We start from the raw sequence: 70,917 nt of genomic DNA, 5'->3' as shown, positions 1-70,917 counted from the left end.
GGATTGGGTCATTTATCTCAAGACCCAAATCAACCTAAAAATCTCCACAGATCAGATCAGATCAGATCAAAATTCAGTAAATTCAAATTCGATTTAAAAAATAGAACAGATCCAATTTTAGAACCCGATCAGGATCCACGGATCCTTCAAAGTGATTCGGATCGGGTTTATGCAGGTCGGATCGGGTTTATGCAGGTTAGATCGGGTCATGGGTCAACCCGATCCATTTGCAGCCTTAGTCAAAATGGATTGAAGTTTGGATTAAACATAAATTTGAATTAATTCATTTCAGGGGTTCAAGCATCAGCCCGGATTGCAAGTATTGTTAGGTCACTTAGACTTGTTTATAATATTGAAAAATCATTTAACACAAAGCCCAAGCCTTCCATGAACTAAAAGCAATATGAATTCTATTAGGTCTATATGCCAACATAATACTTAGAAACGAGCACCAATAAAACATTTAAATCAACTGAAACTTGAAATGCAAGGGTCATGGTCTATAAAATTGGATCCAAGTCTAAATTGAGACTTGATCTGACTCGTGATAAACTAGGACCCAACTTGAGAATGTTTTAGGTTTTAAATATTAATCTAAACTTTTGTAATTAAGTAAAAATGGTTTAATCTGACCAATTGATAGCTGGAAAATATCGTGTGACCTTTTACAGATATCTATAGGATCATTTGATAAAATTATTAATTTGCCCTTTATTCCATCAAAGGAACAGTACCACAATATTTGACAAAATTGAACTAAGATATGACTTTTTTTTTTGGTGATTAACTAAGATATGACTTAGATATAATAGAAAGTCACCATTCTTGCCAAAAGGCATTTTCTCATATTTTCTTTTTATTATACTGCTAAAGCACGAATTTTGCTCAAGGGTTTTTAGTTATTTCACGTATCTTTATATTTTGCACACTTTGTCATTTATAAATTCTAGGAAGAGATGTCAATTTCTAACCAACTCAATTGGGTGTTGTTCATATAAATGAGCATAATTAGTGAGAAATCCAGTGCAAAATTAGGAAACACCATCTCCAGATTCAATTGCTCTTGTTGCTTCTCCTCCTCGAAGTTTATCAGAGTGGCGATGCGGGTCCCAAAGGGCGATCTACGAGGACAGTTGGATGTTGATCCGGGGCACCAGGAACCTACAAAAATAAGTCCACACATGTTGGAGAGGGAGATGAGGGGTTCTCCGATAAGAGATCCTTCGATGCTTAAGTTAGAGAGAATTCGAAGAAGAGAGAACAAAAGAGGTAGATAGGATGAGAGTCCAGAATCCTTTCCTTTTTCTCCTTCTTTTTTTTAAGGAGTCTAACAGGTTGTTGAGCTTGTCAGAGCCGGAGAGCTGGCTGTCATGAAGCCAGTGAATTGTTGCAGTGCCGATTGTCTATGTTTAAAGTGTAGTGGACTACTATAATAGAATGCTGATGTGGTAGATTCCGCACGCCAGAGAAGTCCCATGGTGTTCGAACTAGAGGATGGTGCATGAAAGATTGGGGCATAATAGAATGAGATCGGTAGGTACTCGACGATGTCAGCCTAGCTGAGGTCCCAATCTCTTGTATGTCATCAGCTTATGGCTGACGTCTGTGATCAGCAAGGGACTAATGCCTGGTACTGCAACCTAAATCGATGATAAATCATGAGCGATTGGATCATGATTTCAGGTGTCTACCATGTCATTTGGAGATGGTCATTTCATCCTTCAGACAAAATACAACCCAATACTTGCCCCACACTTTTCAGTCTAAAGAATTCATGTTGGAATGTAGTCTGTGGCACGAGGTCAGGTGTCGGAGTGAGTTTTCTTGCCATCGTGATGATGACTTGATGGAGTCAAGGTGATTGATCGTTGCTTCGGACCCATCCCAATGCGAAGGCGGCTTGATGATGATTTGAGTTGATGACAACTTATTTCAGACTATCACCAAAGTGAGGTTTTGGTGGAATTAGTTATGATTAGGCACTCCTGGGCCTGGCCACTGAGGGAGAAATTATGGCCAGACCCCGACTGCAAGTCTGTCAGCTATCATCCTGCAGTAGTCGGGGGTCATGGTGGAAAACTTGGCACGCTGTCTAATTTCAAAAAAGAGATGAAATGTCTCATCTTCCATAAATATCAGTACATGATTTTAGGCATCATGATGATTCCGAGTGAGACAACCCTCGCACATCCCTTCAATCCGTGGGGTTGCATCACGTGGAGACTTGCTAGACATTGGATGAAAGTGGGGAGATCTAAGCCATTAAGAGCCTCCACATTAACTCGAGTGCTCGGGCTCTACTACTGCTTCTCATCATTGTCATCATTGCTTGACTTCCAGAGTTCCATCGCTAGAGTCTTCCACCAAAGAGTTTTCAAGAGCTCCTTAGTAGAGAATCCGATAAGGGTCTCCTCCTTGGGTCTTTCAGTTCCTTAGATAGCTTCACAACCTTCAGGCCTCCTTCCATAAGATTTTGTAGTTCTTTCGTTGGCTTCTAGTGAGGCTTCTCACAGTCAAGGTAGGGCATCTTTGGGACTCGATGAAGGATCTCATTTTATCAAGTCTGAGTTGAGAAAACTCCAGATTTGGTACTTTATTCCATCAAAGTTTAGGCTGGTCATCCCTGGGTAGGGATGAGAGAGTCTTAAGTCCTTTGGAGGGTGGTGTCATCTTTTATGAGGAGGCACAGCTCGCTGGTCTCTGATTTCCCTTTCACCCTTTCTTTTCTGAGCTTTCTAACCATTATAGGATCATTCCCACTCAGGTGACCCCGACTGGGATTAGGGCTATCGTATCCTTTATTTTCATTTGTGACATCATTAAGGTCCTCCCTTGATGTTTGCTTTTTCAATGCCTTTTTACTTTAAAGACACATCCATATGATAAGGGTTGGTGGTATTTCTCCCCTCGATCAAAGTACAAAATTTTATATGATCTTCCATCTTCAATCCATAACTGAAAGAATAGGCTCTTTTTTGTCTTAGCGGATCATCCCTAGGATTTTAGGTCCACCTGGGGTCAACCCAAATCACAATCATCCTTTAGGAAAGTCCCTGCCCAGCCAATATAGATGATTTTAATAAATTGATCAGATTTCTAGCCATTCAATTCAAAAATATTTTGACAGAGTAGAGCTTGCTCGATGCGGGCGTCAGCCTCGTCCGTCCTCAACATAGGTCTCCTTTCTTTCTAACTTTTTATTTTGTCCCATCTCGAACTACTGATGGCTAACCTGTTCCTGTTGACACCATCATTGTAGAAATGAACATTAATCTTGCCAACTTTTGGGCTGTGGCCACTGCAAAGACGATAAAAAAAAAGAAAGTGCAGTGCCATCTTCGGTATAGGGGGCTTCGAAGAGGAAGAAAGCGATGACATCTGGCTATCGACTTCAGTCGAAGCCATCAGAAGCAAGGGTGGCTATCAAGGAGCCGAGACCATCAATTTCTGAACCTTTCGAGCCAAAGGTTGATGTCATCATCCCAACATTAGTGTGCCAAGCTCTCCTCCTTCCAAAGCTGTCTAATCTCCACCTAAGCCTGTCAATCAGAGCGAGATGATCATCCTATCGAAGATGGTGGGGAGAGGCACTTCGGCCCTCATGGATGGTTAGCTAGCTTAGGAGCTGATCGATCTCATTTGCCTTTCTGTGGACCATAGCTGTAGAGAGGGCTGATTGTGGAGGATGTGTTGGGCACTTGCTCTGTCAATGTAGTTGCGGTGAGTTTTTCTTGTGGTTTTCTTTCTGCCCTCACTTTTTCATCTTTTCATTGGGTTTCCTCTAATCATCCAGTTTGTTTCCCAGATGGTCAACTCCTTTAATATTCTGAAGGAGGTTTTGGCTGATCAAAATTGGGCCAAGGTGAACTTCAATAAGGAGTTGGGAAGAATAAAGGAGAAATGGGAGAAAGCTGAGGAGACATTGTCGGCCATTGAGATAAGGTTGGATACCATCACTTAAGAGGCTAAGGATGTGAAGAAAGAGGACGAGGATGAGAAGATGCATTTAGTGTCCAACTTTGAAGAGATCCGAGAGGGGGCAAGGACTTTGGAGGAGAGCCTCGACAAGGAATAGGAGGAGAGGAAGAAAGACTAGGCCAATCATCAGAGCACCATCATTGCACTTGAGGGATGGATCCCGCAAGCAAGGGTGCAAGCAGTTGAGGAGTTTGGGGCGTCCACCGTCTTTAGGGCTGAGGTGGCTGAAGATGCAATGTTTTTGTATCACGTCGGCTTCAGAAAGTGTCAGGAATAGGTGAGGAAGCTATACCTTAGGATCGACATCAGCCACCTCATTGCAGAGCTGTTTGAGCTGGACAATGGTGAAGACAAAGAAGGCACCGACACTGCCGAAGTTGAGGCTCTAAAAGAGCCCTCTCAACCTCTCGATGATGCGGCAGCCGCTAAAGCAATTATCATGAGCATTGTATTGGACATTGCCACCAATCATGCATGCAAGGAGGAGGCTCAGCCCAACACTATGCCCCTAGATGTTGGCACCTTGACTATGATAGGTCTCAAGTACCTTCGTCTGAGAATTTTGGGACCAATACTTCAGAGGATCAGCCTATTCTTAAAGTCAGCACCCAATCTCGATAGTTACTGTAGTTTGGAATAAATTTATATTATTTGTCTTCTTGTTGGGAAGGATCCCTCAAGAGTGCAGAATATAGATCTTCCATTCAAAATCGCTAGTCCAGGTGATGATATCGATACGGCAATAGGAAGAAAGAAGAGATATAAAAAGAAGATACAATTAAATATGTGGATCAGCCCAAGGCTTATCTCTATGGGGCATACAAGCTTTATTATAAAAGAAAGAATAAATATAAGAGGAGATCATGCCCTCTCAACTCTCATACATCAATCTCTTTCTAAAAAAAAAGCACAAAATAAAACTCCTTATGATGCTCTTAAAAAACCCCCCAAGGAGACTCTTTGGCCACCACCTGCTGTTGCCTGCTACTCCTCTGATATTCTGCTCATACTCCATAATTCTCAAGCCATCTGTCCTTTTTTAAAAAGCCCAGAATGAGTCTAGATCGAATCCAGACTCCTGTTAGGACTTAAAAAATCTTTTTTGGCCGTTCAATCACTCCCGTACGCGTCTGTAGCTACTTGATCATGCAAGATCATGTGTCCGCATGTGTCGCGACCATCTGATCGCATGCTCACATGATGGATCATGACAAAAATCGTATGAAATGCCTCTTGGACCATGCTTGGACCGTGTGTTGCTCTCCCGCATGGTGGACCATGTGTGCACCGTGCGTGGACCGCACGCTCCCCTCCCTTAGACCATGCGGTGGACCATGCGTCTTGCACGCTACCGGCCACACGCTACAGGACTGGGTGCTAGCAGGCCTGGGCACCTGCAGGCCAAGCCTGTGGGCCTACAAGCCTATGGATCATGCCTGCAGGCCTGTGCGTCTGTGTCTACAGGCTTTGTCTGCTGGGCTTCTCCACCTTGAATTTCTCTGTTATGAACTTCTCTGCTGTGGATCAAATTCGAGGTACCAAAATCCAACACTTCTTTCTTCTCCCATTGCCAAAGGAAATAATTTGTCACAAAATATTTGAGAAATGATAGTAGTTACATTTTTGGGAAGTTTTTCCCATACCTTGTTGTTTCCTTACTTGTCCCATGACTGTATGCATTGGAGAAGGCCTTCTTGTAATGTGACAACATCATCTATTTGGACAATGAAGTTAAGATCCAAAGGTCCACCAAAACTACTGCCAGGTTTGAAGTCCTTGCGAAGAGTATAGGATTTTAATTCTGGGTGTATGAGATGGGCTTTAATAGGTGCATTTGGAAGGTGAAGGAGTTCTTCCCGAACCTCCAAATGAAGTTCCTCCCAAACCTCCAAATGAAGTTCCTAACCCTGATGGATTTCAATGCCAAGCAACTATGCCAAGAAGTTTTTGAGGCTCCATTGGATATCTTCGATCACATCACCATCACTTCTCTTGACACTGTGATTTCACTGGTTGGGGAGAAGTGCGGCATCGGTGAGGGTGTAGCCCAGGGGCCTGAGGCTCCAGCAGAGTCGAGCTGATAACTAGTGCGGCTTGAAGGCAGAAGAGGTCATTGCAGGATTGTTGGAACGAGGGCTCGAGGGCAGAGAAGACAGTGACCTATTTTTTTTTTCACTTTCCTTCATCATCTTTGCTATCTCATTTCTTCTCTTCTTTCCCTTTTTTTTGAAAAGGACATGATAAAAGTTATGAAAAAGCTTTGGAGTGAATGCTCTATGAGCCATTTTGTCTTCTTCCCTTTCCTAGGCCAGAGCAAATAGCAATCTGCATGAAATAAATTTTCCTTCATGTTTGAACTTGTCACTTGTATTTTCTATGTTAGGTTTGTCAAACCCAAAATGAAGTGGCCGCGCATGATATAGATCGTAGGCTGAAGCAACTTATGTCTAAACTAAACGGATTCATAACATATAGGAAGAGGATAGATGTCTAGTTAATAAGGATTTCATTGAGTATTCCTTTGAAACAAGACTTACTGATAGTACATTCTTAAGTTCTGATAATTTCAAGTCTGGGGTATAGGCATACCATCTAGCTCCTCGATTTGATAAGATCCTGGTTGGAAGACTTTGGAGACATGATAGGGCCTTTCCCAATTTAGGGCTAACTTGCCTTGTTCGATCAGTTTTGAGACTTTGGCTCGATACAATACAAGATCGCCACGTCTAAAGATCTCCAGCTTGACCCTCGAATTATAGTAATGAGTAACCTTCTATCAATAAGAGGCCATTCTAATCAGTGCTCTATCCCTGACCTCCTCAAGAAGATCAAGCTCGAAGCGAAGTTGATCAGAATTTCTTTGCTCGTCAAAGTTCTATCTCTGTAGGGAGAAAGACCGATTTCTACAGAGATGATAGCTTCTATGCCAAAGGCAAGTTTGAAGGGTATTTCTCCAGTTGGTGTTCAAGGCATAGTTTCGTAAGCCCACAAGATGTTATAGAGCTCGTCTATCTATAGTCCTTTAGCTCGATCTAGCCTCTTTTTGAGCCCTTAGAGAATTGCCTTGTTTGTAACTTCAGCTTTTTTATTTGATTGGAGATGCCCAACGGAAGTGAACTGATGTTCAATATGGAGTTTGGAGTAAAAATCTCTAAACTTGACGTTATCGAACTATCGACCGTTGTCGGTGATGATTATCCTCAGAAGTCCAAATCTACATATAATCAACCTCTAGATAAAGTTTCTAACTTTCTGCTCGATGATTTGAGCTAGAGGTTTGACTTCTATCCACTTTGTGAAGTAATCTATCATTATAATTAAAAATTTTCTTTGACCTGTTGCCATCAAAAAGAGGCCGAGCATATCCATCCCTCACATTGCAAAAGGCCAAGGGGACAAGATCGGAGTGAGCTGGGATGCTGGCATTGTTTAAATATTGGAGTTCCTCTGGCATCGGTCGCACTTGAGGATGAAATTTTCTGCATCTTTTTGCATTTTGGGTCAATAGTATCTTTGTTGTAGCAGCTTATGTGCTAGCATTCTGCTTCTGACATAGCTGCCACAAATATCTTCGTGAATCTCATGAAGTGCGTAATTAGCTTATGACAGTCTAAGGCATCTGAGCAATGGCATCAAAAGTGATTTCTTGTAGAGATGACCATCACGTAATATGTATTATGAAGCTTAGCATTTGACTGCTCAAGCTTCTTTTTTATCTTTCGGGACTATGTCGTCGGTCAGATATCTCACCAGTGGGTCCATCCAGCTTAGCTCTTCATCAATTTGGTTGACATCGGCAATCTCTTTGATGCTTAGGATGCTCAAGTGCTCGATGTAGGTCTTCCATCCTAGATCAGCAGCATTGGATGTAGCAAAGTGGGATAGCACATCAGCTCATGCATTCTTCGATCTAGAAATCCTTTGGATGTCCGTTTTTTGAAGCCTTGGGAAAGATCTTTTATTTTGTGGAGGTACCTTGCCATCGTAGGATCCTTTGCCTCATACTCATCCTGAGCTTGGCTCACAACGAGCTAAGAGTCAAAAAATAACTTGACTTCCCCAATGTCGAGTTCCTTTATGATTCTGAGCCCTGTGATGAGCACTTCATATTCGGCCATATTGTTTGTGGCATTGAAGTGAAACCTAAAAGTGTACTCAGTAATGACCCCATCGGAGTTGGCAATGATCAGACCTATGCTGCTTCCTTGGAAATTCACCATCCATATGTAGTATCCACCAAGTGTCTTGCACATCGATCTCTAGCTTCATCACATCGCAGCTTGGCCCTTCCTCAAGAATCATGCACTTGATGATGAAATTTGCCAGTATCTGCACCTTTATTGCCATGTGAGGCCGGTACTCGATGTCAAATTCTTCAAGCTTAGTTGTCCATTTTGCTAGATGACCAGACGTATCTGGTCTCAGGAGTATAGCCTTTAGGGGCTAGTCAGTGGGCATGACAATGGTATAGGCTTGGAAGTATGGGCGGAGGCGCTTGCTGGTGATGATGATAGTGTAGATAATCTTTTCAATCATTGCTTCTTTGAGGGCCTTGCTTGTGTAGTAAATTGACTTTTGCACGTCAGCTTCTTCTCTAATGAGGACCGAACTTATCGTCTGTGAGGTGACCGACAAATATATGTACAACTTCTCACCTTCTTCAGGCTTGGAAAGAAGAGATGTCGATCTCAAGTATTTTTTGAATTCATCAAATGTAGATCAACATCCTTCTGACCACTCAAAATTCTTTACTTGTCCTATCGTCTTGAAGAATGGAAGGCACTTTTCGATCGATCTGGAGATAAACCGGCTTAGTGCTGTCACTCTTTTTGTTAGGCGTTAAGCTTCTTTCTTATTGGTGGGTGCTTCATCTCCACAAGTGTTTGGATTTTTTTTGGATTAGCTTCGATTCCCAGTTGAGTGACCACGAAGCCAAAAAAATTTTTAAAACTTATCCCGAAAGTGCACTTGCTTGGATTCAGCTATATCTAGCAGCGCCTAAGTTCGTTGAAGGCTGCACCCAGGTCGGCGATATGTTGATCGACCTCGATACTCTTGACAAGCATATCGTCTATACACACTTTCATATTACGATCGATGTGATTCTTAAAAATCTTATTGACTAAGCACTGGTAGGTCACCCCTACATTCTTCAACCTGAACAGGTTCATCTTATAATAGTACAGCCTCCATTCAATTATGAAGGCAGTCTTCTCTTCGTCTTCAGATACCATTTGAATTTAATTATAACTTGAGAATGCACCCATGAAGCTTAGGAGCTTGTGATCTAAGGTGGCATCTATCAACTGATCAATCTTTGACAAAAAAAAGCCATCTTTGGGAAAAGTTTTATTGGGATCAGTGTAGTCGATGTAGATTCTCTACTTGTTGTTGGCTTTTTTTACCATGATCACATTAGCGATCCATTCCAGATACTTTATTTTTGGATTAATCCCATCCTGAGGAGCTTGTCAACTTTTTCATCGATCGCCCTCTATCGCTCTGGCATGAAGCTTCTTTTCTTTTACTGAACAGAATGATGCTAGAAACCAACATTCAATTTATGTGTGATGATATCGAGAGAAATACTTGATATATTAGACTCCAACCAGACGAAGACATCGGCATTCATTCAAAAAAAATTGATTAGCTGACCTTTAAGATGTTTGGACAGTTGGCTTCTGATCTTGATAGTTTGGCTCGAATCTTTCTCGAGCATCACTTCGATGAGCTCTACTAATGGTTCACCTCAGTTCTCAGGTCCCTCCTTCCTCAGCTTTAAGCCTTTGACCAGTAAAGTCTTCTTTGGCTTATTTCCCTGGACCATCGTCATGAAGGACTCTTTGGCGAGCATCTGATTGCCTCTCATCTATCTTGTTCTTGGTCGGGAAGGGGGCAAGGAGATGGTACATTGAGATGATGGCTCTCAAAGCATTGAGTCTGGGTCGCCTGAGGATAGCATTATACACTGAAGATATTCGGATCACGAGGAAGTTAAGGAGGATGGTCACCTGCTGAGGTGATCTCATCGTTGTTATGAGTAGTTTCACTTCACCTTCTACAGATACTGAGTTGCTAGAGAAGCCGACCAGCGGCATATTAACGTGCTTGAGTTGCTCCCTAGATAATTTCATTCTTTGGAAAGTATTGTAAAATAAGATATCACAGAACTTTCATTACCAATCAAAATTTATTTTACATCATAATTTGCTATCATCATTGAGATGATGATGGTATCATTATGAGAAGTTTGAACTCTGATTATATCAATATTAGAAAAAAAAATAACATCATCAAAAGGAGAAGAGTTCGCTTCCTCTATTCATCGCTTCTTGCTTTCGAATCCTTCACCCTCTTCCTCTTTTGCCCCCTACCTCCAACGAGACTCAAAATCATATGGATGATGCTAGCTATCGGAAGGTTGTCGTGATCGTCCTTCGCATCGGTTGGGACCTGACGTGACTCCTCAACTGGCTCTTTGCCCTTGTTTTTGATATACCCATCGAGGTAGCTTTGGCAAATGAGTTCCCTGATTGCATCCTTCAACTGGCGACACTTCTCGATGTCGTGACCATGGTCCCAATGAAAATGGTAATACTTCTTCTTGTTTATCTGACTTGTTGGTGTCCTTATCTTTTGGGGCCACCATAAGATATCCTTTCCTTCAATCTCTATGACGATTTGGGCATGCAGGGCAGAGAGAGGGGTGTAGTCATTGAAGCAACATGGAGAGCTCTTCACCTTCCTCTATTTTTGGGGGCAACTTTCTTTTAAGGCTCCATGATTATCTTCATGGGGCCTCTTGCTATCGCTGTTCTTTCTCCCTTCATGCCAAAGTACCTCTTCCTCTTCGATCTGCATATATTTTCATGCCTGGGCAGGAGTTCGGCATAGTTTTTCGGAAAGTTCTTGCTCATGGAGAAAATCAGGCACTTGTCTTTGAGTCCAAGCTTCAATGTCGATACGGAAAGGATCTCATTGAAGTCTCAGACTTTCAGCATGCCAGCATTAAAATGCACCACATAGTCCCTCAGCGACTCGCCCTCTCTCTACTCAATAGAGAAGAGGCTGTCGTTGTTCCTCGATCGTGGCCTCTGGCTACCAAAATATAGCATGAATTGCCTTTCCAATCACTCAAAAGAGTGGATGGATCCATGTGGGAGGCTGAAGAACCAGACCCTCATGCTCTTTTCGAGCATCATCGGGAAGGCTTGTCAAAAGAGGGTATTGGATGCCCCTTGCAGTATCATGAGGGCTTTGTAACCCTCCAGGTGGTCGAGTGGATCGATGGTGCCATCGTACGGCTTGACCGTCAGCATCTTGAACTTATTCGGGATCAGCTCGTTTAGGATTTTTTGAGAGAAGGGAGGTTGGGTTGTGAAGCCAAAGCCATTGTTCTGGTGATGGCTGGCTCCCTGAAACTCACTGACTTAGTGCTCCAACTTTCAAACCTTCCTCTCAAGGATGCTCTCACACTGGAAGCGATGTCGATGTACGAAGAGGCTTGAAGTGGAATCCCTCTTTGAGGGCTCCAGTGATTGATCTCGTCGATCACCTCCCATAGAGCTTCGAGCACATCAAGGTGAACGGAATTAGACTGGCTCAGCCGATAGGGATCGTCAACATGAAGCTCAGGCTACATCCAGTGGCCTCTACCCTCATTTAGACCTCTTTGCATGGGTCCAGCGGCTTCTCTGCGATGGAGCTGCTAGAGGAGTTTGGGTCCTTTCCATGCCAGGCTACTGAAATTACTGCACAACAGCTATGAGCACTTGGACCTGCTTCACCAAAGCAGCAATCGGATCCGAATGGACGGTAGCGGGCTGTTGGGGAGCTTGCCCCCTGATGCTTTGTCCATTAAGGTTGCTATGCAAGGAGGATTACTGATGCGACATGGTGGAGTCTCCCTTCCTCTAGCACTAATCTGTTGCTTCTCTTCCTTAAAGTTTATCAGAGTGGCGACGTGGGCCTAAAGGAAGGTCTGTAGGGATGGCCGAATGTTGATCCAAAGCATCAGGAACCTACAAAAATAAGTCCACACACTTTAGAGAGAGACATGGGGGTTCTCCAGCGGGGGACCCTCCGATGCTTAAGTTAGAGAGGATTTGAAAAAGAGAGAACAGAGGAGGAAGATGGGATAAGAGTCTGAAATCTTTTTCTTTTTTTTCATCTTTTTTTTTTATAGGAAAAATTCTGATAGGTTGTTAGAGCCTGTCAAAGCTAGAGAGATGACCATCATAGAGCCAAAATAGTGGTGTCAGCGAGTTGTTGTAGTGCCGATCACCCATGTTCAGGATGTAGTGAACCACTGTAATAGAATGCTGATGTGGTAGATTTCACACACTAGAAAAGTCTCGTGGTGTCTGAACTGGAGGATGGTGCATGGAAGACTAGGGCAAAATAGAATGAGACTAATAGGTACTCAATGACATCGATCTAGTCAAGGTCCCAATCTCTTGTATATCATCAGCTTACGGCCGACATCCGTGATCAACAAAGGACCGATGCCTGGTACCGCAACCTAAATCGATGATGAATCATGAACAATTGGGTCATGATGTCAGGTGTCTGTCATGTCATCAGGAGATGGCCATTTCATCTGTCAGATAAAATATGGCCCAACAGCTCCTATCCATATTCCTTTGATCTTCACCAAGCTGAATCGTAGTCAGTTCTAGCTTTTGTATTGATTCACAAACATAAGTTGGGTGCATGAAAGGAATATTTAACTGTAATCTCATATGATTAATTTTAGGAAAAGAAAAATAATGGGCACCTTCTCCACTCACATAATCTTTATGGCTACCTCCAATTATAATATTCCTTTGTATTTTAAAGATGGAAGAAAGAAGTTAACCTATTCATGTCATACTTAATTGTCTTGATGACTTAAATCAAACTAGTGATCATCACAAGAAAGAAAGGAGGCAATAATAAATGGTATAAGAACAACATCTTGTTTTCAGGGGATTTTATTACTTGAAAATTATTTTTTGATTAAAGAGGGAGGTGATAAACCACCCATGAAATTTATTGAGGTTAAGTATATGTACAAGAAGATCTATATAGAAAAAAGTAGTAAAGATAAATTAAAGAACTACTAAGTACAGTCCAAGAAGTTGAAAACTAGCATCCTATAAAAATACACTATTTCGACCTCACTTAGAGTGCCCCCTGTCTAGTTTAGTTCTTTTCTACAGTCATGAAAAATAAGAACCAAAAATCCATCTATTTGCAATGTTTCAAGATCAATTTTTTTTCCTCTCATTTTTGGTTGTCTTCAAATTATCTAAACAAAAATGAAAGTTGAAGTTTTGTTATCTTCTTTTAAATCTGCAATCAACTCAACTATCTGTATTTTGAACTTTCTTTCATATCTTGATGTCCAGCAATTGAGTAGATACAAAACCTACTGAAAATTTTCATGTGGTGGTGTAGCCACCAATCGAAAGATTTTGTTGTTTCTCTCTTTCCATATACACCAGCTTACTGCGGCAACAAGTGAGTCCCATGCTACTCTCTTTCCTTTAGGATTGATATTTATTCCCCAATCTATCCACAACACCTCAAATGAGTCTGGAAGAGAGGGGCCCGAAATTTTTGAATTGATAATGCTCCAAACTATGCTTGTGAAAGAACAGCTAATAAACAAATGGTTCAATGTCTCATCTTCTTTGCCACAGTGTATACATACTGGTATCGCTGCCCAGTTCCTCTTCTTTAGATTATCTACCGTAAGGAGCTTGTTTTGAAAAGCAAGCCAGATAAATACTTTTACTTTTTCTGACAATGGAAGTCTCCAAATGATCCTACCAATCTTTGAAGTGACTCCTCCATGAGTTAAAAAATTGTAACATCTTTTTATTGTGAATTGCTTGCTTCTGCACCATTTTCATTCTGCTTCATCTATTTTATAGGTGAGTTCTATCCCATCAAGAAGAAGTTTTAGCATCTAAAGTTCTACCATGCCTCTTGAGTTCATAGGCGAAATAAAATTGGTACCAGCCTCTATTTCACGAGAAAAATCTGTCACTGTTTCATGAGATTTTTTGGAGATAAGGAACAATAATGAAAAGATATTTTTCAGTGGTTCATCTAAAATCCAGACATCATTCCAAAAAGCAACTTGCCTTCCACTTCTCATTTTAAAAGCTACACCATTGAAGAACCACTCTTTGACTTTGACTATACTTTTCCAAACTTGATCTTTTGTGGTCGTTTTCTGCATACTATCTTGGCGATCTATTTTCTAAATGCAAGTTTTGAATGAGGGTATTCCATGGCCTGTTATTTTCCTTAAACATTCTCTACCACCACTTCATGAACAAATATTTGTTAAATAGCTTTAAGTTAATGACTCCTAGGCCTCCCAAGTATTTTGGCCAACACATTTATGCCCAGTTAACCAGACAATGCCCATTCCCACATGATTTGCTTCCCCTCCATAGGAATCTCCTCCTTTTTCTTTATTCTTTTGATTACCTCGGAAGGAATGCTCAATGCAGACATCCAGTATATTGGCATTGTCCCTATGACAATATTTACCAATGTTAATATGCCTGCAATTGTCAAGGTTATACTCTTCCAACCCGCCAATCATTTGTCAATCTTTTCCTCCAAGAAACTCCAGTTAGCTGCTCAAAGCTTTTTGTAATGCACTGGATAACCCAGGTATTTTATTGGAAGATCAGTCATTTTTCAGCCTATTAAACTTGCATAACAATTTTTTTCTTCCTATTGTAAGCTAATCCCTACCAATTGGCTTTTTTAAAAATTAATTTTGAGATCAGATACCAATTCATATGAGTATAATATGAACTTGAGATGGCCAGCAACTTTCTTTTTCGCTTCTCAAAAAATAATAGTATCGTCAACAAACTGGAGGCAGAGGTTTTTACTAATTTTAGATGACCCTATTTCCTTTATCAAGTTATTTTCAGTTGCCAAAACCAACAAATAATTTAAAATATCCACCATTAATAAGAAAAGTGCAAGTGAGATTGAATCACCCTGCTTTAATCCTCTCCTTGGTTTGAACCAGTTAGAAGGATCCCCATTAACTAATATAACAAGTTTGCTGGTTGATAGAATTTTCTCAATCCAACTACACCACCTTTGACCAAATTCCCTTGCATTGAGTAATGAAAAAAGAAAACTCCTATCAACATTATCAAAAGCCTTTTTGAAATCGAGCATTAGAAGAAAGCCTTTCTGCTTTAATTTTTTGCAAAAGTTTAAGATTTCTGATGCATAAAGGTAGCAATCTCCAATTTGCCTTCCTTTAATGAATGTCATCTATGATTGAAAGATGAGTTCATCCATATATTTTAATAATCTTTTGCTTAAGACCTTGGATAGTATCTTCATGACCCCATTTATGAGGCAAATGGGTCTGTAATTCTTAACAGATAAATTTTCTTATTTCTTTGGAATTAGGGAGATGAATGAGTAGTTTAGTTTCTCTAAGTCCACTATGCCAGAATGTATATCTTTAAGCAAACCATAAATGTCTTCTTTAATCATGGACCAATAACGCTGAAAGAAGATAGCAGGGAAGCCTTTCGGACTTGGTGCCTTATTCTTTGTCAGGCAGAATATTTTATCCTTTATCTCTTCTTCTGTAAATGGAACTTCAAGATCTGATAAATCTAATTGGCTTTGTGGAAATATTTTGCTCCAGTCCATGATGACGTCACTCTGAGAACTTGGTCCAAGTAAGCTCGAGAAATATGTGACAAAAGCCTCTTTGATCTGATTCTCATCTTCAATACTTCTTCCTTCTGGCTATAGGTAGTGTATGATATTTTTTTCTCTTCCTTGCACTGGCATAAGTATGGAAAAATTTAGTATTTCTATCACCATAAGATAGCCATTGAACTCTGGATCGTTGCTTCCATAAGACTTCCTCCTGGTTTAGGATCAAGTCCATCTGCTTTTTGAGCTCTTCTCGAGTTGATCTTTCCTCCTTTGTAAGATTTCTATCTTCTTCTTCTGAATCAAACTATGATATTTTTTGTTTAATCTTCTTTTTCTCTATAATATTTTCATTGTATGTTCTGCTCCATTGCTTCAGTTTTTGTCTAAGATGTCTGAATTTTAGAACAATATTTGATGCCACGTCCCTAGAAGTAGGCACCTCCTTCCACCAAGTTGTTATGAGATCATCAAAATCAGAACTCTGCAACTAGAAGTTTTCAAAATGAAATGGCTTCTTATGAGTTTTCTTTCTATCAAAACTTAATAAAAATGGGCAGCAGTCTGAAGTAATTTTTTCAAAAGACGAAAGTAGAGAGAGCGAATACTCAGAGGTCCATTCAATGGAGGCTAAGCATCGATCTAGTTTAGCCAGAGTTGGATTTTCTCTATGATTCAACCAAGTGAACCTTTTGTGAATAAGTTTTTCTTTAATGAGGCCTAAAGAGTTAATAAAACTATTAAAGTCTCTACATGCTTTGATGCTACTACTCAAAGAATCTTTTCTTTCATCTGAGAAGCAGGTCACATTGAAATCTTCTACTAAAATCCGTACTCCAGGCTAGCTTGATCTAATTTGAATTAGCTCTTTGTAGAAGTCACCTCTTTTTTGTGAATCATTTGGTCCGTACACATTTGTTGTTGGATACTATTTTGGAGATCCAGCACTATTTTGACTTTGCATAGTGCTGAGAGAATAGAATCCAGAATGATAAGATTTATCCTTGATTTTAGAAGAGATCCAGCAAGTCAAGAGTCCTCCTATAGAGCCCAATGCATTTACAACACTGCATTCATCAAATTTTCGTCCACAAGCTGAAGCGATTGTTTTGGCACTAATGCTTCCAATTTTTGTTTCTTGAAAGCAAACAATGCTGCATTTAGATTGAATTACAATCTCTTTAACTTTTCTCTTCTTTTCTTTGCTATTCAGTCCTCTTACATTCCAAAATAAAACACTTATTTGGGAAGAGTAAGAACATAGTGAAAGACTACCTCCTCTGTAGTAATACTTTATTCCAGGTAACATAACATTCTAAATCTCGAGCTTTCAGATAATTCAGCTACATAGAATTTTTCAGAATAATACTTGAGAGGATTGAGTTCCCATCGCCTTTCTTTTTAGCTTTAAAATTAGGTGGGATATCCCAGACAGCTAGTTCAAATAAGTTTGATGATACAAAAAGTTAGAGAGTCCTTTGAATCTAATGTCAGATCTATTGTGAAGTCACCAAAGATGCTGCAAAAATTGTTACTGCTGTCGAAGGACCAAATGTTGCATAACTTTTTGAAGCTGATGCCAGTTATTGTTTGGGATGGAGGTAACATTCGCTTTGTAGTGCCTAATCTCTAGTTCTTTCAGCTTTGCTGACACCAGCTCTTTATTTTCGGAGAAGAGAAGCCCACATTTCATATTTAGAGATTTAATATCTTTTGATGTGAGTGAATTCAGATAAAAAGATATCTTTCTGATAGAGAGTAGACTCTTCCCACCCCAGCATTTAAATTTTTTTGGCATGAATTCATTCACTTCATTTATTTTTTTTTGTATGAGTTGATTGATTCATAGTAGCTATTTTAGCTTCTAAGTTTATAAAAATTTCTTTCATACCTTGAGGCTACTGATTAGCTGGGCTTATTTTTTACTATAGTGTTTGAACGGTGTCTTTGAAGCAGACAGCCGTTGAAATGGAATTGAAAACATGCTTGGCTGGTACCAGATATAGAGAGGTATCTATGATGAATGGCGACGGCTATAGCTTTGCACCGATCGATTTTTCTGCTAGAGAAAGTAGAAGGATTTTTCTCATCGAGGAAAAGGGTATGATAAAGCCGACAACTTTTGAATTTGAAATGATAAGGTTGATAAATGTTGAAGGCTGTAGTTGGTGAAGGAGTTGAGCCAACTGGTTTGGGTCAAACCAGCTAGGAGGAATCTTCTTTGACACTTCCAACACTTGACTCAAATTTGAAATCATAGACTGTCCATTCTTAGGAACCCATTTGCATGAGTTCCTTGTTGAGTTGGTTTGACTGCACTCCCCTCTACTGGTGCTTCTCTAGTCAGTAGGGTTGCTTCCTTCCAAGATATTTAGATGGTGCCTCCAAGAATCATTAGGTGGTGAACGATTGACAAAACTATTCCAGTATTCCCAATCCCCATCCTCACCATCTTCTTGATCATGAGAGGTTGAGAATGAGTTTTCAATCCTCTGCACCTTCTCTAAGACAAAATTAATTTGAATTAAAATTGAGTAGACATAGGTTCCAACTATTATCTGAATTTTCTCTGGGGTGCTTTCAAGAGATTCACTAAAAAAAACTACATCAAAGCCGGTTAAGTCCTCCCATCTAAGATTCGATCTACTGGCTCTATAGGGAACCCCAAAATCTGAAATAATCACTGCCACTGCTTCAGCTGTCCGACAGAACAAGGGAAGATTTTGAATCATAGCATAAACTTTGAACTTGAGATTATGATGTACACCCCTTATAGATTGGTTCCAATGTTTCACTCTCAATGTGAATCCATCCCCTCTGATGTGCCCTTGTGCTATCAAAGCTTGAACAGGCTGGTTGTCCGAGCATACTACAAAAAACTCCTTTTTCGAGAGTTGTCTTGTAGTCTAGGGGCCAATTTTGTTTGCCTTGTGAGCTAATGCAGTAGAGACATCATCCCCTTTGATTGGTCTCCCAAATGATTCTACATGTGCTGCTCTATCTAGATAGGCAGAGATCCTAGCCATCTCTCTAGTAAATGGGAGGAAGACCTTCAAGGAAGGGACTTTGTTGGGAATCTGAGGAGAGGAAACTTGGCTTTGGGTTGGCTTGATTTGCTTTTGAGGAGGTAACACTGGTTTATTAAAAGTTTGGTTGGTATTGCATCTTCTATAGGGATGTTCATACCTAAAACACTTAAAACAACGAAGGAGGTTTCGACAGTCACCCTTGAAGTGGTCACTGTCTCCATAGCAGAAGCAGCACCCCACATTAAAGGGCTTCAGCTAGGTGTTATTCCTACTAAGAGATATGGTCCAGATTATATTTGGATAGTGTTTGGAGAATGTTTAAGTAGAATTTCACTGATCTTTTGAAATAACTATTTGTATTTGACCTTCCGCATTGTGAGGTTGAGTTTTGCCAAATTTTAGTATATGTTGGCATAGGAGCATTTTTGCTGACTCAGAGGGATGGTAACATGCCTCCAGCTTTATTTTGTTAGGGTGATTTCTGATGTGTGGCACCACCACCGACTCCTTGGAATGGCCATTTGATAGCCCTCCCTCTGTAAACTTGATTACTTCTTCATGAGAGTTCGATGTGACACCTCTGTCCATGTTCCATTTGCAGCAAGGTGAGGGAGCTTCAAAAAATGCAAGGATTTCTTCTATAGAGAAGCCAACCCCTCTTGACCAGAGGGGTGTGTGCGTTGCATTGCAGAGGATCTACGCTCATTCCGAGAATGGTTTGGCTTTTGAGAAGAATTGTCAGGGGCTCTACGTGGATCTCTCTGTATCTCTTTCTCGCCTTTGTTCAGCATCCCCTCCGGGGCAGCAAGGTTCCTTCTTTAATTATATCCTAGGAGAATGGCATTTGCTCCTGTGGCTAGAGGGTAACCATGAGCGGTGGAGCTGGGAGCAGCATAGTCGGAACGAGCTTGGTGATGGGTTGTAGGGGGGAGAGAAACGAGTGTTTTCTCACTCTAGACATCGCCAGAGCTGCTCACTCTTACATGCTTTCTACTACTCCTCTTCATTTGCTAGAAAATTATTGATACAAGATAATGAAAGCAAGCCAATCCTAAGGTTGCTTGAATCCAATAGACAATAATCCCATCTAGTATCTAATGAAGTCTCGCAGGACATTCACTTGGCAATATAGGTCATGCTATATGGACTTCATCCTACAACCTGCAACCAATATATATATATATGGGCTAGCATGTACTGCATGGATAGATCATCCCATGGCCATACAGAAGGATAGTAGCTTTAGAGAGGCACATGACACATCCAAATGCCAAAGGTGGTGCACTCAAAGCTAGACCAAACATCTTTTAAATTAGATTTGTTGATCTGTTTGAAACCTACCATAAATTTGATTATCTCAAGTTGAACTAGGGCTGAAAGTGGATCAGATAATATCCGTCTGAATCTATTTTTATATCTGAATCTATGTAGATATGGATAGAAATTGAAGCATTCGACTAATATCCATTTTGTATCCATATCCATTAAAGAAAAATGGATATGAATATAGATAAACAACTATCCTATCCATATCCGAATATCCAATTTTATTTATAATCTTATTTAATTTTATGTAGCACTCATATATTATTGGAGAAAATAAATGATCATATTAATATGCTATTAACTTTCAAAAATGGGGAAGTGATCTCTCCGCAAGCAAGTGAGCTGGGCGGGGAACAAAAGAGGATTTATTATCTATGTAGTCATATTTTTGATTTTATGATCATAAAGTTTAAATATGTGACTTATATCTATATTTATATCCATACTTCCGATATCCGATTTGTATGCATATCCATTTAAAGCAAATATAGAGATGAATTTTTGCATCGAACTAACAAGATTTGTATGCATATTTGTATTTGTTAAATATGGATATGAATATGCTAGTATCCAATCCATATCTGATTCTTTTTTAACCTTAAAACTGAACATAACTGTTGGGTATAAAATACCCCCAGCCGAAGTCCTCAACAGACTGCGTCCGGACTCCTACGGGAGCCGGACTCCGTCAACAACTCCGCCAGCAAGGCCGACCTTTAAGGCAAGCTTCGTCCGGACTCCTACGGGAGCCGGACTTCGCCCTCGACTCCAACGGCTGCAAAACAGACTTTATCCGGACTCCTACGGGAGCCGGACTCCGCCGACAACTCCGACCGCAAGCAGACTCCACCCGGACTCCTACGGGAGCCGGGCTCCGTCCTCGACATCAACTGCTGGCAAGCTTCGTCCGGACTCCTACGGGAGCCGGACTTCGCCCTCGACTCCAACGGCTGCAAAACAGACTGCGTCCGGACTCCTACGGGAGCCGGACTCCGCCGACAACTCCGACCGCAAGCAGACTCCGCCCGGACTCCTACGGGAGCCGGGCTCCGTCCTCGACGTCAACTGCTGGCAAGCTTCGTCCGGACTCCTACGGCAGCCAGACTTCGCCCTCGACTCCAACGGCTGCAAAACAGACTGCGTCCGGACTCCTACGGGAGCCGGACTCCGTCGACAACTCCGACCGCAAGCAGACTCCGCCCGGACTCCTACGGGAGCCGGGCTCTGTCCTCAACGTCAACTGCTGGCAAGCTTCGTCCGGACTCCTACGGGAGCCGGACTTCGCCCTCGACTCCAACGGCTGCAAAACAGACTGCGTCCGGACTCCTACGGGAGCCGGACTCCGCCGACAACTCCGACCGCAAGCAGACTCCTCCCGGACTCCTACGGGAGCCGGGCTCCGTCCTCGACGTCAACTGCTGGCAAGCTTCGTCCGGACTCCTACGGGAGTCGGACTTCGCCCTCGACTCCAACGGCTGCAAAACAGACTGCGTCCGGACTCCTACGGGAGCCGAACTCCGCCGACAACTTCGACCGCAAGCAGACTCCGCCCGGACTCCTACGGGAGCCGGGCTCCATCCTCAACGTCAACTGCTGGTAAGCTGTCCGGACTCCTATGGGAGCCGACCTTCGCCTTTAACTTTGATTGCAGGAAGACTTCGCTCAGACTCCCACGGGAGCCGGGCTCCACCCACTCCCCCAACCGCAAGGAGGACTCCGCCCGGACCCCTACGTGGGGTCAGACTCCGACCACGGCCGAACTTCAGCCGACAGGTCTGCACTCCCAGGCCGTAATCATGACCACGATTCTGCTACACTTCCTGCGGCGGATTCCGCGCAGCTCCACCACTCCCTGACAGGCCGCAGTAACGATCGCAGCACTGCTCCACTCCCTACGACGGATCTCACGCGGCTCCATTACTACCTGACAGGCCACGATAAACGGCCGCGATCCTGCTCCACCTCCTGCAACGGATACCGCGCGATTCTCCCATTCGCTGGCAAATCACGACAACAAACGCCGCCCCACTTCACGCGGCAGACTCCACGTGGCACGTCCCAGTGATAGCCACGGGTCCATTCCACTACTCTTCGCAGCAAACTCCGCCTGACCTTGGGCAGCCCACTGCCAGACGGTTACAAACGTCGCCATCAATCCGCTACCTCCTCTGCCTATAAAAAGGGAGACCCAGATACGTTATTCTATAAGCTCATTTTCTTATCTCAAAACTCTGCTAAATTCTCCGTTCGAGCGCTCCATTCTTGTTGAGGCAGAGAACTGACTTGAGCATCGGAGGGTCTTGCCGGAGCAACCCCACCTCCGGTTTAGACTTTCCTTGCAGGTCCCGATGGCGACCGCGACTTCTCCGACTCCAGCTTCTTCGGCGCAAGCGGATTTTTGCACCAACAAGATTGGCGCTAGAGGAAGGGTCTGAACCCTCACAGTACCCTTGTTCTTAAAGGAGCGTTCAACGGAGCCGCCTCCGATCATCTCCTCCGACACCCACTCCTTATTTTTTCCCGCTGGGTCCACACTCGATGCCTCCACGCAAGGCGTCCACGCGACGGTCCACGGCCTCCGCGGCCAGGTCTCAGGCTCCAGCCTCCCCCCCTATTTCTCAACCTCCTCCTCCTCCTCCTCCAGCGGTGGTGGTCGGTACGGAGCAGTTCGACTTGCTGGCACAGCAGGTCAGAGGCCTCGTCGAGGCTGTACAAGCAATGCAGCAGCAACAGCCGCAGGCGTCAGCACACCCGGAAAGGGCGTCTCCGGAATGCCAGAACCCGGCGACGGGGCGGGCCACCTGGGCCAGCCGCCCCGTACTTCCTGGGAAAACAAATCCGAGGGTAGAGAGCCTTCAATCAGACCACGACTCCACCCCTGGAAGATCCCTGCCCCCGTTCTGCCAGAGGACCCTCGAGACTCGAAGTCGAAAGGATTTCCTGGATCGGAGGCTCCAGGAGATGAACCGGCGGATTGAAGAACTCCGCCATGCGCCCCCCACTTATGGTGAGGACATTTGTACTGACCCTCCCTTTTCCCAAACGATTATGCAGGAACCGATCCTGCCAAACTTCAAGCTTCCCCAGTTCGAAAGCTTCGACGGAACTTCAGACCCGGTTGATCATCTGGAGGCCTTCCGGACGATGATGCTGCTTCACGGTGCTCCTGACGCCATCTTATGTCGGGCTTTCCCATCTACTTTGAAGGGAGCAGTGAGGAACTGGTATTCGGCTTTGAAACCGGGTACCATCTTCTCCTTCGATCAGATGAGCCACCAATTTGTGGCCCATTTTGTCAGCAGCCGGCGCCTCCGGAAGGGTTCGGAGTCCCTCATCAACATTAAGCAGAGGGAAGGGGAGTCCATACGGGCCTACATCAACCGCTTCAACATCGCGGTGCTGGAGGTCCGGAACTTGGACCAATCAGTCGCCATGGCCGCCTTGAAAGGCGGCCTTCAGAAGAATGATCTTTTGTTCTCCTTGGAGAAGAAGTATCCCAGGGATTTTGCCGATTTGCTGGCCCGGGCTGAGGGATACGCCCGAGCGGAAGAAGCCTTCAAAATGAAGGATGAAGAGACAGCAAGGGAGCGGCAAGTGGGAGATTCGAGTAAGCCCGCAGTGGAGAAAAGGCCAAAGGAAGTCCGACCGCGTTCTCAATCCCCTCCTGGGCATAAGCGCGCCCGTACTCCACCCCGGGCACGCAGGCAGAGAAGCCCGGACCGCGGGGTTCGGCGGGGTTCTCCACCAGGGAGATTCCACAGCTACGCCCCCCTCAACGCCTCGAAGGCCCAGATATTAATGGAGGTCAGGGAGCAGCTCCCTAGGCCGGAGAGGATGCGCACACACCCCGGGAAGCGCAACCCCAACAAGTTCTGCCTCTACCACCGCGACCACGGCCACGACACGGAGGAATGCATCCAGCTCCAGGACGAGATCGAGGAGCTCATTCGGCGAGGTCGACTTGATAGATTCATCTGCCGCAGGCCTGAGGGTAGGAGAGACCGGCCAAGAGCCCTTCCACAGCCTGAACCGTCGAGAAGGGAGGAGCAACCCGGGGACCGGCCTCCCATCGGGACCATCGACTCCATCACCGGAGGGCCTCAAGGAGGGGCGGGCCACCCGCGACCAAGGAGCTCGAAAAATCTGTAAATCCATGTCAGGAACAGGAGGAGAACCTCGTCCCGACATGAGCAAAGTCAAAGGCCCGATTCTTTTAGACCGGATGGGGGGAGAGGCCTTACAACGCCCTAATGTGCCCCCACAGCCATGTCAGGAACAGGAGGAGAACCTCGTCCTGACATGAGCAAAGTCAAAAGCCCGGTTCTTTTAGACCGGATGGGAGAGAGGCCTTACAACGCCCTAATGTGCCCCCACAGCCATGTCAGGAACAGGAGGAGAACCTCGTCCTGACATGAGCAAAGTCAAAGGCCCGGTTCTTTTAGACCGGATGGGGGGAGAGGCCTTACAACGCCCTAATGTGCCCCCACAGCCATGTCAGGAACAGGAGGAGAACCTCGTCCTGACATGAGCAAAGTCAAAGGCCCGGTTCTTTTAGACCGGATGGGGGGAGAGGCCTTACAATGCCCTAATGTGCCCCCACAGTCATGTCAGAAATAGGAGGAGAACCTCGTCCTGACATGAGCAAAGTCAAAGGCCCGATTCTTTTAGACCGGATGGGGGGAGAGACCTTACAGCGCCCTAACGCACCCCCACAGCCAAGCCAGAAACGGGAGGAGAACCTCACACTGGCTCGAACAAAAAGGAAGACTTCACTCGGACTCCTACGGGAGTCGGGTTCTGCCCACAAGGAAGACTTCACCCGGACTCCTACGGGAGTCAGGTTCCGTCCACAAAGAAGACTTCATCCGGACTCCTATGGGAGCCGGGTTCCATCCACAAAGAAGACTTCATCCGAACTCCTACGGGAGCCAGGTTCCGCCCACAAGGAAGACTTCACCCGGACTCCTACGGGAGTCGGGTTCCGCCCACAAGGAAGACTTCACCCGGACTCCTACGGGAGCCGGATTCCGCCCACAAGGAAGACATCACCCGCCTACGGGAGCCGGGTTCCGTCCACAAAGAAGACTTCACCCGGACTCCTACGGGAGCCAGGTTCCGCCCACAAGGAAGACTTCACCCGGACTCCTACGGGAGCCGGGTTCCGCCCACAAGGAAGACTTCACCCGGACTCCTACGGGAGCCGGGTTCCGCCCATAAGGAAGACTTCATCCGGACTCCTACGGGAGCCGGGTTCCGCCCATAAGGAAGACTTCACCCGGACTCCTACGGGAGCCGGGTTCCGTCCACAAGGAAGACTTCACCCGGACTCCTACGGGAGCCGGGTTCCGTCCACAAAGAAGACTTCACCCGGACTCCTACGGGAGCCGGGTTCTGCCCACAAGGAAGACTTCACCCGGACTCCTACGGGAGCCGGGTTCCGTCCACAAAGAAGACTTCACCCAGACTCCTACGGGAGTCGGGTTCCGCCCACAAGGAAGACTTCACCTGGACTCCTACGGGAGCCGGGTTCCGTCCACAAAGAAGACTTCACCCGGACTCCTACGGGAGCCGGGTTCCGCCCACAAGGAAGACTTCACCCGGACTCCTACGGGAGCCGGGTTCCGTCCACAAAGAAGACTTCACCCGGACTCCTACGGGAGCTGGGTTTCGCCCACAAGGAAGACTTCACCCGAACTCCTACGGAAGCCGGGTTCCGTCCACAAAGAAGACTTCACCCGGACTCCTACAGGAGCCGGGTTCCGCCCACAAGGAAGACTTCACCCGGACTCCTACGGGAGCCGGGTTCCGTCCACAAAGAAGACTTCACCCGGACTCCTACGGGAGCCGGGTTCCGCCCACAAGGAAGACTTCACCCGGACTCCTACGGGAGCCGGGTTCCGTCCACAAAGAAGACTTCACCCGGACTCCTACGGGAGCCAGGTTCCGTCCACAAAGAAGACTTCACCCGGACTCCTACGGGAGCCGGGTTCCGTCCACAAGGAAGACTTCACCCGGACTCCTACGGGAGCCGGGTTCCTTCCACAAAGAAGACTTCACCCGGACTCCTAAGGGAGCCGGGTTCCGTCCACAAAGAAAACTTCACCCGGACTCCTACGGGAGCCGGGTTCCGCCCACAAGGAAGACTTCACCCGGACTCCTACGGGAGCCGGGTTCCGCCCACAAGGAAGACTTCACCCGGACTCCTACGGGAGCCGGGTTCCGTCCACAAAGAAGACTTCACCCGGACTCCTACGGGAGCCGGGTTCCATCCACAAAGAAGACTTCACCCGGACTCCTACGGGAGTCGGGTTCCGCCCACAAGGAAGACTTCACCCGGACTCCTACGGGAGCCGGGTTCCGCCCACAAGGAAGACTTCACCCGAACTCCTACGGGAGCCGGGTTCCGTCCACAAAGAAGACTTCACCCGGACTCCTACGGGAGCCGGGTTCCGCCCACAAGGAAGACTTCACCTGGACTCCTACGGGAGCCGGGTTCCGTCCACAAAGAAGACTTCACCCGGACTTCTACGGGAGCCGGATTTCTCCCACAAGGAAGACTTCACCCGGACTCCTACGAGAGCCGGGTTCCGTCCACAAAGAAGACTTCACCCGGACTCCTACGGGAGCCGGGTTTCGCCCACAAGGAAGACTTCACCCGAACTCCTACGGGAGCCGGGTTCCGTCCACAAAGAAGACTTCACCCGGACTCCTACAGGAGCCGGGTTCCGCCCACAAGGAAGACTTCACCCAGACTCCTACGGGAGCCGGGTTCCGTCCACAAAGAAGGCTTCACCCGGACTCCTACGGGAGCCGGGTTCCGCCCACAAGGAAGACTTCACCCGGACTCCTACGGGAGCCGGGTTCCGTCCACAAAGAAGACTTCACCCGGACTCCTACGGGAGCCAGGTTCCGTCCACAAAGAAGACTTCACCCGGACTCCTACGGGAGCCGGGTTCCGTCCACAAGGAAGACTTCACCCGGACTCCTACGGGAGCCGGGTTCCATCCACAAAGAAGACTTCACCCGGACTCCTAAGGGAGCCGGGTTCCGTCCACAAGGAAGACTTCACCCGGACTCCTACGGGAGCCGGGTTCCGCCCACAAGGAAGACTTCACCCGGACTCCTACGGGAGCCGGGTTCCGCCCACAAGGAAGACTTCACCCGGACTCCTACGGGAGCCGGGTTTCGTCCACAAAGAAGACTTCACCCGGACTCCTACGGGAGCCGGGTTCCGCCCACAAGGAAGACTTCACCCGGACTCCTACGGGAGCCGGGTTCCGCCCACAAGGAAGATTTCACTCAGACTCCTACGGGAGCCGGGTTCCGCCCATAAAGAAGACTTCACCCGGACTCCTACGGGAGCCGGGTTCCGTCCATAAAGAAGACTTCACCCGGACTCCTACGGGAGCCGGGTTCCACCCACAAGGAAGACTTCACCCGGACTCCTACGGGAGCCGGGTTCCGTCCACAAAGAAGACTTCACCCGGACTCCTACGGGAGCCGAGTTCCGCCCACAAGGAAGACTTCACCCGGACTCCTACGGGAGCCGGGTTCCGTCCACAAAGAAGACTTCACCCGGACTCCTACGGGAGCCGAGTTTCGCCCACAAGGAAGACTTCACCCGGACTCCTACGGGAGCCGGGTTTCGTCCACAAAGAAGACTTCACCCGGACTCCTACGGGAGCCGGGTTCCGCCCATAAGGAAGACTTCACCCGGACTCCTACGGGAGCCGGGTTCCGTCCACAAAGAAGACTTCACCCGGACTCCTACGGGAGCTGGGTTTCGCCCACAATGAAGACTTCACCCGGACTCCTACGGGAGCCGGGTTCCGCCCATAAGGAAGACTTCACCCGGACCCCTACGGGAGCCGGGTTCCGTCCACGACGCCAAGGAAGACTTTCGGCACCGATTAGGAAGACAACGACATCCCCGAAATAATGTGGAACCCAGACGGCCAAGCTCGGACTTGCGGTCACGCACGACGAGAAAGGCGAGCTAACGCATCGACGACCGAGTGCCCCCTGACGACGTCTACATCAAACAAGTCAAACGACAAGAAAGGTTCGATAGACGGCAATATTAGTGCAACGCGCAGACAAGGTAACAAAATTTCCTCTTCATTTAATAAGATATTCGTTACAAGACCCGGTGGGTCGGGAAAAAAAAAAAGAAAAGAAGATATACATCATTGCGAGCCTCGCGAATACGGCTTGGAAAGGATATACCGGAGGCCGCTCCAAGCTGCGAACTCCTTTTCCCGTCTCTGTCCTCCTCAGCCACGTTCTCCAGTGCGTGTAGCAGACCTATCGGCTCTCATCCCGTCTCACCTCACTCCATCTCCGAAGTCCCAACCCTAGGGGGAAAAGGGTGGGATAGATTCCCGGGGGCTGTAAAGGCAACGGCGGCAGTGACGAAGACCTGTTTCAAGAAGAGCCGGAGTCACTTTGGAGGCAGCGGTGATGTCAAGGATACGCTCCGCCTCCGAATGCTCTGCGACAGCCACCACCCAAAATGTTCCGGCAAGGTCGGCATGCGCTACTTCCATCGTCCCCGCAACAAGTTCCACTGCCCCACCATCGACGCCGACCGCTTCTGGTCCCTCGGCCCAGGCGGCATCAAGGATCCCGCCACAGCTTGTGGCGGCGGCTCTGCCCTCTCGACCGGTATCACCCTGCCTTGCTACTCCGAAATTCTCGGGCAGAATAACTTTACCGACGACCCCCGTTATTAAACCCCTGTTGTTGAAGGAATTCTTCCTTGAGCCTCCTTTGAAACGACGGGGATCCTCACCGGCCGCTGTTCTCCTCCTCGCCTTCCTCCAAGCCCTAGATATCCCTTCAAGGAGGGCCTCCGGGGTAGAAGACATGGTGTGGGAACCCTCAGAGAAGAAGTGGGGGGCTGAAGAAGGCAGGGACTGGTGCAAGGGAAGTAGCTGAGTAGCTAGGCTCTCAGGTGAAAGAAAGGTACCGTCCTATCGACAGGATGAGGCCATGAAGGGAGATTAAGGGGTTTAAATAGCCGACGGATCCTAGCGCAGTTATGGCGGCAGGTGTTCCTGGGCCAACTGGTGCGTGCCACGCGTCCCGCATGTCCCCTTCACCGCTATCGAGGGTTGACCGTTCATGAATTTTCGTAGCACGACGCTTGGGATCGCGTTCCGACAGGGGTTCCGAAAAGACTCTTCAGGTCGCCTTCACCGGAAAGCGGGCTCTGACGTGCACACATTAAATGCCAAAATATCTGGGGGCGGCAGTGCACAGGATGCGAGGGGATGGCTTCGGCTGTGCCCATCTCTCTGTACTTCCTACGTTTGAAATTCAAACTCGGAAGTAGGGGGACTAGTGTTGGGTATAAAATACCCCCAGCCGAAGTCCTCAACAGACTGCGTCCGGACTCCTACGGGAGCCGGACTCCGTCAACAACTCCGCCAGCAAGGCCGACCTTTAAGGCAAGCTTCGTCCGGACTCCTACGGGAGCCGGACTTCGCCCTCGACTCCAACGGCTGCAAAACAGACTGCGTCCGGACTCCTATGGGAGCCAGACTCCGCCGACAAGTCTGACCGCAAGCAGACTCCGCCCGGACTCCTACGGGAGCCGGGCTCCGTCCTCGACGTCAACTGCTGGCAAGCTTCGTCCGGACTCCTACGGGAGCCGGACTTCGCCCTCGACTCCAACGGCTGCAAAACAGACTGCGTCCGGATTCCTACGGGAGCCGGACTCCGCCGACAACTCCGACCGCAAGCAGACTCCGCCCGGACTCCTACGGGAGCCGGACTCCGTCCTCGACGTCAACTGCTGGCAAGCTTCGTCCGGACTCCTACGGGAGCCAGACTTCGCTCTCGACTCCAACGGCTGCAAAACAGACTGCGTCCGGACTCCTACGGGAGCCGGACTCCGCCGACAACTCCGACCGCAAGCAGACTCCGCCCGGACTCCTACGGGAGCCGGGCTCCTTCCTCAACGTCAACTGCTGGCAAGCTTCGTCCGGACTCCTACGAGAGCCAGACTTCTCCCTCGACTCCAACGGCTGCAAAACAGACTGCGTCCGGACTCCTATGGGAGCCGGACTCCGCCGACAACTCCGACCGCAAGCAAACTCCGCCCGGACTCCTACGGGAGCCGGGCTCCGTCCTCGACGTCAACTACTGGCAAGCTTCGTCCGGACTCCTACGGGAGCTGGACTTCGCCCTCGACTCCAACGGCTGCAAAACAGACTGCGTCCGGACTCCTACGGGAGCCGGACTCCGCCGACAACTCCGACCGCAAGCAGACTCCGCCCGGACTCCTACGGGAGCCGGGCTCCGTCCTCAACGTCAACTGCTGGTAAGCTGTCCGGACTCCTATGGGAGCCGACCTTCGCCTTTAACTTTGATTGCAGGAAGACTCCGCTCAGACTCCCACAGGAGCTGGGCTCCACCCACTCCCCCAACCGCAAGGAGGACTCCGCCCGGACCCCTACGTGGGGTCAGACTCCGACCACGACCGAACTTCAGCCGACAGGTCTGCACTCCCAGGTCGTAATCACGACCACGATTCTGCTACACTTCCTGCGGCGGATTCCGCGCAGCTCCACCACTCCCTGACAGGCCGCAGTAACGATCGCAGCACTGCTCCACTCCCTACGACGGATCCCACGCGGCTCCATTACTACCTGACAGGCCACGATAAACGGCCGCGATCCTGCTCCACCTCCTGCAATGGATACCGCGCGATTCTCCCATCCGCTGGCAAATCACGACAACAAACGCCGCCCCACTTCACGCGGCAGACTCCACGTGGCATGCCCCAGTGATAGCCACAGGTCCATTCCACTACTCTTCGCAGCAAACTCTGCCTGACCCTGGGCAGCCCACTGCCAGACGGTTACAAACGTCGCCATCAATCCGCTACCTCCTCCGCCTATAAAAAGGGAGACCCAGATACGTTATTCTATAAGCTCATTTTCTTATCTCAAAACTCTGCTAAATTCTCCGTTCGAGCGCTCCATTCTTATTGAGGCAGAGAACTGACTTGAGCGTCGGAGGGTCTTGCCGGAGCAACCCCACCTCCGATTTAGACTTCCCTTGCAGATTCCGGCGGCGACCGCGACTTCCCCGACTCCAGCTTCTCCGGCGCAAGCGGATTTTTGCACCAACAATAACCAAACCCCAAAAACTTTTAGAGTTGTTTTGGCCAATCCTAACAAGATTTCGATTGTGAATCCTCAATGTTGGAACAAATTAACATTTTCTAGCACTAAATGTCTTCTGTGGAAATATGGCCAACCATTAGATTTGTTAAGTTGGGTTGGTTGGTCGAACAAAGCCTTCAACCCTAAAGTTTAACCTTCCATAAGTTCATAGTGACACCCTCAAACCTAATCCAAATGTAATCTATGTTTATGTCAGTCTTTGCAATATAGTTTGTAGATTATATTTTCAAATAGAAGTAACAAATCAGTGCCAAGGTGAAAATAATTTCAACCAAAGAAGCTTAAGTTAGATTTGTTAGCAAAATATAGGGACCTTGCAACCAAACAAAAGAAACAAACTTCTATTTTTAAGCAACACCACGATAAAACCAAATAGCTATCCTAAATATGACCATTTATCCATTTCTTCCTATAAGTATGGTACCTCACATCTCTTACAAGATGTGCTTTCCCTTGTAGTGACAAGGAAGAAGGAAGATAGGGTTGTTTGAGAGAAAGTTGCCTAAAAATTTGGTTCTAGTTTCTCTTTGTTGTTTTGTGCACTCCATTGACGTCTCTCATGATGGCTGAGCTATAAAAATTAATGGCGAGCATCGCACTCTTTTCCCGGGTTCCATTCACTATCCTCGCAGCACTCCTGAGGTGAATAAATGTTGTACATGATTATATATGTATGTATTATATATGTAGATACTTTGTATATATGGATGTATATAACTATGCATTTATGTGCATGACTAGGTTTTTTTCTCTTGAAGCGCTACTATCAAAAACTAGTTAAAGAGACTATTCGAAGGTCCAATATTATCTATTTTAGCATGCAAAAAGATAATTGATGGAAAATAAAGGGTTAGAGATTATAACAGTACTATACTGAAACCATCAAAGAAGCAATTGTACTTATGCTCTCTACTTCCATATAATCAAATTATAGTTTGGTTGCACAAGTGTTTTATTAGCACTGATTCACTGTATAATGAAAAGTTGATGTCATCATCTGCAGATGTTTTAGTATTCTTGTATTAACTTTAATCAATGATTAGTTGACTTGTTGGTCTTCAACTTCTAATCTAGTGATGATATATCAACATTCTTCCAATATTGTAAAAAGTAAACCATTTCTTTGGAGCTCTTTTTTTTTTTTTTTTGATGAAATTTGGAGCTCTAATTATTGTTCACCAATCAGCAGGCATTCTTCTTTATGCACAAGACAAATAATGTTCTCACCCAAATAATCATTTTTTTGGTGCTTAGATGTGGCCCGACTTGATACAAAAAGCAAAAGGAGGAGGTCTTGATGCAATCGAGACTTATGTTTTCTGGAATGGCTATAAGCCTCGGCCACAGGAGGTCTTACTTTTCCATAATGCCTATGCTTGTTCTTATGAAATGTATATATAAAAATTCTAAACTAGTATTCTTTACCTCTATTTTCAGTATAATTTTGAAGGCAACTATGACATTATCAGATTCCTTGAGGAAATTCAAAATGCTGGATTATATGCCATCCTGCGAATCGGTCCTTATGCTTGTGCTGAATGGAATTACTGGTAATTTAACATTTGCTTTTTATGTGTGGATGGTAAGAGTTCTTTATGTAATTATATGCATGGTGGTTTTCCTTGTTTTGCTGAACCATTCTTTGATGTTTTCACAGGAGTTCCTGCTTGGTTAAGCAAGATTCCAGGGATGCAATTTAGGTCCAATAGCCAACCATGGAAGGTAATAATTTGATTGAAGTATATTATTAAAAATCATCGACTAGCTTAGGATATGCCATCATTTTATTTACACTTCTTCTGTAGATATGGTTAGGAAGGAGAGGCTTCTGGCGCCACAAGGAGGACCTATCATCATGACACAAGTATATATTCCATTTCTTCTCAAGAAAAGAATATATATATATTTTGGGTTACAAAGCTTCTAATATTCAATCATTTTCGTCGGCACTAAAGTTTGCATTTGCTAATATGACTAAAATAGATCGAGAATGAGTATGGTAATATAATGAAACCTTATGGTGATGCTGGAAAGCAATATATTAATTGGTGTGTAAATTTTGCGGAATCTCTCAAAGTTGGTGTACCATGGATCATGTGCCAGCAACAAGATGCGCCGCAACCGATGGTAAATGATAACAAGCTCCTTTTCTTAACATGATATTGTTAGGCAAACTAATTATATCTTAACACCAACTATTTTCCTTTGTCACCTTCAACTAGATCAATACTTGCAATGGCTTCTATTGTGATGGATTTAAACGCAACAATCCAAATAGTCCAAAGATGTGGACAGAAAATTGGACTGGCTGGTGGGTTTTCTTCCTGCTTCTCATCAAAATCTGCCTTTCCAAACCTTCAGCCATTTGGTTTTTGTCTTATTGAAGTTAATGTATCAAAACAAATGATTTCAGGTTCACAGCTTGGGACAAACCAAACCCACATAGGCCTGCAGAAGACTTGGCTTTCTCAATAGCTCGTTTTTTCCAAGTCAATGGAACATTCATAAACTACCACATGGTTAGTTCCTTTTGAACATGGATATTAAGGGCTTATGTTATTGTATACATATATTTGTCAAGAAAACATAACATTTAATTGTATACATGTTACTAGTATCATGGAGGAACCAACTTTGGTCACATGTCCCTAGAGGACCATACATCACGACGATTATGATGCTCCTCTTGATGAATATGGTATTTGATCTTAAACTAATTCTAGTTTCCCACTTCTTATGTAATGTGATCTATGTGTTCAAGTGTGTCTTTAGATCCAAACTGGATACAAGGAACTTAAGAAAATGAATATGGTTTATTCTTAGGAAACCTGAGGCAACCCAAGTGGGGGCACTTGAAGGAACTTCATGCTGCAATCAGAATTATGGAAAAGGTCCTCACCTACCGCGATGTCAAGAACACCGATCTCGGCAATGGAGTAACGGTAGAGTACCATGAATCATGCTTACAACTTTTCCTTCAACATAAGCTTCAAAAGAGTTAGGCAAGCATGAGAACTTTTTAATGATTAGAGGGAACTAAATTCTCGGGTAATGGGAGTGTTCCTGGATGCTTTTTAAGTAATGTGAACCAAACTTTTGATACCAATGTGGACTATGAAGGGGCTAAATATTTCCTGCCTGCTTGGTCGGTTAGTGTTCTTCCTGATTGTAAGCAGGAAATCTATAACACTGCCAAGGTACAAGCATCTATTCTTATCTTCCCTTCCTATGTAGCCTTCTTAATTGTATAACTCCCAACACTATATTAATGCTGTCTTTTCCCCTCCTACTGGATATAGATTACAACCCAGACTTCTGTGATGATTAAAAAGCCAAATAAGGCAGAGGATCAACCCAAGGATTTGGTCTGGTCATGGAGGCCTGAAACCTTGAAGCTCTCTCTAAAGGGCTTGTGGGGTTCCTCCCCAGCTAATGAGCTCTTAGAACAGATCAGCACCACTGCTGATGAGAGTGACTACTTGTGGTACATGACAAGGTATGTATTCCTCAAGCAACAATCTGGATTTATATAAAAGAAGCTAAATTGAAATCATTGCATCGATGCAGTGTCGATATTATGTGCAAGCAAACCATGACTCTTCACGTTAACTTGACAGGCCAGATCCTCCTTGCCTTTGTAAATGGACGGCTCGTAGGTAAAGTGAAGTCATATTATTGTCGTAGCAGTGAGAGTCATAAGTTATCAAAGTTTGATTATAATAGTAAAGAGCAAAAACCACAACATAATTGTTTATAGTGCCTGAAATTATTTCAGAAAATGTTTGTAATGGTTTGCCAACTTTGATGCTTATCAGGACGCCAATATGCTGCAAATGGAAAGTTCAGACTTGATTTCCAAGGCCAAGTTGTGGTTAAACCTGGAAAGAATCACATCTCTTTGCTTAGTGCCACTGTTGGCCTAAAGGTTCAAGTCTCCTCTATAAATTATACATGTCATTCCTTATATCACTTGTTCTTAGCATCATACTCTTGATTAGCCAATATTATAGCTGAACTTATATTGTCGAGCAGAATTATGATGCATATTACGAGATGATGCCAGCTGGAATTGCCGGTGGACCAGTCCAACTGATTTGAAATAATTTCACCCTGGATCTATCAAAGAATGCCTGGTCTTACAAAGTAACTACTATATACCATAGAATTTATTGCTTTAGTATTTTATATATCATCGGTATTATATGTAACCATCGCCTATGTTTCTTAGATTGGTCTTGATGGTGAGACAAGGAATATCTACCTAAATAACCCCCAGGATAAATGGCGTTCCAGAATAATTCCAATCAAGAGACCTTTCACTCGGTACAAGGTACCATTTCTTTGCTATTTGTAAGATAGACAATAAGCACAAACTCTTTTTAATGTGTTTCTTCCACCTTGAAAGTTTTAAGCATTGAGTCAACCAAAGCCCTCTGCTAGGCTCATATTGATCTTGGATAAGAACTTGATTGCAATGATGTTGGATAGAATTTTGACCAATAGCACTTGCATTAAATTTGTCTAGTTACAATTTTATATCTTCTCATGCCATAAACTAATTCCAGTATTTTATTACGAAGTAAAACTTCCATAATGCACCTCTTGGCTCTGATCCTGTTGTCATCGACTTGCTCGGCATGGGGAAAGAAGCTGCATGGGTGAATGGCAATAGCATCGGTCGTTATTGGCCAACCAACATTGCTTCGGCCGATGGCTGCCATGAATGTGACTATAGAGGTGCATTCAAAGAGAACAAATACCAAAGCGGTTGCGGCGAGCCCGCTCAAAGATGGTACAAATTTCATTCACTTCTTAAACTATATTCATCAAATACAAAGAACAAGATTATGAGAACAGAGATTTTCTATCTTGATCGTCTAGGTACCATGTTCCACGATCTTTTCTGAAGGATGGTGAATCAAACACATTGATCTTGTTTGAGGAAGATGGCGGCAATCCGAGTCAAGTGAGCTTCCAAACAGTCACTATTGGTACTGTATGTGCAACTGCAGACCAAGGGAAGACACTAAGCTTGTCATGCCAAGGTGGTCAGGCAATATCAAAGATCGACTTTGCGAGCTTCGGAAATGGCAAAGGCACCTGTGGAGCCTTCAAGAAAGATGGATGCGGCTCTACCGAAGCTTACCATGCAATTTCAAAAGGTAACATAGGAAAGCATGATACTTCCACTTTGCTTAATTAGCTTCTTTCCAAAAGTTTGTCCTTCTTCTCTTTAAATTTCTAACCTAGTTAATTTTCTTTCAGGCATGTGTTGGGAAAGAGTCATGCTTGATCCAAAACACCAAGAATTTGCTTGGTGAATGCAAATTCAGTAACATTACCTCAAGAAGGCTGTTAGTTCAAGCAACTTGTTGAAGAGCTAGTCTCGAGTTGAATACCAGTATATATGCTACTCCAACAAGAATAATAGGTTCAAGGGTCCTTCATATTAGAGATGTGTGATGCAATGACTCCAAGTCAAATTGGGAACTTCTAGAGCTTGATCATGAAATGGTCCTATTCAAAATAACAACCTAGCTATGCCTAATCATTACTTTGAACAAATGATGACCAAAGCATTATAACCTGTATTTGAATGAACATATATCTGATTTGTTCTTTCATTTTGTCATCCTTCACATCCTTGTGGCCATCATGCAATGAAATTTTGTGATAGTATGCATGCTTGTGTATAATGAAAGGTTAGCAGTGGAGCTAACTGCCTAGGTTCTTTGGACCTCTCATGTGCTAAGAAAACTTAGATGGGATTACCATATTGAAAGAAAGCAGAGAAAATGAATAACCAAAAAAAGAGGGCTAAAGTAACATAATTATTTAGCAGGAGAAAATCCAGAGGCTCAACCATTACATTAATGCACATGGTAACAAAGGACTAACCTTTAAATGGCAGTATCTTTATTTCATTGATGACACAGTTTAGACCTCAATTGTTAAGTCAGCATCTGGGGCACCGCAGGATCCGTCTGCCCCTTGCTTGACCAAGAAGAAGCCCCAGCATGCGCTCGATCTCTAGATTCCAATGTCAGTGGTTGAAGCACTAATCGACCCATAGATGCAATCACTCTTTGCCAGAGGATAAGCAACACAGCAACTAAAATAGGAGCATAACATGTACTCTTTCGTCTGGCACTCCCATTCTGTCTAAGTGCTCAGTCCAACTTTGGCAATTTCTTCTGAACTATTGATATCGGTAGCATGAGTGAAAACTGATACTTCCGGGCACAATCTTAACCACTGCTTCTTGCAGAAACCACTTTTAAATTACTGGAACCTTATAGATAGGCATCAGAAACACATTGATATATGACAAAATAAAACTCCATATGAGAAATAAACTGCAGTTTCTATAACCAACATCCTCCTAAGTTGTGGTTTAATAGCTGATTTTTTTTTTATAAAAAAAAACAGATGCTTATATTGCATCAAGGACATCATAAAATCAGGAATGAAATCAAGCCTCAGCCCAACTATTTGGATTGGCAAAAGGGTTTTTGCCCCTTAACAATCTAACTGAAACACTTAACCAGCAAAGTATAGAATCATAAACAACCAGCTGATAACTACTTTGCTCATCAAAGATATCTCAGTATGTCCTTTAAAACTACCACTGTCAATTTAATTCTAAAATTTCAAAAGCTGATCTGTGTTGTGCTTGATTAAGATATTTTAAAAGGAATCCAACCATGAACATGTAAAGAATAGAAGGTGTAATATCATAGAAAATTCTGTTAGCAACTACATTGACATACAGCAGAAAAGTTAATGCAATTCATGGGAGGGTTGCCATCAAATATGAAACTACACACTAAAATCTGTTCAATTCTTTTGGTGATTCTTCCCTACTTAATGTTTTTCTTCACAACCAACTTCCTTTTATGGGGAAGAGGCTTGACAGCAGATGGCAGCAAGGTTGCTGTTGCTGCAATGTTGTATAAGGTAGATAATTCCTGGTTTTCCAAAAGGTAATTTGCCCTTGGATATACAAGGCTCAGGTGAAGTGACACAAAGGAGATAAGATTTCTTTCAAGGTAATGGCTCAAAGAAATAATCAACAAAATAGTCTTAACGGCCCAAAACAAACAAACAAACAAACAAAACAGCAAAATACTAGGAGGAAATTCATATAGTTTTCTGGTGAACTTGTGTTCACATAAAACGAAATTGCTTGGGACATAGTTGCACTTTATCATATATCCTTTTTTCTCTAACCTTGACATGTACCTAGAAGGGATGAGAGTAACTGATTCTATGTGGAGGCAGCGACTGTATGTTAACTAAAATGGATCCTAGAGTTAGGAGTATTTGCGATGAAATACGTTTCAGACCTAATGTGGATTACCTTGAGAAGTTTCAAGAGACTTCAGTTTTGATTTTTATCTTGGAGGAGGTCGAGTCTCCTATAAGATGAATATACAGCCCTTTGAGAAGTCAACTTTAAATAATAAAGGAAGTCTCTCACTTTTTTTTTTTTTTTTACTACACTGAATAAAAAAGAAGATTTCTCTCCTGCTCTAACAGAATAGTTTTTGTTCTTTTCTTTCTTCTCCAACCAAATACCTCCTAAAACCCAAAATAAAGCACTAGCCACCGCCTACTTGGCCTTTCATTCTTATCTATCCATCTTCTACTCCTGCATTTCCACTTTTCCTTTCTGCCTTCTATGCTATTATGATAACAACTCATCACTTCCCTCTTCGCTCAGCTTTGCTTATTCTTTTCTTTCTTCATCTCTTCTTTCATTCTTTCTTACTTTTTCCCCAACTCCTATCACTTAACAACAGAATTTTTCCTCCTTTATTCTCCCTTCAAATCTATTTCTTTGTTCTACTCTGCAATATCTGCCATCTCAATCACTTCCTGCTTTCTGCATGTCTTGGTCCTTTGACAAGGAAATGCAAGGCAAATGACCAAAGCAGATGCAGAGGACAGCAGTTGAAAGGAGCATTCATTCTTTTTTTGAATTTGAGGGTAATGCTTCCCTCTGTTTCGAATCCTTAAACTGAACTCAAACCATTGTGATTGAAATTTTCTAAAGCCTTAGGAAAGAAATTATTTCTGCACCTCAACGTGAGACTTAATCACTCATAAAGACACATCAACGCCATTAAGGAGATCCAAGTTTATCTATTAAAAGATTTTTTTTTCTTTCCAAATGCATGTATATTGATCATATAGTGGTTATATCAAGTTTCTCTTTCGTAAAACCTGGTGGTTCTTTGCCTTTCTTTCTGTTTGATCAATTGTTGTTCCAGTGCCATCTGTAGGGGTAGCAAAAGGGGTGTCAGATTGTACTCAGAGCAGGTCATAATTTTTTTTTTTTCCATGCAAGATCTGTAGTCTTAATAGATTACCCACAGTCCTCCTCCTATGCATATTCTCCTAATTACTAGGGCACCTTGATATTATCTCCTTAAAGATGACAATAAAGCTCTTTTCACCTGCACTGATGTCACAAAACTAATAGATAAAAGTTTTATAAAGGAAAGGCATGTAGCGTGAAGACGTAGTATTTCATTTCACATATATTTTTCCATTCAACTAATCAGCACATGCATTGCAAGTGTAACCTTTTGATTGCAAGAAGGCAAGGAAAACTAATTCTCTCTCAGATTACATTTTCCTAGTTGTTTGTTTTGCAAGAAAAACTTCAATTTATAAAAAATCATTCCCATAGTTGCTGGGAAATTTGACTCATATCCCAAAAAGAATGCTGGAATGAAGAGTTTTGATATTTTCACAGTGCAGAGGAGAATTTTTTCCTTAACTTATCAAATTTTCTAGCAAAACAAACAAGTTGAAAATAAAAATTTCCTTTACAAGGAGGAAGGTTTTCTGTTTGTTTCCTTTGTCATGTCTCCTTGTAAGTTGCAACTGAAAAATATGCTTGAGAAAAGAGAAGGTTGGCATGATTGAGAGGTGAAGAACTAGAGAACAAATATAAGGTTGTCCTTACCCTTTTCAGAGAGAGAGAGAGAGAGAAGTGAGAGACTTCAAGTCAAGATTTATTCAGAATTTATAGCTTAGTAGAAAATTATGTGTTGATACTCGCATGACAACAAGAAATGGATAAGGAACAAAAAAAATCCTTTCATCGATATCCTTCATGCTATAAAGTATGCATACCAGCATGAATCAAGTAGTATGGCCTTCTATCCCATGCCTTTCCATTCTGGACATTCTTATTCCATTCAGGAAGGCACAGAATTCTTACCTTTGATTTCAACCTCTGTTTGATTCCAAGGATTTAAAGACTCAGTCAACTAGACTTGGTCATGTCAAAGGATAAAGATTAAGATAACCTAAAGAACCTAGTAACTTAGCTTCTTATACTACTGACAGTATGTGAACAAACAACTAGAATTTATGGCCAGTTTGTTGACAATTATAAGACCCCATATAGTTCTATGTCTAACCTTAAGCTTGTTTGGGCTGCTAGCTACAATAATACAACCATACAAAGTTGCTTGCTCCAAACTATGCAATTTACATGCAAAATGAAAATTATCAAAGAAGTTTAGGATGATTTATAATCATAAAGTTGTATAGATTAATTAAATTTTTATTTATCTAAAGCACGTTTACAGATTTGTATAAGAAAGCAAAAGTAAATAGCATACTGTATCTGGTCTGCCAATTGTGATTTTCTTTTTTTTTTTTTGCTTTCTGTTTTTGCTGCAAACTTATGCATTTTCTATGACAGCACATGCCTAATGTTAGCAGAAATACATACCATGTTGGCACCTAATAACACAGGCAAGATACAGGATACTCCAAAGCCTGACACTAATATGTTTGTGTTTCTCTTTTTCCTACTGCTATGTTTGGTTTCTTGGAAAAGGCTTTTAAAAACTACCTAATTTGATCTTTCTGGATGTCTGGATAGGGGAAACTAAAATAATGTATGAAAAAGACTTTTTAAATTTGACTATTTTTTTCCTTTTCCTTGGAATTTTCTTTTCTTCTTTGTCCTTGTCCATGATCTTCCGAACCAAACAAACACAAAATTGTGCCTTCATAAAATTCACATGTTAAATTTAGCTTTACCAAAATGATATGCAAATAGTAAATACATTACTTATAGCAATGCTGTTTTTGAATATGAGGAAACAACTATCTTTTTCACTTAATGTGTCAAATGTGTTTTCAACAAAATATAATGTCGCTACTGGATAGTCATCTGTCTGTGTTGTTAACACAGAATTAGAAGTGGCTGCTCATGAATTCGCACACACAACATGTTGCTCTTATGCATTCTTTTCTTACATGAATTAAGAATCTAAATTGGTCATGCTATCAGAACCTTTGTTACCCAGACATCTGGTTGAGCCTGCATGCATACAATATCGATATGGAGATTGGACTCGAATCAGTGAGAAGAAATTCTTAGAAGCTGAGAGAATCTAATGCTTACACATGCATGTGCACATGCGCACACACACACTTACCTGATACATCTATTTGAGTCCAAGTAGCATAGATCAGACACAGCTTGCATAAACTTCTTATGGGCTGAACCTGAGTTCATGGAGACCCAAGTCTCCCAAGTTATAAAACTAAATTGGCCAAAAAGGCTATAGTCATAAAATCTATCAGACTCAACTCAAGAATGACTGGATTGGGTTTGAATCCACAGTTCCTGTATATATCAGGCTTATTTAAAGCATGCCTGAATGCAAGCAGTTCCATTCACAGCCTTAAAAGTATGTACGAATTAAAGATTGCTGGCAACATGGATATGAGATTGCATAGACAATCTTACAACCTATCTGACATCCCAATTAAAGAGCCAAATCCATTGTACTTTTAGTATTTGAAGAAAAATATGAATTAATGATTCTATATTATTCACAAACTCAAGTGATTTAGTCATCTTTTCCTAGATTTCTATTGGCACTGCTCAAACTCCAGCTGATGCAGCAAGCAGCGTATCCTTCTAGGATTTACCCAACTCTATTAGCAAAGATGGAAGGAAACATGCCCATGTCCAAGATAACGTCCAAGGAATCAGGAGGAGAATGTACTTAGCATCTCTTCTATGTCTCCCACCAATCCAAATTCAAAATAATCCCAGTTTCATCATTCGGACATAGCTTGATTAATACCAACCAAATAGGGCATGCAACTTTTTTTTTGCTTCTTTATGTTCTTATCCTAGCAATCTTCATAACAACTAACCTACAAGTAAACCAAACCAACTAAATCATATTTGACATTCTACTTCATAATAAGGTGAATGCATCTAATAATTAATAACTAGATGTATAATTCCTTACCAAATTCATTCCAGCCAGTAAAATAAACCCTAAACACAGCAGCCAACACAAGCTTTATGAAAAAAAAAAAATCTTTTTAAAGAAAATTCCATTCAGTCACCAAAACAACCACCATAATCCTCTCAAAAAAGAAAAATAGAGAAGAGACAGTGAATCACCAAACTGCTCCTAGAAGCGGGAGACGGCGGCAAGCCGCACGAGATCACCGGGATCATCCAGCCACATAAGCACGAAGTCCGGCCTCAATAATTCGATGAAATCCCAGCAATTCTCCATCGGGACTCGCCAAAGGAACGATTTTGACCGATCTAAACTCCAATTCCACGAGAAAATTCATCAGAATTTTCAGCCAAAAAACAAAAAAGCATCGAAGAAAACAACCGGCAACGGGAAAAAGGGGAGCTTTACGTGGGATTCGGAAGAGAACCCCGGAAAGGAGAGGAGGGGAAACTCCAATGCCACGAGAAAATTCATCAGAATTTCATCAGAGCATCGAAGTCACCAACTTTAGCCTTTCCGCATATGGGAAATATTTTCTTTTATATCATTACAGCGTGATTTGGTTTTTAATTTAGTTTTTTTTTTTTTTTGGTTTAGATATTTGAAGATATTTGATACCTTTTTAAAAAAAATATTTTTGAATTTCGAGTTTTATCCATTAAAAATAAATTTTTAAGCCAAATCGAACTCAAAATTTGCCGGCACTGCTTTTTACATCGACAAAAACTAGTAAAAATGATGTCTATTAGAAAAATAAAAAAAAAATAAATATTTAAATTTTTTGTAATTTTCTTCTTAAATACATTGTATATCTATTTCCATGGTATGTAAGCTAATACCTTCCATGAGGAGATGAAATGGTATGAAGTATCCATTTAGCAAAATAGAAAAAAATTAGCTATTTAAAAAATCCAGTATATATTTTTCAATGACGAACATCGTTTTGAAGGAAAGCTATGCACTAATAAGTTGTTTTCTTTATAGATTCCATATGTCATATATTCATATGGTCCACAACCTATTGTCAGTAGATTTTGCAATGATAAATATTTTGCATGGTTTATCCATTCATATAGCAAGCCTAATGTTTAGTTTTATAAGTTTAAGAACCTATGCAAGGTCAAGTATTCTAAAAGAGTGAATGTTGAAGAAATGGGGAGCAAGATGATCTTGGGAGGCAAACATCATGGAACAATGTGGTTTATCCAATTGACAAAGCTTTGAACAAGGAAGATGGTATTTGGATAGCGCAAGATCGATAAAAGTAAAATAAGTTCCTGCAAGACTAAAATTTATCCATTATTATTTTTGGGTAGTAATGTCAAGATATAAATTAATTAAATATTTGGACAAGAATGTGGATCATGAAAGAAAAAAGAATGAAATGAGAAATCAAAAATATGAAACTCAAAATTTCTAATAAAGCATACATATAGATGGACAAAGCAAACATCAACACAAACATAGATTAGGTTAATAACAAACAAATACATAACAAATTCTTAATTAAAATGATGTCTAACACCATTTATGACCGTTTTATAGTTCTTTTCAATTTTATGTAGTGCTAATGTACAAACAGATGAACAAAGTAAACATCGACACAAACACAGGTTAGATTAGTAACAAACAAATACATAACAAATTCTTAATCAAAATGATGTCTAACACCATTTATGACTATTTTATAGTTCATTTCGATTTTATGTAGTGCTAACGTAGGATAGGTTTTCAGGCATGAGTTGCTAAAAAAAAGTCAGACATATGTTTATAATCCTCGATTGCTTGAACACTATTTGATAAATATAATTATGCATGTCTGCACAAATTAAATTAATGGAAAACTAACAAGAAAATAGTTATTGAATAGGTGACCAAGAAAAACATTTGAAGAAGAAAGAGGAAAGCCATAAATTAGAAATTTGACAAAGATTTGGTCCAAAGTGGAGCTGAAATTAGTTCTCGCATAGTCCAAATCAAGGTGGAAATGGCCCAAAGTGACTTCGGCCTAGGTGGAGTGGAAGCCACTAATGAACTACATAGTCTCCCACTAGGGCCACCTACAGCAAACCAAATAAGGCTCTCCCTCGGTTAGAGAGGGAGGAAGAACGAATTATGAAGATACTTTGTTTCAATTTCTAATGATATTCGAAGTTTAAAATGTGCCTTTCCAATTAAAAAAGTGCTCTCACCATGAAGAAAAGATTATCTGCAAAGAAATTTTACCACTTAACAATAATTCTTTGGGTTTTATGAAATTCTTTAAAAATTGTACCTGGTTTTGGAAACTAACTTTTCACATCATATTAGAATTGTATTTAACATGTTCCATAGGATTTTATAGGTTTTTTAAATCCATTGAAACTTTACACATGCAAGTTTTTTTTGAATACTTCTATCTTTTTTTTCCTATAGATGAGGAGTCCAATCATTTCTACCTAAGTTTGTTTCTCTTCCTTAGTAGTATAAAATTGTAAAGAACAACATATTAACATATCCTATTAGAGTCTTTTTTTTCTATATTATTTTTTGATTTAATTAGAACTTTACAAGGATAGTTCAATCATTATAATTGCAGCTAGAATGTGATATCGTCACAAAGACCTCTACCCAAAAAATTATAAAAGTATATTTGTTCTATTTTCTATTTCAGTTGAACTAGAATTTTGAAGGTTAGTGCGATCGTAGAGATGCCTACTTATGAAATAGTATTTCATTACAAAGAGTGCAGAAAACAAAAGACTCTCCCATTAGAATAAAAGATAGATATATAGCAACCAACATGATGTATAGCAACCAACAAGATGCTGGAGGAGAACAATACTATGCACAATGATCTTGTCATGTTTTAAGTAGCTTATATAATAATCCATAGATAGTAAATTTATTGAGTTGTATGAAAAAAAGAGTAATCAAATGCCAGAAGATAAAATTAAGTTTCTAGAATAACATAAAATAGAAGCAATATGACATGTAGTAATACATATTTTGAGGGAAAAATAGATATATATAGGTTTAGTTATAGGAATTTTAGTCATGATAATGATTATCTAGAGGTGGTCATTTAATCAGATGCCTCCATCATTTCCCCCATATTTTTTCAATACAATCCTATAACTTTGTTTGCCTAATCCTGTGAAACATCCATAGATGTCTCAACTTTATTATTCTTTACTTTTGTCCCATTCAATGATTGCTTTTATCACATTCCACCATCATATTCTTAGGAAAAAATATTACACTAATCTTTGACTACCATATAGGACTGATGGTCTTGAAAATAAGATAGCATTTGTTAAAACGAATAGGTCATTAAAGAGAACAAAATTGGAAGAAGATTGGCAATAGAATCTTAATTGGTTATTAATACTGTGAAGAACTAGGATTATAGGAATCTATTGGAAAATAAGGGGAAAAATTTGTATTGGCATATAAAATAGCTGCAGCATAGATGGTCATTACCGTGACCTTGTAATCTTGACCATGTCAACTTTATTAAAGGTTCCAATTCTTATAATAATTTCAATTAAGTTTCTCTCAAAACAAAATATCCTACACTTCTATAGATGAAAAAATTTTAACATCATTAGATTTTGAGAATAAGAAAAAGAGCTAAGTCATGTTTAGGAGCAGATACTAGATTCTGATCAGGATAGTGTCTACATAGCGATAGAACAAGGATATGGTCATTTGTCAAAATGAAACATTTTTTTTTCTTTTTATTTATCTTGAACAATTTGATTATTATATATAAAAAATAAGTCTTGAATTAGCATATTCATGCTTTGCTCCTAACTTTTCCTCAACCATGCTTAGGTAGAATAGTAGAGATAGCATAAGTAGTTTTGAAAATTAAGAATAACTACTAAAAAGATTAACTTAATTATTGATGATGCATTAAAAATACTGAGTTTCGAACTAATATGTGAAGTTTTCTATTTAGCAGTAAAGAAGAATTACGAACTTCACAAATTTAAAAAAAAAAAAGAATAAGATATACTTCTAAGCCAGAAGACAAAAATAGCATATAATATATTAAAAATAATTACAAAAATTATTTTAAAAATATTTTAATTAAATAATTTCAAATATAAAATAGTTTTATCATCTATGTTCATCTCAAGTTGGTTTGTGATTAGTTTTTTTTTAAGAAAAAAAAGAAACTAATATGCTCCAACCATCTCCCAATTTGCATTTACTCTCCAACTACCTCTCCTCTCTCACTTGTGCTAGTTTAGAAAAAGAAAAAGAATAACTTTATAAAAATAATTTTTTTATTTTCAAAGAAAATATAATTTTGATGGTCTCATTACCAAGCTAAATGGTGGAACACTATGATGTTTTATATCCCTTTATGATATCTATTAGGATGAAGTGGCCAATCTACTTAAACAAATTAGTTAATTCAATTAAGCTGACTTAGGTCAGCAACTAATGCAAGCCCCCCAACATCTCCACATCACATCAAAATTAAATCTCCTGTGATATACAATTTGCACTATAGAGAGCGAACGACCCTGGATGGCCACTATATCATTTGAGAATAGAGATGGATAGTTATCAAACAAGATAGGCTTTATGTGCAATACATGATGTATTATGAATGTCACATATCATGCCCTATTTGATAGCCATTCATCTCCATGATTGGATGACATAGTGACCATTCAGAATTTTATAACTCTCTCTAATGTAAAATGCACATCATAGAGGATTCTAGGTAACATCACCTTCCTCTTTTCCTCATACCAGAGAGTTCAATGATAGCATGGCTGCCTATCTGATCGAGCTTGGGCTTAATAAGAGATATGTATGATCCATTTTCTATTTTTCTCTCCCTCTCTACCCAAACACCAGTATGAAGCCCCTCATTTTTTTTCTTTCTATATATGCATCTCAGCACACCACCAAAATCTCACTTATACCATCATTGTCTTCCTCTCTCTCTATTCATGTTAACTACCACCATGACTATGGATGTTGCAGCCCGATCGATGGCTAAGCCATGTCCTCACCTTTCTACTCCTCCCTTGATTTCTCTCTCTCTTTCCTGATCTTCATCTGTCTCCTATCATGAAATTGGAATCACTGCCTTTCATTGAATGTCAGGAGTCACAAGCACCTCTTCTGTGAGTCTTAATCCCCTCATTTTTCTTTCTTCTCCTCTCTCTCTTCTATCTTCTCTCGCTCAATTGGTGATAAAATAAAGTCGTTCTATTTTAGATCACACAATAATATCTTTCCTCTTACCCTCTTCTCTTTTCCCTTTATCCCTCACTCTCTAAAGATGGCATAGAGGTTGTCCTCTATCTTTCTCTTCTCTCATTTTCTTCTCCTTCATGGCCGATAGTTGAGCCATAAGTTAGGGTCAAGGATGCTAACAACTCTCTTCCCTCTCGCTTTCTCTATTCCATACTCCGTCTCTCTTGATCGTGTAGTGGATGGCATAGGGTTGCCCCCCATTTTCGCTTTTTCCTATTGATTGCCCACTTCTCTCTTCTCTCTCTCTCCCTCTCTCTTTCTTTCTCACTCACTCACTCTCCATTTTGCTCCCTATGGCTAGTGGTAGTGCCACACTCTGATGGTCGAAGGTCCAAACCATCTCCCAGCACTCTATCCTCTCTCACTCTCGGCTCACTCTTTCTCTCAATTTCTCTCTCTTCCTAACATGCCTAAGGCTCTTTTTTCATTTATCTTTTTATATATTCTCTCTCTCACTCTTGCTCTCTCTTTATCTATCTCTCTCATGCTCTCTCTATTCTTGAGTCAGGTTGAACCCAACTCATACTTCTTGTCTCCTACCTTTTCATTGTTCTCTCTTCCCCGATCTCCATCTGAACTCCCTGTCTGGCCTAACCTTAATACTTAAAGATCACCGTCCTGAATCCATGACCAATAATCCTCACCCTCTCTTTCATCCTAGATTATCTCCTTAGACAGGGTTGACCTAATCTTGTGATATATCAAAAAAACCCTAATATAAGGTCTCTCTTGATCCACTAATCGAGATAAATTTATGGTCCTCTAGTTTTTTAAATTAAATTTAATTATTAGGTTAGCGGTAGAAAATCTAGGAATAAAGTTATGGTTGAAGAGTTAGATTTTTGAATTTAAAAACTTAAAAACTAATGATTTATTATTTTAAATTAGTGAGGAGATTAGTTTCTAGATATTGTTATGCTAATTATTCATTTTTTAAAAAATAAATAGGTGCATCAGGCATACCTAACGATTGAGTTGGCATTTTGGGTCGTCTTCACCATGGGTTAAGGTAAGGATTTCTATGCACAATCATCTGTACAATCGTAAAAATTTTTCACATGCATAAATCATATGCTAATAATCAAAATAAATAGTTTATAACAATTCTCAAGCATCATCATCTATATGATTATGAATATTTTATACGTTAATAAGCATGATATATTTCATTTTCTCATGATATTCTATTATGTTTAATTAAAAATGTATGTCATTAATAAAAAAATTAAAAGAACTTATAACCAAAAATGAGTAGGAGCATTGGACTAGCCACGAACGAGTTTGCAATAATGGGCTAAAGCATGGCATTCTAATTATTTTTGCCAATCATTAGTTGAACCATGACACTTTAGTTGTCAGTCACACATCGAAATATGATACGGATGATGTAAGGTTCATCTACTGTTACTGGAATATGATCGAGACTAGTTTAATATAAAAATATAATAAAATATAAAATAAATATTATATAATAATAAGATAAGAAAAAATTAATTACTTGGATTCGCCGTGGTGAGGCTTTGCTGAAGTGTGATATTTTGATTGCCAACTATAAGCAAAAATATGACAAGAGTGATGTGAAGTTCACATTTTGCAGACTGGAGCATACCCATGACTACTCAAATATAAAAATATAATAAAATATTAGATAAATATTATAAAATAATTAGACGAGGAAATGAGAGGTATCTGGACTCAATGAGATGATGGTCTGTCAATGACGTGACACCCTATTTATGGTTGCGAATCGTAGACAAAGCACGGGTTTGGTTGCCGGCAATAGGCTGAAGTCTAGCATGAGTAGTGTAAGGGCTAGAGCTTGACTGTATCCATTCTAGATGCTGGGAAGTTATGTTGTTGGTTTCCACTTGTATTGATAACTAACAATCGGGGTTCACTATGAAATGGTATTGTTACTTGGAAATTATGTAAATATCTATTGATGCTATTATTGCACTAGTAAGGGAAATGAACATTGAAAATACTATTTGGCTTATATATATTGGGTGTTATAAATAAATATTTAATTACCGAACTATTGGCACATGAATTCCACGACAGCGACGTTTTATTATTTCAGTACTTACATGTTTGCTATTATTATTGCTGCTATGTTGGTGTGGGATTCTTAGTGAGCTGTTACCTCACATTATTATTGTCTCTCTTTTCACAACCGCAGATGATTGCATCTGATACTGGGTTATTTGAATTTTGTATTTTGAATAAATCTAATTATCAGTAATTAATGAAAAACCTTGACTATTTTAATTTTTTTATATTCTATTATTTAATATTTTGATTCAGATTCTGAAGGTATGCAGCCATAACACATGCCCAGGCCCAGCCAGGGGGTGGGCTTAGCTCCTGCTCTTCACAATTAGGCCATATGTAGAAGCAACACACCATAAAAACCAACCGAGCTGCCACTCATTTCAATAATGTCTTTCCCGACCACTTGTCTCCCCCAGAGAGCATCTCTTTTCAAGCACCAGTCTTCTCCAAGTAGCTACCATTTAACAAACAGAGTTGCTACTGCTACTGCCTTCGGTTGGTGGGCAAGCGTTCCGAAAAGCTCTTTTGTCCATCCAACCATCGTAGCTAACACGGATAAGGTTAAACCCACTTGCTTGCTTTGATAAAGACTACTGGGTTATCCTTTATGGATGTTTTATGAGCATGTCTCAGCATCAAACAGTTGATGAAATTATTTCAGGAAGATATGTATCAGCATAATGCCTTGCCTGGCGCCTAGGGCAACATAGAAATCACTGAAATAGGTAGGAAAATGGGGAGAGGATTGAGAAGAGGAAGGGTTAGTTGATTCAGAAGATACTGGCTTGGAAAGCTCTTCATGATCTACCATCCATCTTCTGATGGTCCATGCTTTTTCTTTGCTCTTTGTTCATCCGTCTGCTATTTCGTTTCTTGAGCAGTCATGATACATCTTGGGACCTTCATGTTTAGATTGTAATAGTCCACATATGAAGGGGAAAAATACCCACCATGCTTGGAACCCAAGAGCTCTTGTAACAAATTTTACAACTAGAAACATGTCGGTTGCCAAACATTCAACAAATAGAAAAAGCTAATCAAATTACGAGGGATTAGACGAGCCATTAGACTAGCTTATTTTCCTGTTATTTTGGTTGCTCAATGTAAGGCTTAGGCTCGGGAATGCTGGAAAGTACAACTCATCCACAAAGTTGATAATTTTTTTCAATCAACAAATATATTGACATCCAAAATTTACACGACCCATTTACAGAAATCTTGAACAGGACGAAAATGACCAAAACCTATCACTCCAACTCATCCCCGTAAAGCATAGGGGAAAACATCTACATGCAGAAATCTGTAATCCAAAGGAAACTATCTTCTGCATTTAGCTTTTGCTATTTAGTAACCCTCCTTCATATGACAAACCTACCTAAACATATGTAACACTCTTTCCTTCCTAAAATCCTTGGGGCATATTAACACAGAATCCACACAAAGACCTCCTTTGGTATGTGTGCAATCAATTTGATTCATTAAGAACTTGACTTTGGTGGGTGCACTGGAGTTCTTTACAACAAAATCACCCACACGGTAGAGGATCCAACTCCCAGGTTTATCTAAATAACGCTTGGTTTGGGCATGCTGACAATCAGAAGTTGATAGCTGAAGATGCACAGGTTTTATGTCCCAACCATGGATGTGCTCGTGGCTACAGACCCGTCGACAAAGCCGCTTGGAGGCCCTGCCTAAATGAAGCCTGAAGAATAAGCTGTACGTACCTTCTGGAAAGCAGAACTCGATTTCTCCACGAACTTCAAGCCACCAAATTTGCTGAAGGTACGCGACAACGTGGAATCTGCACGAACATATTTCAAGCTTTATGTCACTTCCCTCCAGTTAACAATCTTTTAGTGGCATATAATAATCATAATACAAAAACTCGTAATCAGAATATCAGAATTGAGGACATGGGTGATATCTCTTAACAGCATTGCTGATAACACATAACAATTAATAGGAGAATATGAGGCTGAAATAATTATGCTTGATGTTTACTTCTAGTGTAACTAGGAGTGCAAACAAGTCGTACCACTCACAAATTATTCGAGCTTGACTCGAGTCCAAGCTTGACTCCACTTGGTTATTATCAAGCTTGAGTAGCTTAAATAGTTTTTCAACTCAAGCTCAAATAGTAGAATACTCAACTAAAAAGCCACGAGACCATTCAAATTTATATATATTTTTTATAATATTATTTTTATTTATAATATATATATTAATATATATTATTAGTAGACTAAGACTCATTTTCCAACTCGAACTTGAGCTCGAGTATCATTTAGTTGATATTCTAGTCGAGCCAAGTCGATCTCGAGTTTTTCAATCGAGCCAAGCTTGAACTTGGAATATTAAGGCTTAACTAATCTCGAGCTGAGTTTGAAGTCCGAGTATTTTAAATCGAGTTGAGCTCGAGTTTCCAGCTACTTGACTCGCCTCAGCTCGATTACACCCATAAGTGTGCCCTATCACAGTGATGTAAGAATAACACAAATCTGAATAGATCCACATCCATCATCAGATCAGATAAAATCATGCTAATAATTGATATTCAGTTTTTTTCACAACTCAAGCAATTTAAACGTGTAACTTACACAGCAAAAACCAGTTGAAGAAATGAAAATCCTTCTGCCACATGGTCTGTCAAAATTAATTAAGAATGATATTGATACACAAGAATAGAATGAACAGTAATGTTCATTACAGTGATGTAATACTTGCAGGATAAGTGATGATGAATTAATTCAAGGAAATAATGATAGATGATTGTATTAGATTGTGATGGTTTCAGTCCAACACAATTAGTACCTTCATGCCCCTGTCTTGTAAAACAAACCCACCAAGCCATTAGCAGCCCTAAGAACAGAATTGAAATATCAAGATATAGAAACAGAACCTACTTTACTTATCTTCAACGATGCAAATGAATCTTTTCCCTGGATCCCCAATATTTCAGAGGACCAGGAAAAAAATGTAAAGCAAGGAAACTCATACTAGATGAATTGCTACTCATGTCCTGCTAGTGTATGTAGGAAGAAGAGTTGATCCAATTGGGCACTCACGATGTAGTCAAAAACCTACTTAATAATTAAAAATCTCAACACAAGAAAACCCACACACTATAGAGACAGAAACCAAAAATAAAATATGGGGAGGGCAAAAAAGGGCATTAGACAAAATCCAAAGAAACCTGATGAGACTATGGATCTGCTGCAAGATAAAGGATAGAGATGAGAATAGGACCAAAAAAAACAATATTAATCAGATCAATACAGAAGCATGCATTAAAGTCTGGACATTGTAGAGCTTTTTCAAAAGCAAGTGTGATAACATGGAGTGAGAAGGGGAAAAAAAGAAAAATGATCACAAAAACAAAAAAGAAAAGGAAGGAAATACACGAAAAACAAAAGCTTGAGATATGACTCTCCTACGCAAGTAGGGAGGTGAGCAGACAGTAAGTGGCTCCTTACTATATAACCAGATACTAGGTGACCAGCAACTAACTGACCTCCGAAAAAGGAAGCCAGAATATGTCATAGTTAAGCCAAAAAGTTGCTAATAATGATTATGCAACAATAAAGAGTTCTGTGAACGAGAATAAAAACATATGTAGAAGCCCCCAACAATATAGGGGTTTGAAAAAAATAGGAAACTGAAGCTTGTGACAAAATAGAGCATAGAGATATATGACCACAAGAATCTAAACAACAAAAACAGTCCAATGAATGTCTTCAGGTGCCACATATGACTATTAAGAACCATATAATTTGCCGTATGTCGATCCATGAATACTGATATACAGCAACAAATTCGATGCTGAAAAACATAATGAAAATATTAACCGATCAGATAAATTTCACACACAGCTTCATCCTATTTGAATGGAGAAAAAGGCAAAAACATAAAATAAATTTATGTATGGATAATAAAACAACAAAGTAATACCTAGATTCATTGGTAGGGATATAGTTCCAATATCTCTGGTCATTGATCCCTGTAATTGTTAACGCCTTTGATGAGATCAACATGCAGAACCCACCTGTGTACTTCTCCAGCCAGAATTCCTGCAACACCAGACACCAAACCCCACTCAGTCCACAAGATGAACAACAATTCACATCAATAAGTTAGCTTTAAGAACGAAATCAAACTCAAAATCCAAAAACCTCCCTAATATTTGACTTATAAAAAGGGAAATCAAGTGCAACCATCATACCTAGCATCTAATCAGAAACCCACATAAAAAGTTTCTCCTTTTCTCCTTCCAACTACAAAGATTTCATCTCTTCCCTTTAAGAACGCAGATAAATCACCGTATCCATTCGTGCATCGAAGGAAACCAACAACAAAAAAAAAAAGCGTACCTTGGTGTCCGCATCAAAGCGATTCGGCCGACAGAGCTTCGCAAATATCTCTCTTGGGCCAAACCCATGCTTGGAACTCTCCTCCCCCGGCGCCTTCTCCATCAAATACCTATAATTAGCAGGCAGCTTTGCTTCCCACACGAAATCAGCCGACGCCGCCGCCCGGAACGTGCGGCTGAGCCGTGCGAACCGCCCAATCTCCGGCGGATCAAGTCGGACCAGCACCTCCGCCACGCAGCTCTCCGGCAAGTCCCCCAGTCCAGTCGGCCGCTCTCTCCCATCCATACTCGACACCCAGGCCCCCATCCCAAATCCTACCCCTCACAGTACCAAATTCCTACCGACCAAAACCTAATTCTGAAGAAATCTAGGGCTTCATCGATAGAGAGTGAGAGACTTGGAAGAGAAGAGGAGGAAAGGGGAAGATTTAGGAGGAGGAAGAGGAGAACCCCGCCATGCACTCGATTCTTCGCGGGTTCTCCTTCCTTTGGCTGGGGAATTAGATCTCTTTCTTTATTCCCGCATCTCTCGTTTTCTTTCTCCTCGACTACGAGAGCGGAATAAATAAATAATGTAGAATACGGTTCGTGACACCCCAAGGTCTACCTATTTGAGAAAACTAGTCAACTTTAGTAGGGTGTTTCGATTTTTGGTAAACCTTTTCTTTTAAGGACCCCTGAGATTACCACAAAAGTTAATAGTGATAAAATTAGATATCTTACCTTTTTTATATCACTAATAAATATTCCAGCTTCTGTCATTGACTCGTTTGGCCCGAGAAAAATAAATAAATAAATAAAATAAAATAAAAAATTTATTTAAAAAATTATTTCATAAAAAATTATTTTTTAAAAATAAAATTTTGATATATTTAATTAACTATGAAAAAATAATTTATAATAAAATAATTTATTTTTTTATTAAATATCTATTTTTTTAAAAAAATATGTAACATATCTATCTTATCCTTATAATTATAAGAGCATATATTTTTATTTCTAAATCTTATATAAATATTAATATTATATTTATATTATTAATATAATATAATATTAAATCATAATAATATATTATGTTAATATAATACTAATATATTAATATAATATTTATATAATATTTATATTTTAATAAAATAAATTATATTAATACTATCTTTGGATGCATTAAGCATTAAAACAAAACTTATCAAGAATTCTTAATTCAGCATATAAGATGCCAGAATCAATGCCATCAACATTAACTTATCCTATCATCAGTAAAATGTACTACTTAAATTATAATAATATTAATGATATTGATAATAATATACTCGGCTATCATCCAAGTTTGTAATACAGTAGATATTGGAGTATTTTATTTATCATAATTCATTATATTATTATAATATATTTAAAAAATAATTTTAAAAAAAATTATATCCGTACATTGTATGGATATGATATTAATGATATTGGTCTTGACAAAAGAAGCTTGTGCTGCTCCTTTTACCGTGTGAATGCTCGTACTGATCACTAGAGCTTCTCACTATTATTAATGTTCACTACTTAATCTGGTTAAGCTTGTGCAATTCTTTATTAGCTTATGTACGTCAGTATATCAATATTAATGATAAAAATTTTTGGTTGGCTATCATTAAGGTCCATTCCTTAATGCACGATAGTAAATTGGCTGTTGAAGCCTTCTATTTACTATTAATTGTTATATATATATTACTTTATTGTATTTTCAAAAAAAAAAAAAGTAAGAGAAAAAAAGGAAAAAGAAATCATACCCCCACATGCAGCCAACTTTATGATATTTTGGATGGCAAGAGGCCATAAACCAAGAACAGGATGCCTCCTACCTGACCAGATACTAAGTGGAGCCTAGCAAATAGCCCCCCTCACATCTGGACATCTGCTTGGAGATAAGATAGGGAAGAAGGTCTTATGTGACTGACTAGATCATGTCTTATGTAAAATTCCAATTGATGTTGTTGTATTTTTATACTTTGGAAGCCTAATGGAGTGCTGTTTGTTGTCTTGTATTTGGAAGGTTAGCCTTAGCTAACCTGTGTTTTATTGACAAAGGTTGTGTTGGGTTACTACCTCATTCTTTTCCTCCAGAAAACATAGATGAGGGTGACAGCGATGGCAATGGTGATCTAGGTGGTTGGGTAGGTAAGGGAGATGAAAAAGGGAGGGGAGGGATAGGAGTCACAGAAAGCTGAACAAGATGGTGAGTTTAGTACAGTAGTTAAGGTACATATCCTCATCAAAGAGATCATGAGTTGCTTATGGATCTCCTCTCAGGATGAGGAGGAGAGGGTTGGTGGATAATGGAGTCAAAGCTAAGGTGTAGGATGGATGAGGGGTTGGCAAAGAAGGGGAGCGAGTAGAAGAGTTTTTCTTTTATTTTCTTTCATAGCCTGAGTAGTCATGGGGAGTGAGAATGAAAGGATTAGGATTGGAACTACCATCTCTACCTACTAGTTTTCCTTAATTATGTTGAAACTTATTCTAATTTGTTTTCTTGGCATTATAGGAATATAATTGGCTGGTGAAGTACTTGTGCTAGATGACTTTTAACTGTGTCATTTGATTAAACTGATATCAGGGGACTGAGTCTTATGGGATTTAATAGCCATTTGTCTCATGCCTAGCTCGTGCTATTATATTGGACGTATTGGGGATAAAGATGATTAAATTTTAATAAAGTTACTATTTCTTGGTCCGGCAAGGAATGGCATTGTATTAAATTGAACATATACACAAAAAAAAATGAATATATTGCTTTTAGTATATTCTCTATTTATAATGTTTGGATACTAAATTTCATAAATAATATAAAATTGGGCATTTTTGTTGGTCCTCTTCGTTTATATGATGCTACTTAAGTTTGTGTGGGGTTGAGATTAATGATGCCAACATTAGTGAGAGAAGTTTTTACATGGGGAATCAGTTTGCATGAAATTTTTCATTTGTCAAGTAGACGTCTATTTAATGTTGCTGGTATTAATGATGAAAGTTTCTACTTAGCTTTCATGAAAAATTTATTGCTAAATACACAACAAAACTATAGTTATCAAATCCTTCTTCTATCTACTATAATTTTTTATATAGCCGCATTACAATTCAAAAGCAATTGGAAAAGAAGGAAAAACCATACTCCATGATCACATGAGTTTTACATGCTAGTTTGAAGTTTATTTGTTGCATGTGTAATGATGGCTCTTTGTTTACATTTAGGTGGATTGATTTGGAGCAAATGATTGAAATGATATCATAAATTTGTGATTCATATGTTAGGCTTTGCAACTATTGACAAACAGAAGTATAAACAGAAGAAGAATAGAAAAGAGGGTGAAGACGAAGATTTCAGAAGAAGAAGGGATACTTCTCTAGGACCAAACGAGCCCTTTTTATTAATTTTCATGGGCTCAATTTAGGAATTATACAAATATATTTTCCTCTAATTAGACGATTGCATTCCTAATCAGAGGGATTCAATTTAGGAATTATACAAATATATTTTTCTCTAATTAGACGATTGCATTCCTAATCAGAGGGATTCAATTTAGGAATTATACAAATATATTTTCCTCTAATTAGATGATTGCATTCCTAATCAGAGGGATCTACAGCTCATTTCAACACTCCCCCTCAAGACGGGTTATAGATATCATAAAGACCCATCTTGTCACGAATAAATGAAAAAGAAGGCACACTAAGACCTTTGATCAAAATGTCTGCTAGTTGACTAGCAGATCGCACATAAGGCATACAAATGATTATGGCATCAAGCTTTTCCTTGATAAAATGTCGATCGATCTCGATGTGCTTCATCCGATCATGCTGTACTGAATTATTAGCAATATTGATTGCTGCCTTGTTGTCACAATATAGTATAAGGGGCGATGACTGATAAAGGCCTAGATCCAATAACAAGATCCGCAACCATAAAATTTCGCACACGCCATGTGCCATAGCTCGATACTCTGCTTCAGCAGTAGATCGAGCAACTACATTCTGTTTCTTGCTTCGCTAAGTGACTAGATTACCTCCAACAAAAGTACAGTAACCTAAGGTAGAGCGACGGTCATCAAGTGATCTAGCCCAATCAGCATCTGTATAACACTCCACCCGTAGGTTGCCATGATTAGAATAAAGTAAACCACGACCAGGATAGCTTTTGAGGTAACGAAGTATCCGTGTCACAGCATCCATATGAACTGAACGTGGATCATGCATAAACTGACTTACCATACTAACGACGAATGCAATATCAGGCCGTGTATGAGATAGATAAATCAAACGTCCTACCAATCGTTGATAACATTCTCGATCAATAGGGACACCGGTATCAGCTACTAGTCGATGATTTTGTTCAATTGGAGTAGCAATAGGTCGACATCCCAACATACCGACTTCTGTAAGAAGATCTAGAATATATTTTCTTTGGGAGAGAAAAATTTCTTTTGAAGAATGAGCAACTTCTATCCCAAGAAAATATCGAAGATGTCCAAGATCCTTCACCTCAAATGCCTGTGCCAGCTGAACCTTCAAATGAGCTATCTCCTCAGAATCATCTCCTGTGACCACAATATCATCAACATAGATAATCAAAACAGCAATCTTACCCTTGTTGTGCCGAAAGAAGAGTGTGTGATCTGCATTGCTCTGTTTATACCCCATCTGAATGATTGCTTGTCGGAAGCGATCGAACCAAGCACGAGGTGACTGCTTTAAACCATAAAGAGATCATCGTAACTGTCATACTTTGCCCACTGTTTGAGCAGTAGCAAATCCTGGAGGAACATCCATATATACTTCCTCCTGAAGTTCTCCATGAAGAAAAGCGTTCTTTACATCGAGCTGGAACAGATCCCATCCGAAATTAGCAGCACATGATATAAGGGTTCTAACAGAATTTATTTTTGCAACAGGTGCAAAAGTTTCATCATAGTCGATGCCATAAGTCTGTGTATATCCTTTTGCTACCAAGCGAGCTTTGTACCATTCAACAGTACCCTCAGATGTCTGTTTAACTGTAAAAATCTATTTGCATCCCACAGTTTGTTTACCAGCTGGCAAAGGTACAAGTTTCCATGTATTATTTTTTTCTAGTGCTTGCATTTCTTCAAGCATGGCAGCTTTCCACTTGGGATTTTCCTTAGCAACCTTCCAGTTCTCGGGTATGGAGACAGAGGACAAAGAAGCTATAAAACTCTGATAAGATGGAGAGAGAGACTCATAGGATACAAAGTTAGTGATGTCATGTTTGTACCCTACTCCATCCTTAAGTCGAGTAGGAATACCAGCATGACGAGTAGGTTTCCGTAAAGCAATAGGAACATTTAGATCATCATTATCTAATGTAAAATGGATGGGAGGTACAAGAGAATTATCATTAGTCGTAGAAGATGAAACCATTGGGACAGGAGAGGAAGATCTGGAGACTGGAGAATGCGTAATAGACTCTGAGAGAGGAGATGAATCAGATAAAACAAGCTATGGGAGAGTCTCAGATGCAGTTTCAGATGCTTCTCCTTGAGTGTCAGATGCTTCTCTTTGAGTGTCAGATGCACCATTTGTACCAACATCCACAGTAACATCCACAGTAATAGGACTCCCTCCAGAAGACTCCCCCTCTCGACCAGTTCCAGAGATAACGGGAGAGGAAGAAGACACAGAAGATATATAGAATGGTTCAGACTCCCGAAATGTTACATCAATACTGATAAACATCTTCCGCTCAGTCGGATACCAATATTTGTATTCTTTTTGAGTAGCTGAATATCCTACAAAAATGCACTTGAGGGCACGAGCGTCAAGCTTGCCAACCGAAGGTCGATGATCCCGAACAAAACAAACACAACCAAATACCTTGGGGGGAATTATAAAAGAATTAGTTCCTTGCAGGCATTCAAGAGGAGTCTTATAGTCCAAAGTTCGAAGTGGCATTCGGTTAATCAGATATGCTGCAGTTAATACTGCTTCTCCCCATAAGAATTTAGGAACATTCATAGAAAACATCAAATATCTTGTCACTTCAAGAATGTGTCTATTCTTTCTTCAGCAACTCTATTTTGAGCCGGTGTGTCAATACACGTCGTTTGATGTATAATTCCATTATTATGTATATACTCCTCAAATTTTTTATTAAGATATTCTGTCCCATTGTCAGAACGAAAAATCTTAAGAGTTGCTCCATATTGAGTACCAATCATTTTATGAAAATCTCTAAATGACTGAAATACTTCATTCTTATTTTTCAATAGATAAACCCAAGTGCAACGACTAAAACAATCAATAAAAGTGACGAACCACCGATGACCAGAAATAGCGGTGGTCCCACAGGATCCCCATACATCAGAATGAACTACCTCAAACATTGCTTTATTACGTCGGCCTGAGTTTGGATAAGTACTTCTAGTGTGTTTAGCTAGTTCACAGGCATCGCATACAAGCTTCTCTTTATATGTTTCAAAAACAGTTGGAAATATACGAGCTAAGAGAGTAAATGAAAGATGACCAAGCCTGCGGTGTTGGAGCAACAGATCTTCCTTTTGTGAAGATGAAACAGTCAAACTGGTTTCTGAGTAGCCTTCAGACACTCCTCCCTCCAAATAGTAGAGCCCATTATGCATTATGTCAGTCCCAAGTTTCCTCCCTGTCTTTGGTTCCTGAAAGACACAATGTGTTTTGAAAAAAGTTACGGCACAATCAAGATCATTTGTAATAGCACTAATGGATAGGAGATTTATAGGAAATCTTGGGACATGTAGAACAGATGATAAGGGTAATTCGAAAGTGCATTTGATAGATCCTTTTCCAGAAATAGGGGTAAAGGAGCCATCAGCAAGACGAACTTTATCACGACCAGAACAGGGAATATAAGACACAAAATCTCTAAAAGATCCAGTCATATGATTGGATGCTCCAGAATCAACAACCCATGGAGAAAAATTACTACAGTTAAGAGCATGAATTTGATCACTGATACCTATTTGGGCAAAATTATCCTGAGAACTGGCTGGTTGATTTGAAGAATCTTTTGTGGAAGTGCTGCTTTCAAAAATATTTACACCAGATCTGAATTTTTTCAAAAGTTGCATTTCTTCAACTGATAAATCTCCCATAGAAGAAAAATGAGCCTGATTATACTGACCTCGGCCTCTACCAAAACGACCACCTCCACGACCACGGCCTCTATTTGGACGACCATGTAGCTCATAGCAGCAAGCTAGCTTTGATGTGGCCCGGCTTATGACAGTGGTCATAAATTTTAACCCCACGAGGTCGAGGCTGAGTTTCTTGAGCAGAATTAGGAGAAGAGCTTCCAAGAGTATTAGGCTGTACCACAAGTGCAGATCGTATAGCTGTGTTCATAGAAGAAGACATAGTGGTTAATCGAGTTTCTTCACTAAGAACCAAAGAAATAGTTTCATCAAGAGTTGGCCACTTCTGTGTACTAAGAATAGAAGAGCGTCGATACTCAAACTCTGGGTTTAGTCCATCCAAAAAATCCACAAGTCGCTGTCGCTCTATCCATTTGCGAAACACATCAACATCACCGGGATGAGTAGGGGTAAAGGGACTATAAAAATCAAAATCATTCCACAACCTTTTTAATTCTCCAACATACTCTATTACAGATCGGGAACCCTGATTAAGTCCTCGAAGCTCTCGTTGGATCTTATGGGCATGCATATTATTGCCTTTATAAGAATAAGTTGTGGCTACAGCCTGCCATAACTCATAAGCATTCGTTAGTGCCTCAACCGTATGAGCAACACTTGGTACCATAGAGGCAAGGAGCCATGCTACCACCCGAGAGTTATTAGAATTTCATTGTCTAACAGCTATCCCATCTCCTTCTGGCCTTTTTGCAGTACCACTTATAAATCCCTCAAGATTGTGAGAATCCAAAATTAAACGAACATGTCACGTCCAACTTAAGTAGGTACCCGGCCCATCCAATTTGACCGGGTTAGTTTCTAGGGTGATCTTTGAAAACTCACTACCCGAGATATGAGATTCCATCATCCTAACCATTAACTTTTCTAAATCCTCCATGGTTAAAGGAGTTTTATCACCTATAAGAAAAAAAACTTAAATGATCAAGTAAACAAGAACAATCTTGAGGGAGAAAATTGAAGTTTTCTCACCAACGATCTGAGATAAACTCAGATGACGAAAAAATATCGAATCTCTGCTTCCATGAAAGGTGCCTTGATAATATTCAGAAACTCCAAAACAGGACGCTCCATTGTTGTTTCAGAAAAAATAGCATCTACAATTGGAGACACATGTGACAGCAGTTGAGGTTCTCCTTTTTTTTTTTTTTGGTATTTAAAAAATATCTAATAAGGGATGAGAACCATTTTCAACCCCGTAGTTCTTGGGTGGAAACGGTGGTGGCATCGATGGCAGCGACGGTAGCAGCGACAGCGGTGGCGATTGCAGTGGCGATGGCAGAAGCAGCGACAGCAGTGGCGGCGGCGACGATGGCCGCGGCAGCGGAGGCGGCGATCATAGTGGAGAAGGCTCAGGCAGCGGCAGCGGCGACGATGGCCGCGGCAGCGGAGGCAGCGATCATAGCAGAGGCGGTGATGAAGATGAAGGGATGCGAGAGAGAAAGTGAGAGATTTAACGGAAATGGAGAATGGCTTTCAAGGTTTGCAGGGATCCACAGAGAGAGCAGCGGCGATGGTTTGAAGGGGGAACAGATCCCACTCTGTTTGAGAGGAGAGATTTGAGTTGTGGACGATCGACGGTTGAAGAGGCGGAATAGAACACTCTGTTCCCTAAATAGGCTCTGATACCATGTTGACAAACAGAAGTATAAACAGAAGAAGAATAGAAAAGATGGTGAAGACGAAGATTTCAGAGGAAGAAGGGATATTTCTCTAGGATCAAACGGGCCATTTTTATTAATTTTCATAGGCTCAATTTAGGAATTATACAAATATATTTCCCTCTAATTAGACGATTGCATTCCTAATCAGAGGGATTCAATTTAGGAATTATATAAATATATTTCTCTTTAATTAGACGATTGCATTCCTAATCAGAGGGATTCAATTTAAGAATTATACAAATATATTTCTCTCTAATTAGATGATTGCATTCTTAATCAGAGAGATCTACAGCTCATTTCAACAGCAACCAATAAGTAGGCTTTTTTGAGGGATTAAGTCACCTCATTGCTAAACCAATTGAAACAAAAATAAATTCCTCGTTGAACAGCTACCATGTCACTTCATCTTGTGAAAAAAAAAAATCCAAAAAATTGCGCAAAAGAAAGCATGTAAAAGGGATTCCAAATTGCTACTAATAGTTCTACTCCTATCTTTTAAACTAAACAACAAATTTGGGGAAGCTGGCTTTCAATTTACAGATGATATCATGGGTCATGAGTCCTCCTTAGTGACATGGAATATGAGATGATTCAATTAGTAGCAGTCGTCATCATATCTTTCATCAATCTCCTTCGCCTGCTCGAACACAGCTTCTTCACCAGCCTTTTCTAGCTTCTCAGTAGCCTCCTTTAGCTCTTCTTCCATAGAAGGGTTTCTTTTGTTCTTGTGGTCATTTTGTCCCCCCAGGTGATCAATGCTCCATGCAATAGAGGTCGAGATCCTAAGGATCCTTGACTCCACTTCAAAAACCTCAAAAGTTTCCTAATCCCATTCCCTTGGAGACTTATTAGAAATGAAATGCAACTGAAAATTCTAATCTTCTGTTCAAGTGTGTTGGCTTTTATCAGAGAGTTCTTGGCATATACCTCTTTTCTCTTTTATTAAGGATAGCATTCTCTTTCTTCTTTTAAGCATAAGGATGGGAAGAAGTGGAGAACCATGCATGGCTGATAGATAAAAGAGAAGCTTATTAAATTTTAGTTAACATTTTTTAGAATTATATCAGTTATATATTGATGAGATCGGGCTTGTTAGAACTGGAGATGGCATGGAACATTTTGCTACAAATTAAAGTAGACTACAAAAATATTTCGGTTGCCAAGTGTACCTTCCAATATTTTTTATCGGAATAGGTCACTTCTTCAGAGATGTTTGCTTTGCCAAGTGTACCTTCCAATATTTTTTATCGGAATAGGTCTCTTCTTCAGAGATGTTTGCTTGTTACTTCACATCCATGATGGACCAAGTAGAGATTTATTGGTTGGTTGAGCTTTTCCAAGAATAAAGGTAAATAAACTTCATCTTTATTTTTTTAAAGAATAAAAGGATGCTTGATAGAGAGAGCATCAAGCAACTCACCAACTTAATGTCATTCTAGTGCTGCTTTTTGGAACCTTATCCACAATGCCCACTAATTTATTGATCCATACAATCAAGCCAGCTGGACCTTAATTTATGGATTTAATCCTAAATATAATTGAAAATGAACTTTGTTGTTATGACCAGCTCAAATTTGAATGCAACAAACTTGTTCAAGCTTATTCAGTAACCAGGAAAAACCAAGTGGTCAAGCTCCATTCTGAATCTCCGAGAAACAAGCTTTGGTAATGCCTATCATAATATTTGAAAGTGGTTTTCTTTCCTTCCACAAAACATTTAAATCCATTATCAACTTCTTTCAATTACTTATTATGATTTTTGAAAATTAATCCGAATTCTCCGATAAACATGTAAGAATTTAAATACATTAAAGAACAAAAAATTCCAAGGATCTGACATTAGATTGCTGGTGACGGACGGATTACATCTCTTTGAGACTTCTGTCCCAAGAGCTGAGCTTCGCACTGCTTGAGTTGGTATTGTCTATACCTAATAGGGACCGTAGACAGAAAGGATCATCATTGAGGGAAACTCTGTCACTGTAATAGACTGAATTCGGAGCGACATAACACAGTTGAAGGCCCACCCACTCCTCCAAAATATTTGGATCTGCCTTTATGACTTCACTATGGTTTTTGCTCAGCATATCTTCTAGGAGTTAAACAGCACCGTTAACTGAATCGCCTTCTATGTAGTTGAGTACACTGGTGATTGGACTTGGCGTTAGAATCAGTCCTACCTCCCTTGCAGGATATTTTGTTTTCGATCTTTTAAGGTGTACTCATGCTAGATCGGTGTGAACACCCATTTATACCAAAAAATAGAACAAATGATTTATTAGAATTAAGGCTTGCCATAGTGATCTTAGACACCTGATTAACAACTAGAAATTTTTGGTTCATTTGTTTTGGATGATCCAAACAAAAAATTTAAACCAGGGTAAAAAAAAAAGTCAAAAAAGAGAGATGTTATAATTATATTAGGCATATAGACATTTTTCTTTGACCTTAGTTTGAAATATAATTCAAATTTTTATTTCAAAGAAGATTATATTTGACTAAAAAAAGTTGGACTCTGGGATGAGCATGGGAATGATTGATTCCTATTCCAATCATTTAGTTAAAAAAAATTTTACTTCTATTTCAATCTTAGATAGAAATTGGAATACACCAATCTCTCAAATCTAATTCCTACTTTCTCTTTTAGTATTCAAATTTCATTCTGATTTCAATTATAGTCACAAACTAAATAGATCAGGGGATACGGACGTTCCAATGTCCATTCCAATCTATTTATTAGGATTTCAATTCTAATTTTGGTCGCGAATGAAATGCGCTTTAAGATTCTATTTTTAATCATCATAATGTTTCTAAAAATTAGTGTACCAAAATTCCAACATAACCATTGAATTTTCATACAACTCTCTATGGCACACTTAGTCTTCTAAATTTGCACGTATCAGATCCCTGATTTTGTAAATTATATTGCCATGCATTAACACGAAGCATAGCTGTCTCACACGTCCCATGGTTCTATGAGATCGGTCAGATAAGTAAGAATAATTTGGAAAAGCTACATGACGTTGGTCTTATCCATCCACGCAATTATCTGGGAGTTGGGACAATACGCAAAAGTGGCAACATTGTTCATACTAGCTCCACGTAAGCTAGCTTTATAGAATTCTATTTGTTTAAATTGCTTTACCTTTATGATGCATCCTGCCCTAAAATATTATTATCGTACAATTTTTTACAAACCAGCAACCACGTTTTGTAATAAAAATCAGGTAAAATATTTTTCATTGTTGTTGCGGCAAATAGGAGTACGACTTTTACTCCATAAACTATGATATCATTAAGGATAGATGCCATCTAATTTAGCTCAAAGATAGGGTTGCTTTCCTTGATCACCATGATATGCAATGTATTATGCTGATGAAAGATATTTCAATATTTTATCGTAATATATAAGAGCTGTTTATTTTCAAGATAGGATGATGTAATGGCTAGTTATGATAGTAAAAAAACTTTACAATGTAAAAGATGCACTATAGAGATCTCGATTATTTATTGATAATTCGACAGTTTTTTATTTTTTTTTTCAGATCAAACAAATTGAAAGCAAAATGTACTACTTGGTTGCGTGCTCCTCTAAAAAAAAAAAAATTATTCAAAAAAAACTAACTCAGATGAGGACTGATAGCTAAAGATTATTTTTTGAAATGAAAAATCAGCACACTGCCGATCGGAGTCTTAGCAACGCTAGTGCTATAGAGCTATTCTTATCTTTTTTTGTTTTCAGAAAGAAAACAAAATAGAGGATGGAACTACCACCACAATTAATTGTTAAATATTAATCATTGAATTCATGGAGATAATTATCTTATGCAACGTAGCTAATAAAAAGAAAGGAGATTCCTTTCTTTTTCATTCATTTGTTTTTTTTAAAAAAAATGGGATGGTGGGTCTCCCTGCTCCCCTTGTCCTCTCTCTCACACCTTTGACTCCATTATTCACCAATTGACACCTTAAGAAGAAGACTCCATTCCCGAGGACGTGGATCCAAGTCAGCGAACATAAATCCTTCTCTCTCCATCTGTCTTCGCAGCCCCACCTTTAAAATGATGCCTAAGAGCAAAAGAGTGATTAATTAATTTTAATTAGTACCTGTGGATACTTAGCTAAGGAAGGAACCGTGCATGAAGCTACTAGACTGGCCCAATGCTGCAAAATAATAGTTTCATATCAGATAGGTTAAAAATTCTAATGATATTGACATATTTTTAGGATTTATTTGGTTAGGAGCAATCTAACGCGAGAAAATAAATTTTATTCTAGATTATCATATTTGGTATAAAAAATAGAAGAGAAAGATGGTAAAATAATTGATGAGCTCCATGCTAATTTTTTGGAGAAAAAAATAAAATAAATATTATAGAATGATTGATATTTGATAAATTTTGAAATAATAATTTGATAAATATATCCCAAACAAAACTGCATATGTAATCATTGAATTTGTTTTGATGTCTTTCTAAATTCATTCAATAAAAAATTTTTATAAAAAAAATTAAGATAAAAATAGTATTATGCAAAGAGTAATACGTTTATAGTCATTATATAAATTAATTAGAAATAATAATACTATCTTAATAATAAAATATTATTTTATGTTGAAAAATATATTTATAAATTTAATCATATTCCTATATATATTTATTTTTAATTAAATTATTAATTTTTTTGTGTAATTTTTTGGAGTAATTTTTTTTACTAATCAAATATAGAAAAAATTATTTTTTTTCTATAATTATTTTTTTAGATAAATAATTTTTATGAATTATCAAATTAATTACTTCATAATCTGATATATTTCAATCAAACGGATCCTTAGATTTATTCACCTAAATGTCTGAATTTCTGGGTAGGATCTTTACATGAGCGTCACCCTTTGTTTCGGACCCAACACATGAGAGGGGCTTTTGAAAAATAGGATTTTAAGAAAGGGAATTAACACTCAATAGTGAGTGCTGTAGGTGATGTGGACATTACACCAACCAACGCGGACATTAATTTGTTGTCCCAATAACTGGTAGGTCTCAGTCAAGATACTGTCTTGGTCCTTCAATGGGTCGCAGAACCGCACCGATGGATTCAAGTGGACTGATTTCTTTAAAAAGAAAAAAGTTCATGGTACAATTAATTTGTTGGATGCTTGACGAGGGAGACGCATGAAATAAATTAATCTTGATGAGTGGAACAAATGATGTCATTGGTTTTCTTTGTTTGTCTCTTTTAGTCTAGGATGTCATTTGGCCTTAAATTATAACAAGTCCAAACAACAATTAGTGTTCTAATTGTTGAAAATTTTAATTTGAAAAGATTTAAACTTTAAATAGAAACTTATCCCCTTCTTTTAGTTATTTCAAAAACTTAAAGCACCTTTCCTTTCCAATCCCATATTGGATATGTAAAAGCAAGTGCCAACCACTCCTAAAAAGAGCATGTTCTCTTCAACAAGAATTTGATATTAAACCAAAAATTGCAGACTTTGACCTAGAGATTTTAAAGCTTTTAAAGTTTAGATCCAAGCTGCCTCTCAACATTTACTAATCAATACGATTCGGAATCATTTAATTGGCCTCATAACCTAATAACCATTATCATTGTAACTTTTGACGGGTATGACATGGACTTTACCTGGTTCCATCACTTCAATAATTCAAAAAGGTTTGCTGAAGTTATGTTTTGCAACTCGAACACATAATTAATATTCTACCATCATAATAACCAACAGTGCATGTCTTTGTAAATCCATTTGTGCAAAAAAAAATATTTTGTGCACCGTGGATGGTATAAAAAATTTAACATGAAGCACATCGATTTATGTGATTGATCCACGTAACCGTCATTTTCCAACGCATATTTAATATCTGTAGTTCCACTTTTTCATTTAAAAATTTTATATGACAAAAATATTCTTAATTTTTAAAAAAAATTATGATATTTTATAATATATTATGACTTCCTACATGCAGAATATCATAATATAGCTCAAAAAATTATGACATCCTATGATATATTATGACATCCTATATCAAATTATGATTTTCTACATATAAGATGTCATAATATGGTCAAAGATGTCATAATATAGAAGGGATGTTTTTATTCAATCACTTTCCAATATGCATTTAATACTTACAATTCTGCTTTTTTATCTGAAAATTTTGAATGATGAAAATACTTCTATTTTTTTTAAAAATTATAACATCCTATGATATATTATAACATCCTGCATTAAAATTATAACTTTCTGCATACCGGATATCATAATATGGACATAAGATGTCATAATTTTTTTCAAATAGAATATTTTTTTTATTTAAAATTTTTAAACTAAAAAAATGAAACTATAGACATTAAATGCTCATTGAGAAGTGATGACTAAGTGGACCAATCAAATAAAATAGTATACTTCATACCAGATTTCTTTATACCACCTGCGATGCACAAAAAATTTCTCTTTGCACATAAGCCATCATCCAGCGGCTTAGAAAGGCCAGCCGCTTCAGAGTCAGCCAGCAAAAGGAAACAAGTCTCTCATATGGATGGCTCTGGAATGCTCAGAACTGGGGCAAGCTAACCATTGAAAAGCCCGGTTGAAAACATGACAGCCATCTTAGAGACGCAAGAAGTAACATTAGGATACCTCTAATGCCTGTTCTTTTTCAACTAAATTTTCAGTAATTAGATCAAACTACAGCTGGTTATAGCTTTGAATCAATTTCTGTCTAATTTAGTTACTTAACATCATGGATTTCTAGCACATCCCAAAGAGGTTAGATTTTTTTTTTTTAAAAAAAAAAATTCTATTCCATCATCAACATTTCAAAAAAAGACAGCCAACTAGCATATATACTACATACATCAACAATCTATTTTAATATATCTTAACCAATTAATCAATGGATGCTTCTTTAATTTATTTGTTCAAGAACAGAGACATCTGGTCTCAAAAAACTTTAGTCACATTTGGCCATCAATCTTGACAAGGATGCTGGCTTTGGTAGGCTGAACCATAGGACACTATTTGCACAGTTCAGTCAGCGCAGCTGTTGCAGTCTAATATGTCAAGCTTTATGTGAGTGTTTGATACTTCATTAGCCTACTCAACTTGTGCTAGATTTACATGCTTATGTCGGCCTCTAATATCCATATGCCATGCCAAGCAGAACAATTAAATATGCAGGCACGTAGCTGTACTTGTAGATCCCTGTTGAGGTGCTGCTGGTGAAAAAAATACCTTGCTGTGGCGCATACTAATTATTTTGATATTTCAATGTGAAAAATATAGGGCAAGATATGCGTCATCGATAGTGAACTTTAGCAAAGCCTAGCATATTATCAATTTTAGTTGTTTAGCACGAATTTAACTATTATGGAGTTTTATAAATTATCATATTATAAATCTATTTTAAAATGATATCTGATGCTTTAACTTCATATAATATGCAGTTCTTTATTATATCACCAGTAAGTTTCCTAAAATGTGATTTTTCACACAAAACTCAAAAAAAAATTTAATAATTATTTAAAATTTCAATATAACCACTAAGATTTTAATTGTAAGAATTTTCATGGTCCTTTCAATCTGCTAATCTTTTATATCATCTAAAGGCATGGGTCCACTAAATTAAGATTGATCCAATAGGTGAGGACTATTTAAAAGGCTATCCAAATTCGGCTATAAGCTTTTTCTGAGAAAAAGGACTAACCAACAAGAGTCACCGTAAAGAGAGGAAACGACATCGTATGCATACACCATACATAAAGGCTTGCTTTATGACACCATGACTCATTTGTATGCTTTTATCTTGGGTTTTACCTTTGGATGATAGTGGGCGCCTGCCATTTCCCATTGTATGCACAATTGATAGTT

At 40.3% G+C, this 70,917-nt stretch overlaps 1 protein-coding gene, 1 long non-coding RNA gene and 1 pseudogene across 5 annotated transcripts; 1 reads left to right on the top strand and 2 right to left on the bottom strand.

Moving 5' to 3' along the window:
• The first annotated feature begins 11,132 nt into the window (after positions 1-11,132).
• Positions 11,133-36,595, top strand: LOC105054676 (beta-galactosidase 1-like; annotated as a pseudogene).
• A 442-nt stretch (positions 36,596-37,037) lies between these two features.
• On the bottom strand, positions 37,038-43,061 carry LOC114914666 (uncharacterized). Its single transcript, XR_003802209.2, has 3 exons — positions 42,922-43,061; positions 42,672-42,821; positions 37,038-37,504 (listed from the first exon to the last, which is right to left on the bottom strand). It is a non-coding gene; the product is annotated as an uncharacterized lncRNA (long non-coding RNA).
• Positions 43,062-50,969: 7,908 nt separating this feature from the next.
• On the bottom strand, positions 50,970-54,777 carry LOC105054601 (F-box protein PP2-A13). Of its 4 annotated transcripts, XM_029267452.2 has the most exons (5): positions 54,195-54,774; positions 53,776-53,894; positions 52,639-52,686; positions 52,425-52,470; positions 51,556-51,628 (listed from the first exon to the last, which is right to left on the bottom strand). In XM_029267452.2, exons 1-3 carry the CDS (start codon positions 54,498-54,500, stop codon positions 52,641-52,643), a joined length of 471 nt encoding a protein of 156 aa, XP_029123285.1. In that variant the 5' UTR covers positions 54,501-54,774; the 3' UTR covers positions 51,556-51,628; positions 52,425-52,470; positions 52,639-52,640. The 4 variants fall into 4 exon arrangements, with proteins under 4 accessions (XP_010934456.1, XP_029123286.1, XP_029123285.1 ...); XM_029267453.2 differs by lacking the exon at positions 52,425-52,470 and having other exon boundaries at positions 51,498-51,628; XM_010936154.4 differs by lacking the exons at positions 52,425-52,470; positions 52,639-52,686 and having other exon boundaries at positions 50,970-51,628; positions 54,195-54,769.
• Between the last annotated feature and the right edge of the window lie 16,140 nt (positions 54,778-70,917).

Source organism: Elaeis guineensis, chromosome 12 (genome assembly GCF_000442705.2).
Source record: "Elaeis guineensis isolate ETL-2024a chromosome 12, EG11, whole genome shotgun sequence".
Classification (NCBI taxonomy): Eukaryota; Viridiplantae; Streptophyta; class Magnoliopsida; order Arecales; family Arecaceae; genus Elaeis; species Elaeis guineensis.
The sequence above is the reverse complement of the archived record's forward strand: the minus strand, read 5'-3'. Positions and strand labels throughout refer to the sequence as shown.

Bases quoted from the DNA above. Each gene is read 5' to 3' on its own strand.
- LOC105054601 (XM_010936154.4), bottom strand. From the start codon at position 54,500: ATGGGGGCCTGGGTGTCGAGTATGGATGGGAGAGAGCGGCCGACTGGA. The intron at 53,895-54,194 runs GTACGCTTTTTT...CTGGTGTTGCAG, and splicing joins GCTTTGATGCGGACACCAAG to GAATTCTGGCTGGAGAAGTA. The intron at 51,629-53,775 runs GTATTACTTTGT...ATGTTCGTGCAG, and splicing joins ATCCCTACCAATGAATCTAG to ATTCCACGTTGTCGCGTACC.